Source organism: Daucus carota, chromosome 6, assembly GCF_001625215.2.
Source record: "Daucus carota subsp. sativus chromosome 6, DH1 v3.0, whole genome shotgun sequence".
In the NCBI taxonomy this organism is placed as follows: Eukaryota; Viridiplantae; Streptophyta; class Magnoliopsida; order Apiales; family Apiaceae; genus Daucus; species Daucus carota.
Window position 1 is genome coordinate 11,131,619 of NC_030386.2, and position 58,826 is coordinate 11,190,444.

The following is a 58,826-nucleotide window of genomic DNA, read 5'->3' on the forward strand; positions in this document are numbered from 1 at the left end:
CAAATCGTGCAAATGAGAATTCTGACATATATCGAATCCAGCGTCGATAATTCGCTTGCGTAATTAAATTATTATTTTCAACAATAGTGAAATTTGTTTTCGGAATCTCAAAATTTGCAGCCATTTTTAATTAAAATTAAAAATGATTATAAATTTCGTTTCACGAACAAATATTCACTTTATGTCACGAAAATAATTAATTAATAACGCTCCGTAAAACCCTAAATTCAACAATTTCAGATTTCAATGAAATTACAGTATGTTATACTCCTTGAAATTCTAAGAATAATGGTATCGGTTTCGCAAATTATCGAAGCCAAAAACACGTAGAAATCTGTCCTAGAATGTCAAAAGTTTCAAGAAACCCTTGTCGAAAAACACCAATGGATCTTTATAAAACTGGTATGGGTAGAAAGCTTTTGTCACGGTGATTCTAAAACAGGTTCCAGAAATCAAAATGGCCAAGAGTTCGTCGGTGTTTTGTTCGATTGAAGTTCCAAGAACTCGGCAGTTTTTGAATAAAGAAGAGGGTTTGGCTACGTGTGTATATGCGTATGTATTTGTGAATAAACTGAAGAAAAAAGACAAGTGCGTGTATATATATTCACAGATAACAGGAGGCGCAAGTTGGTTAAAGACCAACTTGCCCCTCATTGTGTACACAGGGCACGACATAGGCGCAACAAAGGATTTGACGATTTTGCCCTCTATACATGTGACTGTATAGAGGCGCAAGTTCGTACTTGGCCGAGAAAATGAAAATTGAAACATTGGTCAGCCACAAAGAACCATTGGCGCAACATTTGACTTTAGTCAAATGTTGCGCTTGGTTTATTACTGTTAGGAAAAACTCAGAAAAAAAAATCTAAATTAAGAACAGTACAAGCACATGTATGTATCACCTGAGCGCAACAATTGACTTTAGTCAAATGTTGCGCTTGTAACACACATGATACAGGCGAGGGAAATAAAAACAAACTTGGAGCAAATAATACTCCAAATTATTATCAATGTGTTAAATTACTTTGAATTGAATCAAATTTCATTTGACAAATTGATATCATAATTAAATTAAATAAATTTTAACTAAATTAACATTTAGTCAACAAATATTCAATAAATTATGCTGCATTTAATTTAATTAAGATTTAATTAATGGACAACTTAAAATTATTTGAATTGCTTCAAATCCATTAATCAAATATAATTAAAATATGAATTAAATAAATACTAATATTCATTAATTGAATATAAGCACTTAAATATTTCAAGAAAAATTAATTCTAAATATCTACCATTTAGCAAATAATCACATAATCACATAAAATCATGCAAGTCATATAAATCATGGCAAATAATTAAAACTAATTATCAGATAAATATGTAAAATACTGGATGCACTTTGTAAATTCACAAGTCCTGAAAATATGTACATTTTAAAAATTGTGAACTTACGAACAAATTGCAGTTATTTCTTGTCTAATTAATTAGACATATTTAACATCCCAAGTTCACCAACCAGTCTAGAGAAAGTGGATTCGTCTAGTGGTTTAGTGAAGATGTCTGCAATTTGTTGATCAGTAGGTACAAAGTGTAACTCTACTGTTCCATTCATGACATGCTCGCGAAGGAAATGATACCTGATATCAATATGCTTTGTCCTGGAGTGTTGAACAGGATTGTTGGCAATGGCAATGGCACTCGTGTTATCACACAGAATCGGAATTTTATTCAACATGAGTCCATAATCTTTTAGTTGATTCCTCATCCACAAGATTTGAGCACAGCAACTTCCAGCAGCTATGTATTCAGCTTCCGCTGTAGACGTAGACACGGAGTGTTGCTTCTTGCTATACCATGACACCAACCTTCGTCCAAGAAACTGACAACTCCCTGAAGTACTTTTCCTATCAATCTTACATCCTGCAAAGTCAGAATCTGTATAGCCAATCAGATTAAAACCTGTATCTTTAGGATACCAAATCCCTAGATTGGGGGTTCCCTTAAGATACCTAAAAATACGCTTAACAGCTATAAGATGTGACTCTTTAGGATCAGCCTGGAATCTAGCACATAAACAAGTTGCGAACATGATATCTGGTCTACTAGCAGTTAAGTATAGGAGAGAGCCAATCATACCTCGATACTTCGTGATGTCAACTGACTTACCAGATTTGTCCTGATCAAGTTTGACAGCAGTTGGCATAGGGGTTTTGGCAGGAGATGCTTCTTCCATTCCATATTTCTTCAGAAGATCCTTGATGTATTTAGATTGGCAGATAAAAATACCGTCAGGCTTCTGAATGACTTGAAGTCCTAGGAAGAAGGACAATTCTCCCATCATGCTCATCTCATACTTGCTCTGCATTAACTTAGCAAATCTTTCGCACAAAAGATCATTAGTAGAACCAAATATAATGTCATCTACATATACTTGTACAAGAATTATATCATCCTTATGTTTTTTATGGAAAAGAGTTTTATCGATGAAACCTCTGGTGAAACCATTTTCAAGTAAGAACTTGGAAAGAGTGTCATACCAGGTTCGAGGGGCTTGCTTCAGGCCATAGAGTGCTTTGAAGAGAAAGTATACGAAGTCTTCAAATTCCTTGTCTTCAAACCCAGGGGGTTGTTCAACATAGACTTCCTCTTCCAGATCACCATTCAGGAATGCACTTTTCACATCCATCTGATATACTTTGAAGTTGGAGTGTGCAGCAAATGCTAAGAACATCCTGATTGCTTCAAGCCTAGCAACTGGAGCATAGGTTTCATCATAATCAATTCCTTCTTCTTGTGAATAACCTTTTGCAACCAGTCTTGCCTTATTCCTCGTAACAATACCATCTTCATCCAGTTTGTTTCTAAAAACCCATCTAGTGCCAACTATAGATTTTCCTTTAGGTCTTGGCACCAGCTTCCAAACTTTCTGCCTTTCGAATTGATTGAGTTCTTCCTGCATTGCAGATACCCAATCTGGATCATTTAGAGCCTCTTCAACTTTCTTTGGTTCTGTCTGAGACAAGAATCCAGCAAAGTTGCATTCATTCTGAGTTGCTCTTCTAGTCTGCACTCCTGTGTCTGGATCACCAATGATTTGTTCAACAGGATGGTCTCTACTCCATACCCTTTGTCTTGGCAGATTCAATCTTGATGATTCACCAAAATCATAGTTGTGTTGAGTGTGATGACTAGTAGATCCACTTTGACTTACTCCCCCTGAGCTGATGTAGATTCTATTTGATGATCCTCCACTTTGACCACTGTGATCATGATGATCATTTGTATTGTTACCAATACTTCCTCCAGATGGTTCAGGATCAGCATTTCCTTCATTTGTATTAGGTTCCCTTATATCAGCTTCAGGTTGATCTTCTCCTAAATAGATGTCTTCTAAATTCTCAAACTCCAGAGAATCAGATTCATTTTCTTTTTGGAGACTTGGGAGTTTGGTATCATCAAATCTTACATTGATGCTTTCAATCAGCTTATCGTCATTGATCAGATAAACCCTGTAGGCCTTAGACTCCAAAGAATAACCCAGAAATATGCCTTCTTCAGCTTTGGCATCAAACTTTCCCAAATGCTCTTCTTTTAACACAAAGCATTTTGCACCAAACACATGAAAGTAACTCAGTGATGGTTTTCTGTTAGCCATTACTTCATAAGGAGTCTTATCCAAATCCTTGTTAATCAGGGTACGATTTTGAGTGTAGCAAGCAGTGCTTACAGCTTTAGCCCAGAAATAGATTGGAAGTCTTGATTGACTAATCATTGTCCTTGCTGCTTCAATCAAGGTTCTGTTCTTCCTTTCTACGACACCATTTTGTTGTGGAGTCCTTGGAGCTGAATAATGACGAGAGATGCCCTTATCAGTACAGAAGTCATTAAGAACAGCATTACGAAATTCTGTTCCATTATCTGATCTGATTGCCCTTACTGGCAGATCTGCTTCCTTTTCAATCTTCTTGATATGATCAATGATGACGAGTGCTGCTTCATTCTTTGAATGTAAAAATAATACCCATGTGTATTTTGAGTAGTCATCGACGATCACAAGAGCATATCTTTTCCTTGATATAGAAGGAATGTTGACTGGTCCAAACAGATCCATATGAATCAGTTGAAGGGGTGAACCAATATCAGTCATGCCTTTGCTCCTGTGTGATGCTTTCTTTGACTTCCCTTTTTCACATGCATCACAGAGTCCTTCTTGACAGAATTCTTTCTGTGGCAATCCTCTCACAAGTTCCCTTTTGACTAAAGAGTTCATAGTCTTAAAGTTCAAGTGTGAGAGCTTCCGATGCCATAACCAACTATCATCAGCAGAGGCCTTGGTGTAGAAACACTTGACCTCCCCCTTACTTGCTGAGTCTATGTCGGCTATAAACAAACTTGATTTTCTTACACCACGGAGTGTAAGATCCTTGTTCTTCCGGTTCTGGATTAAGCAAACTTCCTTCTGAAAGATTACGTCGTATCCTTTGTCACAGAACTGACTGATACTCAGTAAGTTGTGCTTGAGTCCTTCCACCAGAGAGATATCTTCAATGATGACATTTCCAACTTTCAGCTTACCATATCCCGTTGTAAATCCTTTGCTGTCATCTCCAAAGATTACAATTGGGCCGGTTCTCATCACCACATCTGTGAGCAGGGACTTTTCTCCAGTCATGTGTCTTGAACAACCACTATCAAGAACCCACACAACTTTACTTTTCCTTCATGTGCCCTGCATTCACAAATGGATTAAACTTTCTTTGGTACCCAGACGTTCTTGGGTCCAGGTGATTTAGTAGAAACAGGATTATCAACAGAAACTGGTTTAACCTGTGCTTGTTCAGGGGTGACTGGACTCTTCTCCTTTTTAGTCTTAGCAGAAGTGCTTTTAGACTTGGAGTTGGGAGTTTCCTTCTTCTTAGAAGGACTAGCAGTCTTTGCCACAGGGGCAACAGAAGGTGCAGGCATATTCATATTCATGGTAGATGGTGCAGAAAAAGATGCATTCAACATGGTAAAGCATGCAGACATCATATTCATAGCACATAGCATGCAACCTACTCTACCACATGGCAAATGAACAGCATTCATGTTAACAGTATTAGGCATGCTAGAAACAGAATTATCTACTTTAATCACTTTACATGCATGAGTAAGATGATTAGTAGAATTGCAATTATTACAAACCTTTCTAGCATTAGAATTCCTAGAATTGGTGTTCTTAGAATCTAACTTGCCATTCCTGTTGTTCTTCTTTTTGTTGGAACTAGTACTTCCTAATCCAGTTTTATCTGAGTCATCTCTGACTTGGGAATTAGAAGGTACATCTTGTGATTCCTGTTTTACTTGAGGCTTAACAACTTCCTCATTTTTCAACTCTTCCTTGATGACAAGGTCTTCTTCTATCAGAGGTTCTGTTTGTGCCATTCTAAAGATAGGGGTCTTGGTGTTCTTCAGAATTTTAGGTATATTTGTTCCTTCAGGAGCATTCTCAGTTCCTGCTGAAACAAATATACCTTCATTCTCTTTTCTCTTCTTTCTTTTAGCACTTTCCAAAGAACTATAGTCAAGGCCAATAGCAACCTTTTTATCAACCCTTTGACTATCCAAGATCTCTTTCTGTAGAAAAGCAGAATTCTGATAGGCCCTAAGCTTAGTTTCTAGGTCAGCAATCTGGAACCTAAGGGACTCTTCAATTTCTGCACTACACTTCTCCTTATTCTCTAGATATTCAATTCTATCTTTAAGGTTAGTGTTCATGAGTTTCTCTAAAGCTAATTCATCTACTCTTTCTTCAAGTTTAGCTATCTTTAGAGAAAGACTACAGTTATCTGATTCTGAAGCTAATAAACTAGTGTGCAAGTTATACATCTCTTGACCTAGTTCATTTATAGTCTTTTTATAATCAGCAGTAGTCATGTCATCAACAGAAATTTCAGGAGATACCTGAGATGGAGATTCCTCGACAGTGTCAGCCATTAATGCAAATGCATAATTGCTCTGGACAGGTTCATCATCAGAATCTGTGTCATCCCAGCTTTTTCCCTCAGCAATGTAAGCCCTTCCTTTGTGCTTGGCCACCATTGCTTCCAACTTAGCTTTTAGCTTCTCATTCTCTTTCTTCAGATCCTCATAAGAATTCTTCTTATCATATGAGTTGCTTCTGACAGGAGCTGCTTTGGGTTTCCTGCACTCTGTTGCAAAGTGCCCTAAGTCATTGCAATTGTAGCATCTGACCTTGCTCTTGTCGTACATGTTTGGTTTGAAACTGCCAGTACTCTTTGACCCTGACCCTGAGTATCCTCCTTTACCCTGAAACTTGTTCCCTGAAGCTTTCTTGTACCGGGGGTTCTTCCTGAACTTGATATGCTTGAACCTTGCAGCCATATAAGCCATTGACTTATCTTCCAGCTGCTCCAGCTCTTCTTGAGTGTAAAACTCATCCTCCGGTTCATCAGAAACTTCATCAACTTCAGCTTCTACAATCTCAGTAATGGTAGAAAGATAGTCAGCTTTGATGGATGAACAATCACTCTGAGCAACAGTGTGATCATTGATACCATATTCAACTAATTGTTGATAACCAAAGTATGGTTGATCAGCAATAAGTGCAGTGGTCTTCTGTAAGGCTATACTCTTGGATTCTGTTGATCCACCACCATATATAATCTTTCTTTGTTCAAGTTCCATCTCAAAAGTCTTCAGTTTTCCAAACAGCTTTTCCAAAGTCATAGTTCTGAAGTCGCTTCTTTCCCGGATGGTCTCTGTCTTTACAACTAGATGGGGTGGCATCACAAATGAGAACTTTCTGTTAATCTCTTTCTGTGGATAAGTCTTTCCATGCAGGGTGAGTTCATTCAACAGCAGCATGAACCTCTCATAGATCTGAGAAATGTTCTCTCCAGGTATTGCCTGAAATGCTTCATATCTGGCAATTAGCATATCGTATCTATTTTCCCTGACTTCTTCAGATCCCTCCATCAATGCCTCAATAGTGTCCCACATCTGCTTTGAAGTTTTCAGACTTAGTATCAGATGTGTCATAGTCTTGGTCATTGATTCAACAATTATGAGTTGCAGATTATGATCATGTGCAACATATTCCTTATCAGTGTCAGTGTATTCACTTTTCTCTTTGGGAACAGACTTCTGTGGAATACGAACACCATTTTCAACAGATTCAGGAATAATCTTCATAGGCACAAATGGACCATTTTCCAGAATCCCAATGAACATGGGATTAGCAACTCTGATGTACATCAACATCTTCATCTTCCAGTTGTTGTAGTCATCCTTGCCAAATGGAGGTACTTTGATTCCTAACTTGTGTGTCGACATTGTTATCAGATAAAATTACGATTGTACGGACAGCTAGCTTTTCAGATTGGTTACGGATCTCAGATCTGTATATCGATCAGCTAAGCTCTGATACCAATTGTTAGGTCCAATCAGACGTAGAAGGGGGGGGTTGAATACGTCGTACCAATTTCTTCGATTTAATTTAATTGCGGATAATCTTGTTTCAGTCCATGTTAAATCAATCGTAAATAAATAACTCCAGCAAGTCGGGGAATATTCTTATATTAGAAATAATCCTCGGGTGCTACAAATTCCAACACAAGTGTCGGCTGCAGAGACTACAATCACTCTATTACAAACTCTCGATAAATACGATCTTCTAATTTAACTCTCGAGAACGTGTATAGTGTGTGCACTTACAAAGTGTGTAGTTAGTTTCAAATGAAACTACAAGGCTCTATTTATAGGCTTTACAAAATCTAACCATGGTTAACGAGTTCGTCCTGGACGACTTGAGTTCGTCCTGGACGGATTCGATTTATGAAAATAAATCTAAGTCCTCAGCACTTGAAGTGGCGCCAATTACAGATATATATATATATACATATATATATCACAAACTTGCGCTTGGATATTTATATATGTGTACACATATAAGTGGTCAAAGGTTGCGCTTCCAGGAGGTCAAACATGGCGCCTCATACCATTGCATTCCATCTCCTGTGACTTAGTCTGATTTGAACCAATCTTCACTGAGTAGCGCCAACTTTGACTTTTGAGTCAAAGTTTGCGCCAATGTCTTTAGAAGGAGAAGGTTGCGCTTGGGATGAATGGGAGTCGCAACCTTTGACTTGGTCAAAGGTTGCGCTCCAGTATGGTAATGACTCCACTGTAGGCACTTAGATTATATACTGGAGTTGCGCCTTTCTTCATTAGGGGGTCAAAGGCGCAAACCTTGACTAAGTCAAAGGTTGCGCTTTGACCTCCAGAGAATCACCATCTCACTGTGTAGATACTTAGAAATAATTCTAAGTAGTAGACTTGCGCTCCTTTTCTCCTTGTGGACTTTTTGTATCATATACATATGTATATTTATATATATTATTAATTGACTTAATAATTACTTGAATCAATTTCTTATTCAAGTAATGGTCAATTAATATCACATATATAAATAAATATATATATATATATATAAATATTTAGATACAATTTCTTGAAGTCACTTTCAGAGACAGCTTAATTTACTTGATCAATTAATTCGTTGATCGAATCCACTGAATACTTTCGTATGTCCTGACGTCCTGTGCACTGGTCTGGTTCACGAACGACTCGAACTGAAATAATTCCTTGAATCCTTTGCTTGATAATATACTTGATCAGTCATTCCGGGTTAGATGTTGCTTCGATAAATTTGATTATAAATAATCAAATTAAATATACTGGAATCTTCTGGTCTTTGATACTTGATCTTCAGGCAATCTTGATAGCAGAAACACATTGAACTTTATTCTTCACTGAGGCTTGAACATGTTAATGAACTTCTTCCAGTGGACGGATGCTTGTCTCAGATATCTTGATTGACTTTGTCTATTCGTATTGAATCTCCGACCTGTAGATTCCTGTATTATACTTACGTATTGTTTCCTGTCTTTTGTTGTGTTGAGTTATCGTAATTACATTTACGTTACATTATGCTTTACAGTCATCAACATAAAGCACTTGGCCTTCTTTAATGAATCCCTCTGGTTGCTGCATATAGATGGTTTCCTCAAGATTTCCATTAAGGAAAGCTGTCTTGACATCCATTTGCTAAATCTCATAATCGAGATGAGCTGCTATTGATAAAAGAATACGGATTGACTTAAGCATGACTACCGGCGAAAAGGTTTCCTCATAATCGATACCTTCTTTCTGAGTATACCCTTTCGCAACAAGTCTTGTTTTCCAGGCTTTCACCTTTTTGTCTGATCCCCTCTTTTTCTTGTAGACCCACTTACATCCAATAGGTTTTACACCTTTGGGTGGTTCCACGAGCTCCCAGACCTGATTAGAATACATAGATTCCATCTCAGAATCCATTGCCTTTTGCCAAAGACTTGCATCTTTGTCGTGTATTGCCTCTTCGTATGTCCGAGGATCATCATCATGTTCACCAGAGACCAAGTCCGAAGACTCTCCCAAAAACATGAATCTGTCGGGCTGTGGAACAACCCTCCCACTACGACGAGGAACTGGTGCGGTATTAGTGACCGGTTGCACAGTCTGCTGTGGTTGTTTTACTTGTACTACAGGTTCATTATTCGTCCCTCCCACTAATTCCTCTAAAACGATACTACTCATGGGTTTGTGATTCATTATATAGTCTTCCTCTAAGAATCTTGCATTGGTGCTAACAGTGACATCCCGATTCTTAGGACTATAAAATAAATAACCTTTTGTTCCCATGGGGTAGCCTACAAACAGCTTTACTTCTGTACGAGATTCTAGCTTAGTCGCGTTCTTGTTCAGCACATGTGCTGGACAACCCCATATCCGAATGTGTCTCAGACTCGGTTTGTCCCCGGTCCACAATTCTAAAGGGGTTTTAGGAACCGACTTAGAAGGTACTAAGTTCAGAAGATAAGCTGCTGTTCTAAGGCATGTCCCCAAAATGACTTGGGTAAATCCGAATAACTCATCATCGATCTAACACTCTCTAAAAGAGTTCGGTTCCTTCTCTCTGCTACACCGTTCTGCTGGGGTGTGCCTGGTGCAGTCAACTGGGATTCTATCCCATTTTCTGATAAATATTCCCTGAATTCCCCAAGCAAGTATTCGCCACCACGATCAGATCGTAGTGACTTGATACTTTTATTATGTCGCTTCTCCGTTTTAGCTTTGTACTCCTCGAATTTATCAAAGCACTCAGACTTACGGCGCAACAAATAAACGTATCCATATCTAGAATAATCGTCAATAAAAGTGACGAAATACTCATAACCACCTCTTGCTTGGATATTCATAGGTCCACATAAATCAGAGTGAACCAATCCTAACACTTCTTTGGCTCTATTCCCCTTTGCCTTAAAAGGCCTATTGGTCATTTTACCTTCCAAGCAGGATTCACAAACTGGAAATGGCTCCACTGCCAATGAGCCTAAAGGCCCGTCTACTACCAGTCTTTGAATCCTCCTCAAGTTAATATGACCTAATCTCAAGTGCCAAAGATATGTTTGGTTTAAACTAGAAGGTTCCTTTCTTTTATTAGAGGTAGAAGATGTGTTGTTCAATACCCTATGTTGTAGTTGCAGTGCGGGTTGACTAGGATTAATTATATACAAATTGTCTTGCAATGTACCAGAACATATAATCCGTTTATTCATCATAATAGAAACATTACGATCCAAACAAACATTATAACCATCCATAGCAAGTTTAGAAACCGAAATCAAATTCCTTCTAAAAGAAGGTACATAAAGATAATTGTTCAAAACCAAAATCCTATCAGAACCAAAAGATAAATGAATAACTCCTACTGCAACTACTGCTACTTTCGTAGCATCTCCCATGAACACGTATATCTCGCCATCTCTAAGCATTCTGGATTGCTGGAACCCCTGCATAGAGTTACAAACATGATCAGTGGCTCCAGTATCTACACACCAAGTGCTCGTAGATATAGCCGCTATAAATGTTTCTGTAACTAGAGAAAGAGACATACCAGTATTGTTTGTCTTCTTAGGAAGAGGACAATCCTTTTTCCAGTGACCCGACTGCTTGCACCGGTAGCACTTCCCCTTAGGCTTTTTCACACCACCTTGAACCCCTACTGCCTTCACAGCTTGCTGTGTCTGAGCCTTTTTCTTCTTCTTATTGCCTTTCGGCTTAGAGGAAGAACCTTTCTCAGCCACATTCACTTGAACACTCTGGCGAAATAATCCTTCAGCTGCCTGAAGTTCTGTCAGCAGTTCCGCAAGACTATACTACCACTTATTCATGTTGTAATTCAAGCGGAACTGCTCAAAACTCTTGGGCAAGCTCATAAGGACAATGTCAATCTGGGTTTCCCCGTCAAGCTCAGCACCAAGGATCTCTATCTCATTCAGATGTGACATCATCTTGAGAACATGATCCCTTACAGGTGTACCTTCAGCCATCTGAGTGTTCATTAAAGCCTTCATGGCTACTTGCCTAGCAGCCCCATTCTGATCTCCAAAAAGTTCTTTGAGATTAAAGAGCATATCCGAAGCAGTGGCCATAGCCTGATGCTGATGCTGCAAAACACCCGACATTGCTGCCAGAATGTAACATCGCCACATCTCATCAGCCTTTATCCACCGCTTATAATACTCTTTCTCCTCATCAGGAGCATCAGCAGCGGGCTGCTCAGGCTTGGGTTCATAAGTGTAAAACTTGTACTCCTCAGCAGTCAACACAATGTCCAAATTACGTTTCCATTCAATATAGTTAGGTCCGGTAAGTTTGTTATCCTTAAGTATGGTGAACAGTGGATTAAACCCCATTATATCCTGAGAATCAAGCATGAAAAAATCACATTACACATAAAGAAGGGTGCATAAAAAATTAAGTCCTATTGGTTCCTCTAACAATTATTAAAATTAAATGCACTAACGTTTAAACACCATAAGTTTCTGGTACATCACGATGGGTGACATGTATACCACCTAAATTTGTTTAAACGTTACTTCGGTCCTATTACTAAACAATAAGTCACGTTGGGGTGGTCTATATTATTTTTCATAGCTAAGTGTATACCATCATCAAATCTTAAATTACCCGAAACCTATGGAACTTGGTACGCCACGATGGGCGGCATGTATACCTTCCAATATTTCTCGAATAGAATACTTCAATTCAATATTCGTGTCTGGTTTGACTTCTAGGCAGTGGAGGAGTCACATCGGTCTCACTTAATACCCATAAGCCTTAGAAATCGCCCCAAATCAGAGATAAAGAAAATTCGTATCTATTCGTATTAATTTAAGAAGTTTGTTCCAGTAATATCTATAACATTCTAGACACCATGAATTACATGCCACGATGGGTGACGTATACATAATTTATATTCATCTTTATGTTAAATTACATACAAACAATGATGGAGACCATGGGATTTAATATCATATTAACTCCCTCTCCCACTTAGAATTTACTTTGAGGATTTTAATCTAGATGCATCGCCCTATGTTATTTCTTCAAAGTCCACATGCATACTATCATGGTAATAGCAACAGAAAGAACACATAACATGGCAGCATACTAGCATGATTAAAGCATTAATTAAAAACATCCCTATGTCCATGTCATTCTAGCATGCGAAGGGTTAGTATCACATGGCATAACAACACAAACAAGAAACACATAATAACAATAATCAAGAATCATAATAAAGCACATCCACTATTATGGCCCCAGAAAAAACAGCTTCGAATTCATCCTTCGACAGAATCCAAATCTGTCCAGAAAACTTCGAGAGCCCGTTTGGAGGCCTAAACGTCCTCAGAATGCCTCGAAAAACTCCGAAAAACACCTTCGAAATCACCTCAACCGGGGTCTCCCAGGTTGTGTCTAGCTTCGTCTCATTCTGCCGTCTCCGAAAAGTGCTCATTCGCCCAAATCGGACACCGTATGCAAAAGTTACGGCCAAAACAATGCAGCACCCCCGAAACCCGAATCGCAGCAGCGGAAGATCCTTGTTTCTTGCATCCCCGTTGATGAAACAATTACATACAAATTGTACAGACGAACCAGCCTATTCTATTACATCAGATCATAATCTAAAACAATTACAAATTGAATTACAAGATTAAACTATCACGATCAACCCTCGTGATTTACAACAGTCACGATAAACCACGTGGAATCCAAACATAACAGAATAATTAAAACACGGCCATAATAGTGGACAACGACCTGCATCACAGAATCACTATATACATGCATATATAATCATGACATGGACTACATATCATAAATCGCAGAACCGCAACCTCGCTCTGATGCCATTGTTGGAACAATCGGACCTTAGCCCTGCGTTTTATGATACTTATTAAAAGTTCGAACAGAATTAGCAAGCGATTCTAATCCACGTCTTCTACTTATTCCTGGATTCTCCTTGGACGAAGTGTGGCCTTCGATCTCCCAAGGTGTGCCTCTCCTTAAAGCTCTGAAAACCCAAAACCCTAGCTGTCTCCTTGAGAAAAACGTCTGCCCCTCTCTGACTCTAGGATTAATTCGTTTTTGGTGTTTCTTTCAGCTTTAGGAGAACGAGAATATATATAGGCTACAGCAGAGATCATGGATCATTAGGCCAGGCCTTCTAATGACATTCCGGGCCAGGCCCAATGTCATTAAATATTAATTCTATCCACTAAAGAACTAATATTTGCACTACCTTTCCTAATTCTGTAAATTAATTATTTAATTCGGTTCCCATATTAATTGCTTATAAATTCCCCATGTTTAAGATATCGCATGTCCATTAATTAAATTAATTTCTGACAATTAATTTAATTAATATCTTTTATCCTTGATCATCCACTCAACCTTATAATTATGCAAGAACAAATCTGCCTGCAGGACTAAAGCATAATTATCTTTATGAGCTTTCAAGAGGACATCATCACCCGAAAATATATTTCGGACACGGTTTCCTTTTATAGTCAATATCCCACTCTGTATATAATGTCATTGCCCAATACATAAATTCGTAATTTAAAATAAATTATTTAATTTATAAGTCAAGGCATGTGCATTAAATACAAGTGTCAATCACTATATCCGGATTAAGAACTTAAGCATTAATAACATCATAGAATCTTGGTTCTTTATTGTCAGAATTAAAGAAACAATTATTCTACTATTTTGATCCCGTTCAATATACACAGAGTATATAAGTATTATTCAATAGTCAAGATAAACTATTTCCAAATAATACTTCAGCCGTTCCAATGGTTTGTCTAACACCACCTCGACTGTGAACCCTTATTATATCATATAAGGAGTCTGACAATCTAATCTTCTGCTATCCCATTTGATACTAGATTGTCTACAATATATAATATACAGACAATGTGAAAACATGCATTCAAGATTCTCAAATAATTGTTATATACTTCAAATGAATATTTCAGTATAACCCTAACATACATATGTTTTTTATTTTAGTTAGAAATTATGCATGGGCTCTCTACTTGCACAATTCTTTTATCGGGGACATTATTTTGGTTTTGTTGCTTATTGAAGCTATAATACGTAAAACTGGTTTTGGCTGGTCTTGTGCATAAAAAAGAACATTTCTGCAAAATCATTGAATCATAAATTTATAATCACATTAAAACTTAATTCTGATGGATGTAGACAAAATACAAAGCAAGCACTACGAAGTAGCCAGTTCTCAAACATTAGTACAAAGTAGTAAATGACATAAAGATAAAAAGCAGAATGAAACAGCAGTGATAGATTTTTGTGGTTGACAGCAGGGAAGGAGAGGCCTCTTGTTGCCAGCAAGTGAGCAAGCTCAGTTTAAATGCCAATTTGCCAACCTGTATGCATTTTGTGGTATCTCAAAAGGTAAATTTAATTTCCTTTTTCAATAAAATCATGAGATTTTACCTTATTGCATTTCTCAACTCCTCCACAGCCTCATGATTATAGTTTATAAAAAACCTTGTTGGTGACAGATTTGACAATTTTGGCTCACCTAGAACATAAATGTGTTTAAGTTTTATGAAGATTTCTGAAGTCATTACAAAACGAATTAGAGATTTTATTACAACTACCTTGAATGAAATTAGATTTACAGCTTGCGATGATAACAATGATTGGATGTTGTTGAGCATCATTGACTCCTTGTTGAAAAGATTCAGCCATTTCATTATGGAAAGTAACCTATGCAGTACCTCTGGTGAAAAATTGGAATATTGTTAGATATTTCCAACATGTAAACCTCTTGTCAATGTAGAGAGGGGCAAGCAAACCCATACGTTAGATCATTCATTGTAAAATTGATGCTTGATTTCTGCTGATTATATTTGTTTTTGTATGTGATGAGTGGATGTACTTGTTCCATAATGCCAACAACGTCTGTATAAGATAGCATTAAGTCAGACAGACGATCTGCATCATGTTCAATAAGCGTAAATTAGCAGAACGAATGGCTGTAGAATGCTTTAGGACTCACCGATCAAGTAATTGTCTTCCAATGCAGCGTTGATAATACCCGACAATTCAGTAAAGTGAAACACATTCTGCGGGATGTTTTCCACAACTCCAGCTGGGAATATCCCAGTCATATGATAAAGCTGGATGAAGACATCGTTCCTGAAGCATCTGTCAGTCTGCATCGGGCCATATTGCCAAACAACGAAATTACGAACGTGATAAGTTTCGCCTTCGGTAAACAGAGTCTCTAGCGTATTAATATTCTGGGCAGGAATCCTTGCATGAATTCGGCCTGCCTTCCAGCGCAAAACAATGTTTAGCTATGTCATCAGTTATGAAGAAGTATAATGTATATGTAAAGCATAATGTAACGTAAATGTAATTACGATAACTCAACACAACAAAAGACAGGAAACAATACGTAAGTATAATACAGGAATCTACAGGTTGGAGATTCGATACGAACAGACAAAGACAATCAAGATATCTGAGACGAGCATCCGTCCATTGAAAGAAGTTCATTAACATGTTCAAGCCTCAGTGAAGAATAAAGTACAATGTGTTTCTGCTATCAAGATTGCCTGAAGATCAAGTATCAAAGACCAGAAGATTCCAGTATATTTAATTTGATTATTTATAATCAAATTTATCGAAGCAACATCTAACCCGAAATGACTGATCAAGTATATTATCAAGCAAAGGATTCAAGGAATCATTTCAGTTCGAGTCGTTCGTGAACCAGACCAGTGCACAGGACGTCAGGACGTACGAAAGTATTCAGTGGATTCGATCAACGAATTAATTGATCAAGTCGAACAAGTGTTCCCAAAAGAGTTTCCAGAGATTTAAATTAATATGTACATATATATTGAATTATTAATTTAAGTCACTTGAATTAAATCAATTCAAGTGACAAACAATTAATTAATTTAAATATATATGTACATGAAGAAGGGAAGCGCAAGTTCAAATCAAGGAAATTTGTCTAAGGCATGAACAGGCTTATCTGTGAATGAAGCGCAACCTTTGACTTGTCAACACTTGCGCCACCCAAGCCATTCACTTAGAATTCTCCTAAGTGCTCAACCTCAGTGTACCCTGTGAGAAGAAAGAATCAGGCGCCAAGTTTGACTGAAAGTCAAAACTTGCGCTTGGTTTCTTCTTTGGAAAAGAGACTAAGTGAAGCCATCACTGTACAGATGAATGGAGCGCAACATTTGACCAAAAAGTCAAATGTTGCGCCTCCTGTCCATACACTCACCTTCACACAAATTATACTTAGAATTTTCTAAGTGAAGGCAATACAGTGAGAGGTGATTGAGGCGCAACTTTGATATACATATATTTATATATGTAAGTGGCGCCACTTTCATTACTCTTGGGAGTTAGTTTAATTCTGATAAATCGAATCCGTCCAGGACGAACTCAAGTCGTCCAGGATGAACTCGTTAACCATGGTTAGTTGTTGGAAAGCCTATAAATAGAGGTTGATGTTTTCATTTGAAAACAACTACACACTTTGTAAGTGCACACACTATACACATTCTCGAGAGTTAAATTAGAATATCGTTTTTATCGAGAGTTTGTAATAGAGTGATTGTAGTCTCTGCAGCCGACACTTGTGTTGGAATTTGTAGCACCCGAGGATTATTTCTAATACAAAGAATATTCCCCGACTTGCTGGAGTTATTTATTTACGATTGATTTAACATGGACTGAAACAAGATTATCCGCAATTAAATTATATCGAAGAAATTGGTACGACGTATTCAACCCCCCCTTCTACGTCTGATTGGACCTAACAATTGGTATCAGAGCGACGTTGATCGATATACAGATCTGAGATCCGTAACCAATCTGAAAAGCTAGCTGTCCGTACAATCGTAATTTTATCTGATAACAATGTCGACACACAAGTTAAGAATCAAAGTACCTCCATTTGACAAGGATGACTACAACAACTGGAAGATGAAGATGTTGCTGTACATCAGAGTTGCTAATCCCATGTACATTGGGATTCTGGAAAATGGTCCGTTTTTGCCTATGAAGATTATTCCTGAATCTGTTGAAAATGGTGTTCGTATTCCACAGAAGTCTGTTCCCAAAGAGAAAAGCGAATACACTGAGACTGATAAGGAGTATATTGCACATGACCATAATCTGCAACTCATAATTGTTGAATCAATGACCAAAACTATGACGCATCTGATACTATGTCTGAAAACTTCAAAACAGATGTGGGACACTATAGAGGCATTGATGGAGGGATCTGAAGAAGTCAGGGAAAACAGATACGATATGCTAATTGCCAGATATGAAGCATTTCAGGCAATACCTGGAGAGAACATTTCTCAAATCTACGAAAGGTTCATGTTGTTGTTGAATGAACTCACCCTGCATGGAAAGACTTATCCACAGAAAGAGATTAACAGAAAGTTCTCATTTGTGATGCCACCCCATCTAGTTGTAAAGACAGAGACCATCCGGGAAAGAAGCGACTTCAGAACTATGACTTTGGAAAAGCTGTTTGGAAAACTGAAGATGTTTGAGATGGAACTTGAACAAAGAAAGATCATATATGGTGGTGGATCAACAGAATCCAAGAGTATGGCCTTACAGAAGACCACTGCACTTATTGCTGATCAACCATACTTTGGTTATCAACAATTAGTTGAATATGGTATCAATGATCACACTGTTGCTCAGAGTGATTGTTCATCCATCAAAGCTGACTATCCTTCTACCAATACTGAGATTGTAGAAGCTGAAATTGATGAAGTTTCTGGAGAACCGGAGGATGAGTTCTACACTCAGGAAGAGCTGGAGCAGCTGGAAGATAAGTCAATGGCTTATATGGCTGCAAGGTTCAAGCATATCAAGTTCAGGAAGAACCCCCGGTACAAGAAAGCTTCAGGGAACAAGTTTCAGGGTAAAGGAGGATACTCAGGGTCAGGGTCAAAGAGCACTGGCAGTTACAAACCAAATTTGTATGACAAGAGCAAGGTCAGATGCTACAACTGCAATGACTTAGGGCACTTTGCAACAGAGTGCAGGAAACCCAAAGCGGCTCCTGTCAGAGAAAGAAGCAACTCATATGATAAGAAGAATTCTTATGAGGATCTAAAGAAAGAGAATGAGAAGCTAAAAGCTAAGTTGGAAGCAATGGTGGCCAAGCATAAAGGAAGGGCTTACATTGCTGAGGGAAAAAGCTGGGATGACACAGATTCTGATGATGAACCTGTCCAGAGCAATTATGCATTTGCATTAATGGCTGACACTGTCGAGGAATCTCCATCTCAGGTATCTCCTGAAATTTCTGTTGATGACATGACTACTGCTGATTATAAAAAGACTATAAATGAACTAGGTCAAGAGATGTATAACTTGCACACTAGTTTATTAGCTTCAGAATCAGATAACTGTAGTCTTTCTCTAAAGATAGCTAAACTTGAAGAAAGAGTAGATGAATTAGCTTTAGAGAAACTCATGCACACTAACCTTAAAGATAGAATTGAATATCTAGAGAATAAGGAGAAGTGTAATGCAGAAATTGAGGAATCCCTTAGGTCTCAGATTGCTGACCTAGAAACTAAGCTTAGGGCCTATCAGAATTCTGCTTTTCTACAGAAAGAGATCTTGGATAGTCAAATGGTTGATAAGAAGGTTGCTATTGGCCTTGACTATAGTTCTTTGGAAAGTGCTAAAAGAAAAAAGAGAAAAGAGAATGAAGGCATATTTATTTCAGCAGGAACTGAGAATGCTCCTGAAGGAACAAATGTACCTAAAATTCTGAAGAACACCAAGACCCCTATCTTTAGAAAGGCACAAACAGAACCTCTGATAGAAGAAGACCTTGTCATCAAGGAAGAGTTGAAAAATGAGGAATTTGTTAAGCCTCAAGTAAAACAGGAATCACAAGATGTACCTTCTAATTCCCAGGTCAGAGATGACTCAGATAAAACTGGATTAGGAAGTACTAGTTCCAACAAGAAGAAGAACAACAGGAATGGCAAGTTAGATCCTAAGAACACCAACTCTAGGAATTCTAATGCTAGAAAGGTTTGTAATAACTGCAATTCGACTAATCATCTTACTCATGCATGTAAAGTGATTAAAGTAGATAATTCTGTTTCTAGCATGCCTAACACTTTTAACATGAATGCTGTTCATTTGCCATGTGGTAGAGTAGGTTGCATGCAATGTGCCATGAATATGATGTCTGCATGTTTTACCATGTTGAATGCATCTTTTTCTGCACCATCTGCCATGAATATGAATATGCATGCACCTTCTGTTGCCCCTGTGGCAAAGACTGCTAGTCCTTCTAGGAAGAAGGAAACTCCCAACTCCAAGTCTAAAAGCACTTCTGCTAAGACTAAAAAGGAGAAGAGTCCAGTCACCCCTGAACAAGCACATGTTAAACCAGTTTCTGTTGATAATCCTGTTTCTACTAAACCACCTGGACCCAAGAACGTCTGGGTACCAAAGAAAGTTTAATCCATTTGTGAATGCAGGGCACAGGAAGGAAAAGTAAAGTTGTGTGGGTTCTTGATAGTGGTTGTTCAAGACACATGACTGGAGAAAAGTCCCTGCTCACAGGTGTGGTGATGAGAACCGGCCCAATTGTAATCTTTGGAGATGACATCAAAGGATTTACAACGGGATATGGTAAGCTGAAAGTTGGAAATGTCATCATTGAAGATATCTCTCTGGTGGAAGGACTCAAGCACAACTTACTGAGTATCAGTCAGTTCTGTGACAAAGGATACGACGTAATCTTTCAAAAGGAAGTTTGCTTGATCCAGAACCGGAAGAACAAGGATCTTACACTCCGTGGTGTAAGAAAATCAAGTTTGTTTATAGCCGACATAGATTCAGCAAGTAAGGGGGAGGTCAAGTGTTTCTACAGCAAGGCCTCTGCTGATGATAGTTGGTTATGGCATCGGAAGCTCTCACACTTAAACTTTAAAACTATGAACTCTTTAGTCAAAAGAGAACTTGTGAGAGGACTGCCACAGAAAGAATTCTGTCAAGAAGGACTCTGTGATGCATGTGAAAAAGGGAAGTCAAAGAAAGCATCACACAGGAGCAAAGGCATGACTGACATTGGTTCACCCCTTCAACTGATTCATATGGATCTGTTTGGACCAGTCAACATTCCTTCTATATCAAGGAAAAGATATGCTCTTGTGATCGTCGATGACTACTCAAAATACACATGGGTATTATTCTTACATTCAAAGGATGAAGCAGCACTCGTCATCATTGATCATATTAAGAAGATTGAAAAGGAAGCAAATCTGCCAGTAAGGGCAATCAGATCAGATAATGGAACAGAATTTCGCAATGCTGTTCTTAATGACTTCTGTACTGATAAGGGCATCTCTCGTCAGTATTCAGCTCCAAGGACTCCACAACAAAATGGTGTCGTAGAAAGGAAGAACAGAACCTTGATTGAAGCAGCAAGGACTATGATTAGTCAATCAAGACTTCCAATCTATTTCTGGGCTGAAGCTGTAAGCACTGCTTGCTACACTCAAAATCGTACCCTGATTAACAAGGATTTGGATAAGACTCCTTATGAAGTAATGGCCAACAGAAAACCATCACTGAGTTACTTTTATGTGTTTGGTGCAAAATGCTTTGTGTTAAAAGAAGAGCATCTGGGAAAGTTTGATGCCAAAGCTGAAGAAGGCATATTTCTGGGTTATTCTTTGGAGTCTAAGGCCTACAGGGTTTATCTGATCAATGACGACAAGCTGATTCAAAGCATCAATGTAAGATTTGATGATACCAAACTCCCAAGTCTCCAAAAGGAAAATGAATCTGATTCTCTGGAGTTTGAGAATTTAGAAGGCATCTATTTAGGAGAAGATCAACCTGAAGCTGATATAAGGGAACCTAATACAAATGAAGGAAATGCTGATCCTGAACCATCTGGAGGAAGTATTGGCAACAATACAAATGATCATCATGGTCACAGTGGTCAAAGTGGAGGATTATCAAATAGAATTTACATCAGCTCAGGGGGAGTAAGTCAAAGGGGATCTACTAGTCATCACACTCAACACAACTATGATTTTGGTGAATCATCAAGATTGAATCTGCCAAGACAAAGGGTATGGAGTAGAGACCATCCTGTTGAACAAATCATTGGTGATCTAGACACAGGAGTGCAGACTAGAAGAGCAACTCAGAATGAATGCAACTTTGCTGGATTCTTGTCTCAGACAGAACCAAAGAAAGTTGAAGAGGCTCTAAGTGATCCAGATTGGGTATCTGCAATGCAGGAAGAACTCAATCAATTCGAAAGGCAGAAAGTTTGGAAGCTAGTGCCAAGACCTAAAGGAAAATCTATAGTTGGCACTAGATGGGTTTTTAGAAACAAACTGGATGAAGATGGTATTGTTACGAGGAATAAGGCAAGACTGGTTGCAAAGGGTTATTCACAAGAAGAAGGAATTGATTATGATGAAACCTATGCTCCAGTTGCTAGGCTTGAAGCAATCAGGATGTTCTTAGCATTTGCTGCACACTCCAACTTCAAAGTATATCAGATGGATGTGAAAAGTGCTTTCCTGAATGGTGATCTGGAAGAGGAAGTCTATGTTGAACAACCCCCTGGGTTTAAAGACAAAGAATTTGAAGACTTCGTATACTTTCTCTTCAAAGCTCTCTATGGTCTGAAGCAAGCCCCTCGAACCTGGTATGACACTCTTTCCAAGTTCCTACTTGAAAATGGTTTCACCAGAGGTATCATCGATAAAACTCTTTTCCATAAAAAGCATAAGGATGATATAATTCTTGTACAAGTATATGTCGACGACATTATATTTGGTTCTACTAATGATCTTTTATGCGAGAGATTTGCTAAGCTGATGCAGAGCAGGTATGAGATGAGCATGATGGGAGAATTGTCCTTCTTCTTAGGACTTCAAGTTATTCAGAAGCCTGACGGTATTTTTATCTTCCAATCTAAATACATCAAGGATCTTCTGAAGAAATATGGAATGGAAGAAGCATCTACTGCCAAAACCCCTATGCCAACTGCTGTCAAACTTGATCAGGACAAATCTGGTAAGTCAGTTGACATCACGAAGTATCGAGGTATGATTGGCTCTCTCTTGTACTTAACTGCCAGTAGACCAGATATCATGTTCGCAACTTGTTTATGTGCTAGATTCCAGGCTGATCCTAAAGAGTCACATCTTATAGCTGTTAAGCGTATTTTTAGGTATCTTAAGGGAACCCCCAATCTAGGGATTTGGTACCCTAAAGATACAGGTTTTGATCTTATTGGCTATACAGATTCTGACTTTGCAGGATGTAAGATTGATAGGAAAAGTACTTCAGGAAGCTGTCAGTTTCTTGGACGAAGGTTGGTGTCATGGTATAGCAAGAAGCAACACTCCGTACCTACATCAACAGCTGAAGCTGAATACATAGCTGCTGGGAGTTGTTGTGCTCAAATCTTGTGGATGAGGAATCAACTACAAGATTATGGACTCATGTTGGATAAAATTCCGATTCTGTGTGATAACACGAGTGCCATTGCCATTGCCAACAATCATGTTCAACACACCAGGACAAAGCATATTGATATCAGGTATCATTTCCTTCGCGGGCATGTCATGAATGGGACAGTAGAGTTACACTTCGTACCTACTGATCAACAAATTGCAGAAATCTTCACTAAACCACTAGACGAATCCACTTTCTCTAGACTGGTTGGTGAACTTGGGATGTTAAATATGTCTAATTAATTAGACAAGAAATAACTGCAATTTCTTCGTAAGTTCACAAGTTTTAAAATGTACATATTTTCAGGACTTGTGAATTTACAAAGAGCATCCAGTATTTTACATAATTATCTGATAATTAGTTTTAATTATTTGCCATGATTTATATGATTTGCATGATTTTATGTGATTATGTGCTTAATTGATAAGTGGTAGATAGTTAGAATTAATTCTTTTGAATTATTTAAGTGCTTATATTCAATTAATGAATATTAGTGTTTATTTAGTTTATATTTTAATTATATTTGATTAATGGATTTGAAGCAATTTAAATTATATTTAGTTGTCCATTAATTAAATCTTAATTAAAATAATTGCAGCACAATTTATTAAATATCTCTCAACTAAATTTTAATTTAGTTCAAATTTATTTAATTTAATTGTGATATCAATTTGCTAGAATATTTTGATTTTAATCAAAATAAGTTTGACACAATTGATATGCCTTTGAGAGAAAACTTTCGGTATTTTTCTCAAGTATATATATATTGATTTATGTATAACAGGCGCAACATTTGACTAGTCAAATGTTGCGCCCCAGGTTAACAGTATATACTCGAGAAGACATCGAAATTTTCTTTTTAAGTCACATATACAATGACTACTCTTGAGGGCGCAACATTTGACTTTTCGGTCAAACGTTGCGCCTCTCAGCACATGTATATGTTGGTTCTTCGAAAATCTTCTAAGTCTGAGTTTGCGCCTCATACATTCATGTATGGAGGGTAATCTCGTCTTTTCCATACTTGCGCCAGGACAGTTTCCCTGTATACAGTATGGAGGGCAACTTGGTAAATAACCAAGTTGCGCCTCCACTTCCCCTGTCCATATATATGCATACTTAGACATTTTCTTGTTTATTCTTGCACATATACACACGACGACCTCATATATACACAACTGTTCTTAAACCACCGAGTACTGCCACTTTCAATCGAACAAAACCCAGTCGAGATCTTATCCATTTGGATTTCTGAGACCAAATTTAGGATCCCCGTAACAAGAGCTTTCACTTCATATAAATCTTTTCACGATCCGTGACCGTTTTTCGTAAGGGTTTTTCGAACCTTTTCACCTTCTAGAATGAATTTATACGTGATTTTAGTGTCGAAAATTTGCGAAGCCGATCCCATAATTCTTAGAATTTCGAGAGGAACAACATACTTGAATTTCATCGAATTCTAAAATTCTTGGAATTAGGGTTTTACGGAGCGTTATTAATTAATTATTTTCGTGACAAAAGTGACAATTTGTTCGATATTATTCGTGAAACGAAATTTATACTCATTTTTAATTCTAATTAAAAATGGCTGCAAATTTTGAGATTCCAAAAACAAATTTCACAATTGTTGAAAATAATAATTTAATTACGCAAGCGAATTATCGACGCTGGGTTCGATATATGTCTGAATTCTCGTATGCTAGATTTGCTATGACCGAATCTGTTTATCTTAACAAATCTCTTCTACGAGATTTCTTGTCTTCTATTTCTGTTGTGAACGCAGGACAGGTACTTGGTATTACTTGTCAAATTCAGGGACGAACACTGTCAATTACTGAGAACACCCTGAACACTGCTCTGCAACTTCCAACAGAGAACTTTGAAGCTGTTCCAGACAGGGCTGAAAGAATAAACTTTTTCTTTGTTATTCACTGCCAGAGGGAGCATGGTGATCTTCCAGGAAAGATGTACGTCAAGCATTTACCTCGAGAATGGAATTTCTTCTTTAATTCCATCTCTCATATATTTGCACCAAAGACTGGAGGATTCCATGGCATCACTACTTTCAACCAAGAAATTGGGATTGCCATTGTACAGAATACAAGGATAAATCTGGGACACCTAATCATGGGAGCTTTTCAGGACTCCTTAAGGAAGAACAGGAATGTACTTCTCTATCCTCGGTTCTTCCAGATAGTGCTGAACCAACTGCTGACTCCTGCTGAAAGAGCTGTCTATCCTAATATAGACAATGTCATATGCTCTTTCATGACTACAAGGGTGATCTCTATGCTGGAAAACCATCAGAACTACACCAACAATGAGGATGTGGTCCTTCCGGAGGCAATGCAAGAATTTCTAAACAACCAGAACTTGCCTCCACCACATGTTCATAATGTTGCTGATCCTGTAGTTCCTGAAGAGGAGGTTCCTGAAGGACAAGCCGAAGAAGTCACTGAGCCATCTAGTCAAGCCAATATTCCTGAGGCTCAAACTTCTCAAATGGAAGAAGAAGTGATAGTGGAAGATGCAGAGACATCCTCAGACAACAATGCTCAATCTGCAGGAGAGGATTCTTTGCAAGATAATTCAACTGATTCTGAGGATGAAGTGGATAGCCCTGCTCAAACCACTGCAGCTGCACCTTCTAATGATGTGATGGTGGATATTGATGAACTTTTCACCAACACTTACAATCCACTGCTACAGTCAGGTATCCCTTCTGGATCTGACAACTTATCATTTAGTGCACCTGATTGGGTTCAGAACCTTTTGGATTCCAATCAGCTTTCACCACTTCTCACGAGTGCCAGTGAATTTGAAATCCCCCAAGTTCATAACCAAGGCACCACTTCACAAATATTTGGAGCAGAAACTTCTCAACCCCTCAGCCAACCACTTATCATTTCTGAGAGAGTGGGAGAAAGTGCCTTAAGTGCACCACAAAAGGAGATCGTTTCTGAAACTGCAGCTCTGTCTCCTAGTCAGGAAAGGAGAATAGAACCTGAGACAACTGCAGATATGTCTATTTCTTCACCACCTCAGCCACATGATACTCCAATGCACAGTGAGGTTGCACACACAATGGAAGAATTGACGGTTGCTAACACTTTGTCGTCCATGTCAGGGATAGACATTGTTGTTTCTGATCCTATTCAGGGTCAAGTGCCTTCACAGGCTTCTGGGGGAAACTTGGATGAATTGCCAAATTCTCCATCCTTGTCTACCCCCCTGGGAGGAACATTCCCAGATCCCTTAAGGGACTCTTCACCTCTCGAAGGTGAACGGCAATCTGTTTCTGAGCCCTTCATTCAAGGAAGTGTGCCAGTTATAGAGGACTTGTCACAAAGTCATTCGTCGTCAAAGGCAGTTGTGGGAAACCAGGGTGCTTCGCCTATTCAAGGATCACATCCTTCGAGCCCTGTGTCTACCCACCCTGAGATTCCAACTCGGGATCCAACAAAGGACTCACTACCGTCGAGTAGTTGGCAACTTGTTTCTTATGACTCAGATTCATCTGACGAGGAAACTGAGGACGAAGGCTCACAAACCTTCATTGCACCTTCTGTGACCTCTCTAGAAGAGGCTAAGAAGATTTCACTTGCAGGAACATCCAAAGATGCTGGAACTTCTTTGAGTGAGAGGGAAACACTTACAGAACCTGTTATACAGAAACCCTCTGACCCACTGAGTGATCTAGTCTTGAGTGAAATGAGAGAAACACCTGCAGAACGAACTAGTGAGAACCCAACAACCCAACCTACACTTGAATCTACTATTCCAACTGTATCTGTGACAGAATTTGAAGCTCTGAAGTTCAAAGTTCAACATCTTGAAGCTAAGAATCTTGTTCTACGGGAGGAGTTAGTGGAAATCAAATCAACAATGGAACAAAGGTTGGCTGCTCTCGAAGCTAAGTTGCTGGCATCTCAACCTTCCAGAGAGGATTACTCAACTGAGGGGCAGAGAGCAGCAGAAAAAGCAAAGGGAAAAAGGGTGATCACAGGGGTGTCTGAAGAACTGATTGATTCTGCTCTTAAACATCAATTCAGTTACAGCCATGATGAATACATCCCTGAGTTTGTGGATGACAGAGTGATAAGGATGGTTGGTGCTGAGAATGATGATCTAGAAGAAGGAGAAATCCCAGACAATGAAGTCTTTGCTGATGAACTTGCATATCATAATGACATCTTCCCTCCTGAAGAGTTTGAAATTGCAAATCCACAAGATATTGCTGATGTTTCTAGGGATTTGCTGAGCAAAGGAGAGCAAGGGAGAAGTTAGAAAACCAAAGACGGATTCGAAGGGAAAGGAGACTTGCCAACTTACACAAAGATGGAGATGAATGGGACATTGCTAGATCTGTGTTTGATTTTCCATAGGTCACTCAAGACAATGATGATGACGAAGTAAAAGATATCTTTGACTCCTTCAGGAACAACTACAAGGATTTACATGATTATCACGAGGTGTTAAATGATATCATTTCTATTGTGTCAGTTGCTGTTCTTCCAAGAAGAGGATGGATGGTCAACATATCATTTGAACTGCAGAAAGAAGGCCATGGACTCAAACATGTTTCAAGTCAGTTTCTCAGAGATCTCTCTCTGACTGAGTTGTTTGTGGTAAGGAATAAGATCATCTCTACAGGAAAGAAGCACAATGAAGTATTCAGAGATACAGTGGAAGAGTGGATCAATGATATTGGACTGGAGATTCATGACAAGCCTTCAGTTATCAAGTATTTCAAGGATGGTATGATTCAGAGTATTGGACTCACTGATGAAGCATTGTCAACTTACAATCATCGTATACTGAAATATCTGGAAGCTCAAGTCAGGGAAAAGTGCTCAAGGACAGGCAAGGGAAGACTAACTGCTGAACTGCTATATGCTTATCGTCTGAACTTTGCTGCTCTGAGAGACTTAGACCTGTCAGCCATCAATCGTCAACCACCATATCCACTGCCTCCACTTAACTCTGAAGTTCCTGAAAATCCAAAAGCTCCTGTTGTCACTTACAATCCTACATCTGTGATATTCAAAAAGAAGAAAGACTCTGAGGCCACAGCTATACCACTTACAGAAATTGGAAAATTCTCTTCCAAAAGAATTATTCGTGCAGTTGCTGCTGTTAAGTTATCAGTTGTAAAAGAAGACAAGAGTGTGCTCAAAGATTTGATTGATCTTCTGGAGATAAGGAAAGCTGTAGAGACTGTCCACAACACTTCAAGGGTTCGTGCTCATCCATCAAGAATCATCATGAAAATTGAAGGAATGGAGCTGAATGTCACTTTTAAGAAGTTGAAGAAGATGGTTCATGTCCAAACCTTAGAGAAGATGAAGAAAAATCTAGAGCAACCTCCACCTGAGAATACACTGGAGCAGGTGGCACTGAGTACTATCACTGCAAGGATTGAAGAAATTGAGAACAAACTCACTCAGAAGAAAGAGGAGGAAGCTGCACAGAGAGGAGCAGAGCAAAAGCTGATTAATGCAAGAGCCAAGAAGCCAAGGAGAGATTAGTTCAGGCTAGAGGAACAATGGCTGCTTGTATTTACTTTTGATTTCTGGAAATGTAAGATATAATCCAGACTGTACTTAGTATTATTTCCTGTTTAAATTAGTATGCTTTTTCTTTGTGTCAGTTGAGTTATCCTCTTAAAGGATTTTCTTGTCGAACTCTAACAATCAAATAGGGGGAGATTGTAAAGCATAATGTAACGTAAATGTAATTACGATAACTCAACACAACAAAAGACAGGAAACAATACGTAAGTATAATACAGGAATCTACAGGTTCGAGATTCGATACGAACAGACAAAGACAATCAAGATATCTGAGACGAGCATCCGTCCACTGAAAGAAGTTCATTAACATGTTCAAGCCTCAGTGAAGAATAAAGTACAATGTGTTTCTGCTATCAAGATTGCCTGAAGATCAAGTATCAAAGACCAGAAGATTCCAGTATATTTAATTTGATTATTTATAATCAAATTTATCGAAGCAACATCTAACCCGGAGTGACTGATCAAGTATATTATCAAGCAAAGGATTCAAGGAATCATTTCAGTTCGAGTCGTTCGTGAACCAGACCAGTGCACAGGACGTCAGGACGTACAAAAGTATTCAGTGGATTCGATCAACGAATTAATTGATCAAGTCGAACAAGTGTTCCCAAAAGAGTTTCCAGAGATTTAAATTAATATGTACATATATATTAAATTATTAATTTAAGTCACTTGAATTAAATCAATTCAAGTGACAAACAATTAATTAATTTAAATATATATGTACATGAAGAAGGGAAGCGCAAGTTCAAATCAAGGAAATTTGTCTAAGGCATGAACAGGCTTATCTGTGAATGAAGCGCAACCTTTGACAAGTCAAAGGCGCAACCTTTGACTTGTCAACACTTGCGCCACCCAAGCCATTCACTTAGAATTCTCCTAAGTGCTCAACCTTAGTGTACCTTGTGAGAAGAAAGAATCAGGCGCCAAGTTTGACTGAAAGTCAAAACTTGCGCTTGGTTTCTTCTTTGGAAAAGAGACTAAGTGAAGCCATCACTGTACAGATGAATGGAGCGCAACATTTGACCAAAAAGTCAAATGTTGCGCCTCCTGCCCATACACTCACCTTCACACAATTATACTTAGAATTTTCTAAGTGAAGGCAATACAGTGAGAGGTGATTGAGGCGCAACTTTGATATACATATATTTATATATGTAAGTGGCGCCACTTTCATTACTCTTGGGAGTTAGTTTATTTCTGATAAATCGAATCCGTCCAGGACGAACTCAAGTCGTCCAGGACGAACTCGTTAACCATGGTTAGTTGTTGGAAAGCCTATAAATAGAGGTTGATGTTTTCATTTGAAAACAACTACACACTTTGTAAGTGCACACACTATACACATTCTCGAGAGTTAAATTAGAATATCGTTTTTATCGAGAGTTTGTAATAGAGTGATTGTAGTCTCTGCAGCCGACACTTGTGTTGGAATTTGTAGCACCCGAGGATTATTTCTAATACAAAGAATATTCCCCGACTTGCTGGAGTTATTTATTTACGATTGATTTAACATGGACTGAAACAAGATTATCCGCAATTAAATTAAATCGAAGAAATTGGTACGACGTATTCAACCCCCATTTCTACGTCTGATTGGACCTAACAGTATAGATTTAAAAATTTCAACTTACTAATTCATCAACGAAGATCATGTTAACTGCTACAGGTAGTCCATAACGATCAATATTGCGCCATTTTCTTGTTACCCGCACTTTAAGCCTCCAAGAAATAGTTGTGCTCGGACGAAGGTTTGATATCATTTGGTATGGGAAGTTATCCATGTTTGTGTGATTTTTTGTTATGAAGAAGACATGATTTTATAGGCCAGGTTAATCTCTTTTTCCTAATGTGAGTGGTGACCACTGTTCAAACATTTGGCTGGTAGTAGTGAGTAATCGGAATCTTGTTACTTCAACTAAGTAGTTGTAGGCTTTAGGGTAATTTATTATTTCACTGAAGAAAGGGTTGTTTTCGAGCATATTTTCTTGACATTGGATGCATACTTGACAAAACATCATGTCCTTATGCCTCAGTGCTCTGCAAAGCTGATTCCATTGCTTGGCCTTTCACTGTGGTTGTGCCGCCTATTTCTATTTTGCTAGAGTTGTTTTGACAAAATTAAAGTGTTAAAAATAATGTAGAAATGACAACAGACCATCTGGTATAATTGTTCCTTTCATTTCAATACAGCTGACAAAAATGACATATAATGCTTAAAACTACAGCTGCCAAAAGCAGAATACAAATTTGCCCAAAATACAAAATCTTCATAATTAGAAAGGACCATTGTCACCAAATACAATTTTTGCCAAAAACAATATAATGCAAAATCCAATCTTTAGGAGGTTTAATAATTATTACATACTACCTAGGCAGAGCGTAGAAAACTTCCTTGTAAACAACATTCTTCGTAATGTTTGTTGGAAATCCACGATCATCGTCAATAAACACCTTCAAACCTGCAGGAGAGGTGACACGACTAATTGCAACATAGAACTGGCCGTGCGTAAATACAGGCTTCGGTAGGAAAAGGCCAACTGTCTGCAAAGATTGTCCCTGAGATTTATTTATTGTCATCGCGTAGCAAATTTGAAGGGGCATTTGTTTCCTTACCAGTTTAAATGGCAGTGCAGAGTCACTGGGACATAATTCCATTCGTGGAATAAAATGTCGTGTGCCAATAAAAGATCCACAAATGACCTCACACTCAACACAAAATTTCAAACACTTGGTCACAATCATTCTGCCATTGCAGAGACCAAGTGTTTGATTGAGATTTCGCATGAGCAAAACAACAACACCGGGTTTCAACTTCAAATCATGAGCAGGCAAACCGGGTATGTTGAGAGAATTGAGATATTCAATAGGGAAGGCAGAATGTAAATCTTCATCAGTGCCTCCAAAGTCCTCAGCACTATCTACGCTGTAATAAGTTGTTGATTCACCAGGGATCATCTCTACAATAAGAGAGTTTAGGTGACCAACTGTTTGGTTAGTTGGTGTAAGAATAGCTCGCTGACTGAGGTACTTTGGATCCTTGGCATTCTTAACAAAATCTGGATAAATGTTTGTAATCATGTTTTCTACTGAGTTATCATTCTCCAAATCACAAAATTGGAGTGGAACTTCTATTTCATCCTCAACCAAATTCTCTCCAGTTTGATGGTTTTCTACCTTCCCATCGCCTACAGCAAGCACCCATTTGGCAAATTTATTCAACTCTTCAATTTCAGAAGGAGACGTACCTTTGTTCAGCCTCATGTTCTTTTTTAATATAAAAATCTTACATATATTCCAAAGACGTGATCTTGTTATACATGCTTCCAAAATAACAGCCCTGTTTGCATGAGGTATGACTGGGAGGATTTGGCGAAAATCGCCTCCAAGAACAACTGTGATTCCTCCAAATGGTAGATTAGACTGCGACTCATCTGAAGACCTCATTATATCCTGGAGAGAACGATCTAAACATTCAAATGCAAACCTATGTTGCATTGGAGCTTCATCCCGAATAATCAACTTCGTATGCCTAATAAGTTCTGCAATGTCTGATTTATTCCCTATACCACAGACTGAAAATTCATCAAGCACAATAGGGATTTTGAATCTCGAATGAGCAGTTCGACCTCCGGGCATGAGCGTTGCAGCAATCCCAGAAGAGGCAACTGGTAGAACAATGTCAGCTTGAGATCTTAACTTCGAAATTAAAGTTCTCCAGAGGAAGGTCTTCCCTCAACCACCACTGCCATGGACAAAAAAAAGACCACCTTTATTCTTCCCAACAGAGTCTAAGATTGAATTATAGACATTCAGTTGTTCGTCATTCATTGTTGCCTCCAACTTTTTGTACTCAGCTTCCATTTCTATTGTATTGTAGTTGGTTTCTTCCAAAATCAAGTTATTGGTTCCATGATTGAGATAGTTTTCTGGTGGTTGGGGAAGTTGAGAATAATTCTTCAAAGATTTCCCAATAGATCTTAGCAGATTATCAATTTCTGCATATTAACAAAAAAAACAAAAAAAACTGTCATCTACTGAGTTCATTATTTGCAGTAATGTTAGACAACACATTTCACATTGAGAAATAATTTATTCTTAAAATTAACTAACCTGCAAGAGCATAGTATTGCAGTTGTTGGTCATCAAGCATTAGGCTGTCATCCTTGTTTAACCGCCTCCTCTTCAAAACAATATCATCCACCATCTGCTGCCAGTGCTTACTCCACAATAAAGACAAATCTGTCACCTTGCAGTTAACGATTATGTGAACAAAGAGTTGTCGAATTTGAGGAGGTAAGCCTCCAGAAGAACACTGGTCCAGAACTTCATGCCACTCTTTGTCGTCATCAAGCAAACCATATTCTTTGCAAGCATCACGAAAAGTGTCATAGCAAACACCATTAACAGTCCTTAGAGCGGAAAAAGAAGTTGGTCCTTTAACTTTAGTCAGCAACAACCTCATAAACCACACTTCACCGCTACTGTGATGTGTGTAAGAAAGTCTTCCAATTTGGTACCCTCTTTTCCTACCTCTCCATTCTCTTTGGCCATCATCCCAAACAAAATGCTCAGGTACTTCCTGGTATGTGTATTGCCGAGCAGATACATTGTTGGCACACAAATGAAAAAAAGCTTCCAACTTGCTCATTCTGTCCTTCTCCCGTTCGGCAACTTTATCTAATGGCTTATTAGAGCGAAATGTGCAATTCTTCTGTACTGGCAAGTGGAATGGTAAGCGCTCAACAGATATAGTACGATGGTGTATAGGAAACCCAAAAATCCTATAAGCCGACTCTGCGCCACATATGTACCGACCATCAAAATAGGCATCTATTTCATCTATAGGCTCACCAGGATTTTTGTTTGATGTCCTTTTCTTACGGCCAATAACATGAACAGTGGCAGTATCGTGGCCCTTTAAACAGTACTTAAAAAGATATTTCAAACTCCGAGCATGGCAACAAATCTCGATGTTCATATGACATTGGTACTTGACCAATAAATCGCGATTATAAGGAATTACCCATTGGTTGTCCAACTCCGAATTTCTAACTTTAACAGTTATATCCTGGCGTCTTCTTCTATATATGGGAAAGCCACTTTCATCAAACATTGTGCGTGCAGAGTACCTTTTAGAAAAGCATGCGTATTAGAAAATAATATGTGGAGCTATACAATTTGTTAATATAATACTATATAAAACTCACTTTTTGGGAAAATGTCTAATACATTTTAGACCTTTCATGCAAGGTGAGTTGGTGTTTTGCAATCCACAGGGACCATGAATCATGAAAGCTTTCACGACAGCATATCCAACAGGATCTTCCACAGGATCAGGGATCTCAGCAGAAACAAATTGGTCTGTATTATTCTTAAGATAAATCTTTGATTTACTATCAAGCCATATGAGCATATGGACGTGTGGAAGACCCCGCTTTTGAAACTCTACAACATACATCACTGTAAAACCAAGAATTTCACAAAATAAATGAAAAATACATTTGGTACAACCTACAATGATAATTATAATATACAAAACATTAAACATACCTCCAACGCAAACACCAAAATATGCTTTCTTCTTTATGTCTGCTGTCAGCTGATCAAGTTTTAAACGAAATACTCTTGAAATTATATCTAGAGAATTCTCAGACTTACAGCCGGGAAGAAAAGCCATCATTTTCTGAATTTCATCCCACAAAAGATTTGTCGTCATGGTTAGAAAAATGTCGGGATGACCAACCTGACGACAAACAGCTAAGGCGTCTTGAAAGTTCTCTTGCATGTAGCGTTTAGAGCCGACATAGCCAGCTGGCAATATCACACCTTTGCCAACATTAGCCGAGGACAACTCTCTACTACGAACAGAATCACAGATATGGCTATAGAGCTCGTTTCGCAAGATTGTTTGATTCTTACGAAACCACCATAAACGGGTTTGTTCAATAGACGAAAAAGCGTCCACAACGTACTGTTGAAACAGCCTACCACCTAATCTTGGCGTCATAGCTGCAATGTGTCAATAAAATATTAGCCAACGCATAATAGCTTCAGCAAAAAATTTGAAATAACATTATAAGCCTCTTGAAAGTAATCTTACATTGATTTTGCCTGATTTGGAATTGATAAGCATAGTAATCTTTCAAGGATATAAAATCTCGGTCTTTCAAGTTAGACATATCAGCACTCTGGAAAGGAATTTTATCATGGTATCCATCCTCACCATTAGGAAATAAAAATGGATATTGCAGTGCCATAAACTTCGGATGTATGTACGAAACACGCTGCAGTTTCCCAGACTTGGCCTCAATATTATATCACGGTCTGGACTAGTATTCGAGCTAGAACCAACCATTATGCCTGCAACCTCATCAGAGGCAGATATATGGTTCTCCCGCCCGTTCTGTGCACGACATATTTTGAGCTCCACTTTTAAATCACAAATATCATTGTTCTCCCAACGATCGCGGGCAATGCGGAATTTATCCACCAGTTCGTTAGTGTCATTGAGCATCTGCATCAAACCTTGAACAATTTCCACATCCACAGGTTGTTCATCAGAGACCTTGACCCAACGCAAACGGTTGTTAACTTCATTGGCAGTATCATATATATAAAGCTGACAAAATTTTGGAGTGTCCCCATCATCAGGTATTAGGGAGCCAAAAACATGGTGATTTTGACCATTCAAGCGGTATATATATGGACCCCTACCCCTGTTTATAGAATGATCAACATTTCCACCAGCAGAGGTAAACGCAAACATAGCATTGTAAAGCCTTATGCTTCTTCCAAATTTAGAACCTCTAACATCATCCCTATAGAGATTTAGCAAGTAGTTTGGAGTGGCCTCTGGTTCTGGTAATTTAACTTCACCTCTACGACAGCAAATAGAGAACAGAGGTTTGCCTTTTGTAACACACTTGTTGACACGCTCCTCATGCCACATTTGCGCATTGCAATGACTACATATCCTTGAAGGAGCACCAAGTGTGGCATATTCTTCTAGTATGACATATCTGGAAGCACGACTTGTTCTCTTTCTACGTTGGGGAAGATTGCAGTTGGAATTTTCTGTGAAAATAGAAAAAATTATATGTCAAGAAAAAATACACCACCCAGTGTATGCTTCAAGTGGGAATGAGAGTTAATGGCATATGAAAGTTACAAACCTATGTCTGATTCGCCGCTACTGCTGTCTTCCGAAATAGGATCGACATAATCATCTAGGACAAAAGAAAAACATTGTATTAAAAAAACAATTACTTAACACAGGGAAACAGGCTTATACAAATGGCTTACCATTTGAGTTGTCTGAATCGAAAAGCGGATCACCAGATTCTTGAAACCTAGTTTCCTCTACAATTTTGAAAAATTGACAACAAAGCAGTTATTAGCATTGCACATAATCAACAGACTTATTTAGAAGGCATTGCTGAAAAAAGTTAAATCAATAAAGCATACCACAATTCTTATCATAGACAATGCCAGTTGTGATTCCACCATGAATAAATTCCTCTTCGAATAAGTTTCGAGAACATTCTTTCAGCTCAGCATTCTCTATTCTGGTGTTTTTTGTTATGGACTTATCTCTAGTTTCTCTTCTTTTTTTTTTACAGTGCGGTCTTGGTTCGTTATATCAGTAAAGGGCCTTCTCGCAGGAATGTCCTCTTTGATAACCCTTTTCCTATCAGTGCTTCTAACCATCTCAGCTGACATAAATAGGTACATATAAATTTAAATTATGTCTAATTTACTAAGACAAAATAGGTCTACACAGGATAAATTTATATGTTCTCAAATTCAGTCTAACGTTATCAAGTACAACATAAATCACGTAAGCATTACATAAATTTGTTACTACCTGAAGATTGGTAATCATACAACATACTTTCTTTTATGTAATATATACATAAAAAAATCTTATACAAAGATAAGCACCACATAGGTAAATGAGTTTCGAACATTTACATGTACCAACAGCGGCAGATGACTCTGCTGTGCGCGGTGCATCGGAATTGTCTGAACAGAAGGCCTGTGCAGCTGCAGTACTCCCCCTCTCTTTTTTCTTGACATTCCTAGCTGTCTTTCTGCGCTTAAGTGACTTGTAACCTACCAAAAAAAGGAAAAAAATAAAGCTCAAGTTCCAAACTGCGTAAAAACCATATAATCTAATCCCCGTACAAAAGTATTAAACCTTCAATCATATCTTCAGAGGTGAATAAACGCCAAGAACGGTCTTCATCACCATCCTGCTGGGAGTACAAAATTTAGAAGGAAATAAACTCAAAAGAAGTATGAATAGAGATTGTTAAAGCTGAGAACATACAGCTGCCATTGCCTACAAAGTGCGAAAGAAGGGAACAATCGCCTAGAACTGGAAAGTGGAAATCGGCGCCAGAAGAAGCATATGAGAGAAGCTTTAGCCATTCTTTTTGTTTTGGTGTTTTTGATTTGAACAATAAGCTTCCATGAGAAGCTGTAGACAGCTTCGCGAACAAGTGTCGCCGCGGGAGGTTTACACGATAGGCATCAGTGGAGTAAATTGTTAGTGGCATTTTTGAAATAAAGTAGAAGGGCAGGGTCAAGCTTTCAAGGGTATTTACTAGTAGCAAACAGAGTTCAGAAACTATTATATAAAGAGAAGTGTTCTAAAAAATAGCTAAGCCTTATATTTTAGGAGAAATATCGAACCCTTATATTTTTGGCTCATAGAGGCATTTAAGTGCCATAGTGTTGGCTCATTTATGTCTTCGTTTTAATTTTTTTCAAATTCGCTCATATTCCTTTCGGTTTTGTCTTATTTTCAGGATGTTTGGAATAGATTTTATGGATTTACTTATTAAAATTGTTTCCGAGAAGACGCGAGCCTTGGTGTACAAGACAATTGAGCTATAAATATTGATAGAAGAAAATAAAGAAGACATCAGTTTTTAGTCTATTTTGTAAACAATGTAATTTTGTAGGGCATTTTTTTATCTTTTCTGACTTGAAAGGCTATGTTGTCTAAGCTTCCGAAGTATTTACACACTTTCGGTTAGATGATATACCTTCTTGAATTAAGAAAACTCTTTCCATCCGGATATTGTAACTTCCGATCTTGATATAATACAACCGTTTTATGAATGAAAAAAAAAAAAACAGGAGATTTTAAAATTTTAAAGAACCGATCGCTAACTTTCGAATTTTCTTTAAACAATTTTTTTGACATTTTTTCATTTGGTTTGGTGAAGCGCGGTAGATATGGTGACAGATGATAAGACACAGTGGCATGAAATTATCGTTTTGGTGGTAGGTAACACACGAGGTGGACGAACTAACAACTAAGAGCAAGTCCAATAGGTGTGCTAAATCAAGTCTTAAATCCAAAAATAGGGAATATGAGATAAAATTACACTCCAACACTATGCTAGTGATGTGCTAAATCACTAGCACAAGCCTCCCCTTCCCTATTTTTAGAATATGCTAGCCACTTCTAAACTATTTTTATCATTAAAATATTCATTTCTCTCTCTCCTTCACATCATTTCCCTCTCTTTTTTTCCCTCTCTCCTCCACTATTTAATATTATTATAATAATAGGGAATGGATATAGGGAGTACTATTGGAGCTCATGTGCTAAATCTTGTGCTAAATCACTAAGACATATTATTTTATAATATTTTTAGGAAACTCTTAGCATAGTGTTGGACTTGCTCTAAGTCTATTGAAAAGCAGTGACACTTGCATATTCCATCAAAAGGAAAGCAAGGAAATGTCGGCGACGGCGAGAATTGTTAGCGGGATAATCCTAGTGTTTGCTATATACTGCGGCACAGACCCATTTAAGCAAGGAGCCATATCGGAGTTCCCGGAGTTTGAAGCAGTGAAGGTTGATATGCCGGACTGGTCTCAAGTTCCGGCGGAGAAAGATGTGGAGAACTTGTTACAGAACTCTGAGATTCACTTCTTGAATCAAGTTCAGGGACCCGAGAGTATGGCTTTTGATCCCCTGGGACGTGGGCCTTACACTGGTGTTGCTGATGGCAGAATCTTGTTTTGGAATGGGGAGTCTTGGCTTCCATTTGCTTTTACTTCTAATAATAGGTCACTTTTTCACTTTTCACTTTTCTTTTAGTTATGTTTACTTTATTGGGTTTGGTCCAACATATAATTTTGTGACCATTGGATAGATATCCAGCGGTCAGGATTATAACAGAAGCTCGCGCCAGAAAGGTGTCATCTAATGGCTAGAAAGTTGTGTGTTGGTTAACTGGTCCCTAACATACGAATGCCGAGGACCAGAATCCTTATTTTATATATGTCTTGAAATGCTTAGTCAAACAAACCGTAATGGAATCTTGATTTTTGAATTATTTAGAAATGGAATCAAGGAAGAAATCTAGTTTAAATATGGACTTGAGTGGAACAAAGGAAGAAATAATAATCAATTAGTCGTGGTTTGTACAATAGAATTTGGATAGTAATGTATCTTAAAAGATCATATATACTTTAAATTATTCGTTGTTTAAACCATGTTTTCTTTGGGAAAGAAAGTTTCCTTCATGCATTGTTTTTGTTGCACAGATGCAATGTCTGTTGATATATATGATATAGTAGTATAATGAGGATTCAGAGTGCCTTTTTTGCAGTTGTACTTGTGTACATGACATAATATAATGACTTGTATTGAGAAGAAAGAAAACTCTTTATTATAACAAAATGGCAGAAATCCTAAATTGCACACTTTCAACTTCATAATGTAGGAGACTGCTAAAAATGGAGATTTACTCAAGGAATAGGCTAACATCCAACTCTAACTGTAATCAGTTAAATCAAAACAAACATACCTAGTATACTGTGCATCCATATGAAGAGGATGAAATTTACACGGATTTGACCTCAGACTCCTACAAGTGAAGAGGCTGTTTCTGTAGACCCCATCTTAGAAAGAGAAAAAGCCCCTTTTATCAATTAAATTGCGGAAACTTTTGTGGTTGTAAACAACACAAGGCCATGTTTTTATCCTTTTCTAGGTAATGCTCACACAAAGCATGTTAAGACATAAGTCTTTACCTTCATGAAAAAGTGGGAAGAGTATCTTTAAATTGAACTGATATAAAAAAGCTAGGGGTTCAACGAAGAGTTTTTATTGGGATTCAGATGGTAAATACCTTATATTCACATGAATGTTTGTATTTAAAGATAGCTTTGGCACGGGCAGAGCACTTTGATGTACCTCTTCATTCGTTTGAAGTTCAGTGTTATAGTAGAATTTGTCATGTGTTCTTCTTCATGTAATGGAGTCTCATGCAGTAGAATTTGGAATGTTATGGATCTTGAAAGAGCATACAATTTCTTCGTTGTCTTTTGTAAACTTCACGCACTGCTGAAGGTAATAAATGCATTGGAGGGGGTCCCCATCCACTGACCACACATTGTTTTAAAAGATGCTACTTTGATTGAAATAGATGATTAGTGTAGGATACTAAGGCTGCATAAAGACTTTTGAATTATGTGAATTATGTGAACTGGCATCTAAATTCCTGCAATTGCTTGCTTGAAATATCCTAGCTGGTCCTGAGTTTTCCATTTGAAGCATGGCCACTACTTTCCTTTTATATTTTGGTACTTACCTTTCATACAATATTAATTAGAAACCCTTTAATAAATATTGATATCAGACTAGATAATCTTGCATATGACTGGAGGACTTTCTTCTGTGTTTTTCTCTTGCTACATATGTTATTATACCTTTATCACAAGCAGACTCCACATAATCAATGTGGATAAGAAGGCTGTAACCTAATTTCGATATGAAGAAACACTAAGATATGTAAATTATTATGTAACCATAGACAGATACTCTTATAAATACTTAGGCCTGGTATCATGTAACCCAGTGCAGTAACTCATACTTGCATGGAATTGAACTCAGATTTTGGTTTATATACATAGTTACTTTTCTGTTTTATGCTTTTTTTAATTTTTTTGTATAGATTATACATGTCTGCATCTGTGATCTATCGAAGTATTATTGAAAAGAAAAGTAGTAAGGGATTCTACAAATTTTAATTCATAATATCTTTCTTTATGATTGATAGAAGTTTGAACCAATGCTTGGTGTGTCAGTTCATGTGTCAAGATACATGTTACTTTTTATACCTTATTTTTATGTCACTCGAAGATTGTCATATGCTAGACACGTTATCAATTAGGATTTTTTTTACTTACATGATTATGTTGGATCAGGATATTGCATTTGAAAATATTTTTTATCATATTACTGCGGCAGTGCAAATTATGTTCTTTTTGTCAGTAAATATATTAGAACTTCCTACAAACACTGTTATGTTTTTGTATCAGACGTGGTTCATTTCCTGGATTTCAGGTCAGATCTATGTGACCCAAAACCATCACCAATAAACTACTTGAAAAATGAACACATATGTGGCAGAGCTTTGGGGCTTCGGTTTGACAAGAAAACAGGTGATTTGTATATAGCAGATGCATATCTTGGTTTAATGAAGGTTGGTCCTGAAGGTGGATTGGCAACATCCCTAGTAACTGAAGCTGAAGGTGTTCCTCTGAGGTTCACAAATGACCTGGACATTGATGAGGAAGGAAACATTTATTTTACTGATAGTAGCAACAAGTATCAACGCAGGTATACAAGTAGTTATACTTCTATAACATTTACTTTGGATTAATTAAAACTGGGACTTGTAGTTCACTTCTATATCATTCATTCTGAATTAATTTAAACTGCGGGATATGTATGCCGATTATTAGTATGCTGTTCACGTCTATATGTGCAGTAACACCATTAGATTTGAAGGCCAATACCCTATGTTGATATTTCTTTTAAAGCCCACTTGGCCAATTCTTGTTTCCCACCTAATGCCCCAAATATCAATATGTAGTCTGGTACTAGAAACAGATTGGGAAATTGAAGTAACTTATATGAAACAAAATTTACCTACAAAAGGAACTTAATACTTATGCAGTTATGCTATGTTGTAAAAAAGGATGAAGCATTGCAAACTATTATTGTAAGAGAAATTTTTGTAGCTGATGTTTCTCACTGGGAAGTTTTGATGTTCAGAAGCAAATTATTTAAAATTTTAATTAAAACGAAATTATGTAACTTGCTAAGCAAAGTTCTAAAGGGTGTCCATTTGATTTTCATCTCATAGTTGAAGGTTTCAGCAAGTGACCTATTTTACCCTCTTAGAAGCACATGATGAATAGAATTTATTATTCCGTTCTTTTTTTGCTGATCTTGCTGCAATATGGTTGCACCCTTTTGTGTAAATGTGCTCAAGAATCAAGATCTTACATTGTACTTGTTTCAGAAACTTCATGCAGCTAGTTTTCTCTGCGGATGATAGTGGCAGGGTCCTAAAATACAATCCTAAAACAAAAGAAACCAGCGTTCTTCTTCGCAATCTCCAATTTCCTAATGGTCTGTCTCTAAGTAAGGACAGATCATTCTTTGTACTCTGTGAAGGAGCCATTGGCAGGTGAGACAACTGCCTGTATTAGTCTGGATGTACATCTTTCTTCTTCCACTGTTTTAAATCTTGTAGTACTTTAGTTTCTTCTCTTTGAATGTATTTGTTAATTAGATTCTCTTTAGACTAAGAGCCTTTTCTTTTCTTTTTTTACAATAAATTCCTCTTTATGACATTTATAATTTAGCAGGGGCTAAAAGAAAAATTATATTGACAACACCAATTCAGCGGGGGCTGAAAAAAAAAATTACACTGTTTTTTCGAGGTTAGGGGGGGCTCTAGCATCCCCTAGCCCCCCTCTGGTTCCGCCACTGATGCTAATGTAATATTCCATTTACAAACCTAAATTATGATGTTTAGATAAGTTCTGACATTATATTATATCTTACCTTGAGTGGCACCTGAATCATGCAGGGTGAGTGTTATAGCAACTTGAATGCACAAATACTGAATACACAAATGTTCAAAATCATCTTTGCCACTTAAGTCTTAAACATTTGGCACGGGCATAAATATGGTTTGAATGAGTTTTAACTTTCAAGTGGAGCATAACACCGTTTAAATTAAAATTAATTTATCATTCATTTCCTCTGTCTCCTTTGGGAAAGGATAATACAGAATGAAGAAGTTTCTGTAAACGATGGTCACTACTCTGTTACCATTGTTTTTTAGGCACAGTGGGCCTTTGTATACACATAAATGTAGCCTGAAGTCTCTTTACACTATTGAAAAAGCTGGAAAAGTATATAATGATTATTAACTTGTGGGAGTAGTTATAGTTGTATTCCTAGATATTGCAGACACTGATAATTGGTAATCTCACTTCTATATTTTTATGATTAATGCTAGAACACCCGATATGTATCCCAAAATTCTTCCCAAATGACACATGGCAGATTGAATTGGTGCTATTATTGTGCATACAATGGGGTGTATTATATTTGTGAGAAAAATATCTATAATTAGATAACAACTTATCATTTGGGAAGATTTTATACTTTATTCACACTTGACAGCTGCTTTAGTTCTGGTGCAGATTACGAAAGTACTGGCTGAAAGGCGAGAAAGCGGGGACTGCTGAAGTTATGGCAATCTTACCAGGATTTCCTGACAATGTTAGAACAAATGAAAAGGGCGACTTTTGGGTGGCAATACACTGTCGCCGATCACTCTACACTTACTTTTGTGCACTACATCCCAAAATCCGAAAATTATTGCTGAAGCTTCCAATTCCAGCAAAGATTCAGTATCTGATCCACATTGGAGGCCGGCTGCATGGCATAATTGCAAAGTATAGCCCCGAAGGTAACCTCTTAAAAATATTGGAAGATAGTTCAGGGAAAGTTGTCAAAGCAGTAAGCGAGGTGGAAGAGAAAGATGGGAAGCTGTGGATTGGTAGTGTGTTAATGCCTTTTGTTGCGGTTTACAAATTGTAAAGCCCCTTTTGTTTTCTCCTCCGGGTTGTAGAACTTGAACGATTCCAACAAAATGTTGGTAGTTATTATGCACTTGAGATGCAGCCGTTTCTATATTTATATGTAAATTTCTGCATGAAAACATTGGAAAGGGAAGAACGGTGATTTAAACTTATGAATAAAGGCATAACTACGTCACTGGAAGTATTCTTATTAGATTGTCAGTGGTATCTTTTCTTGAATGTGCTGAGTGTGTTCTTTGTGTTATTGGCATGGACGCAAGGAGTGCTCACATTTCTGTGTTGGTGTTAAGTATTGTAAAACTGGGTCTACTTCATTAAAATGGCCTATTTGAGGGGTTTATTCAAACTAGCTTTGAAGCCCGTGTGAGGCACGGGCATGTCCTAATTTCATTTCTTGTACGTTTTTATGTGAGGTTGGAGAATTAGCAGCTGTTACAGTACTTGGCCGGATGTTATCTGATAGCATACACACAGATATTGTAATCAATACTTCTGATGGATGTTATCTGAGCTCATCGTGCAATTCTTGCCGCAAGGTCAACTGTATTCAGCAGCATGTTTTCTCATGACCTTAAAGAGAAAGAACTGTCCGTTTTAAACATCTCTGACATGTCAAGCGAAATTTGTTATGCTTTTCTTAGCTATATCTATGGATTAAACAGCACGAAGTATTTCTAACTCACTAATTGGAACTTGTCCAGGCAGCTGATGAGTATGACATCTCTGATCTGCATGTCATGAAAGTCTAGTTGAAGACTAGTGTGGTACTCAGTATCAACTGCCTAAACTGAAGAGCAGCTGCATGTAGTAACTTGTGAAGTTTGGCAAGATATATCATCTTCAAGATGATTTGAACAACTTTCAAATCATCAGCCCAACTCATAATTGGTTGAAGGATTGGTTTCTACCCAGAATTGGTTGTAGAAATTAAGTTAACGAAGATGCTGGTGAGGTCTGATCACTGGTAAGTGTGAGTCTGGGTGTTTTAACTTTTAATTGAACTGGGGTATAATATAATATAATATATATATTTTTATTTTAAATATTTCGGTTATTCGATTCTTTTCGGTTAATTCGGTAAAAAAACCGAAAATATCGAAATACACAGAAACCATAACCGAATTCGGTACCGAAATATTTCGGTATTCAGATAACCGAACCGAATACTCAGCCCTAATCCCATCTGCAAGCATCCCCAACTCCGTGCATCGCTAATGTTGATCAAACGTTTTGTTTCCCAATAATATGGTTCTCCCGAGAATTCAACTAAATGCATATATACTGCAAACTATATCATGTCAATTAGTAGATTAACAGAAGATAATATTAATTTAAATGTTTCTTAAAATCTACTGTTCCAAAAGATTGCACATGCTCCAACACAAACTCATATCTTTTGGTGCAAACATGTATTCAAAAAAGAAAGTAAATGACGTCCAAGTGCACTATTGCAGTCTAGTCTAGGTTTCGGCAATAAAGACACATCAGAATCCGACTCCAGTCTAAAAAAACAAAAAGGGGATATAGGAAAAATCCAAGAACATATCATCTCAGTGTAGCAAGTTCAGGAAGTTGAACCCAAGCAAATTCCTCTTTGTAAGCCACGCTTCCATCACAAGAGGCGCTACCATCACAAGAGGCTTCACATGTATAAATGACCACGGTTGACCAATCAAGAGAATTTGCATCATTTTGCACGCCAAAGTAGTATAGTAGCTGTGGCATAATCTGTAAGAAGAAAGACAGCTTATTCATACACAAAAAAACATGTCACAGTAGGTGGTTGTAAGGTAGAGTCCACTCACACATTATCAACTTAAATTCCAAGTAAGAAAAAAAAAAAAAAAAAGAGGTAAGATAGCTCTCCCTACCTGAACCTCAAAGCAGCGAGGTCCCCCACAGTAGCAGCATGTAGGAATGTCAGTCTCTGATGGCCGGCCACCTGACATGGGCCATAGAGGTTTGGCTCCAGCATCCCTGCAATACCTGTTACATGTTTAAATATTAACAACCACTTGCTTATATCCTATGCAATGTGTTACACATTTTCTTTTTCAATATTTGTTATCTTATTAGTTATAATTTTAGTATCTTATCATTTTATTTATTCTGAAGAGGTGTTTATATATATATAAATTTACAGCAGTACGTGTGTTTTACTCAGAATAGGTATTCGAAAGAAAAAGGTTCATAGTATTTATAATAAAGTTCATAACTTCATTTTAAACAGATAGTTATTCTACTCTATGTATTATAAATTCCACCAGGCCTAATAGAATTCTAAGAAAGATCAAAAAGCCCTTAGCCTTTGTACAAAGTTCATATTAAATGAGTCTACTCTATTTCTTAACAAGGCCCATAGTAACGACCAATGTACGAAAATATTATCTTTAGTGCGGCTTCAATATAATAGTATAGATTAAAAATACAACAGCAACTAGTAGATATGTGAACGAGTAAAAGGCACATTGTGTATCTCAAGTTTCTCCTTCGTGCACTTTGTGTACCTCGATTTTGATATCTTGCAAGATGTGTACCTGTACTAACAAGATTCTAGCAAAATGTGTATTTCCGTTAGTAAATATTTAACGCTGTTAAGAACACGGCTGGAAGGAGGGATAGTCTTGTATATTCAGCCTCTTATCTCACTACATTGGCGGCAAAACATATACTCTATACACTGATCTAGCTAACCATAGCAAACTAGCAGAAGCATAGGACTTCTGGAGAGCTTCGTACCTCTGCACGTTCATCAGTAAAAGATGTGTATTATTATATTAAATTGTTTTTCATTTTTATATTGATCTTTATATTTAGACCATATCTTATTTTTAAACTTTGTATATTCTGAAGAATAAAAAAATATACACTATATTAATATGAATATGGTATATACCTTGTTTTGTGTAGTATATCTTTAAAATTATTGTGCCAAGATTATAAGTTCAGATCATGAGATGGGATATAAACAATTAAAATAGAATATCTAATTATAAGTTTTGATTTTAAAACAACAATAAATAAATTCATTAATTAAATATATATATATATATATATATATATATATAATTAAGAACAATATATTTAAATTATTTATTAATTTGACAAGTTAGGTCACCGAAGATATAAGTAAATAAATTTTATATTATTTGCTTGAATTTTTTTATTTCAGAACTTTAAAAAAATCAATATTGTCTAAAAATTCTTTGCAATAAATATAAAACATTTTACTGTTTTAATATAACATACTACCTCCGTCCCGTTTATGTTTATACTTTTTTAATTACTACTCGGCACGTACTTTAATGAATATAAAATATAGTTCTACGACTTATTTCTAAACTTTTTTTTCTTAAACAAAAATTCAAATATTAAAAATAAATTAAATATTTTACAGTAGCATTAAAATCTGTGTCAAGTTTAAGCCTTTCAATATATACAACTCATAGGGAGGAGAGAGTCCTCTATCCCCTAGGCCGGGGACTCGATACACATTTTAATACTCCAATAATAAATATATATTGTTATAAATTATTTGTAAAAAATTTGAATAAAAATTTAATAATTATAAAAAAATTTGAAAAAAATAAAAAATTATATTTAATAAAACATATTAAAATCAAGTCAAATAATATTAAAAATCGTAAATAAATTAGGGAGTACTATACTCCATCAGAAAATGAAAAGGAGACGGTATGATTTTTGGATCCACTGCTTGGTAACAAGAACAATAGCAGATGTAGTACATGCACACAAACCTTTAGTCACAACTACCAGTACTACCCCTGCAACACTAACGTCGTTAACTGATTTTTAACGGAAGTACACATAATGCTAGAATCTTGAAAGTTGAGGTACACACTCTGCTAGATTCGAAAGCAGAAGTACACAAAGTGCATAAGTGTGTAAATGCTGGTACACACTTTGCATTTTACTCATATGTGACCTATAGGTGGAGCACAGGTTTATATGTAGTCAATAACCTTAGATACCATATACAGCAACAACAATTATAACAATAATTATGATGACAGCAAATACCATGTAGAACACAATAACAATACTAACAATACCATGTAGAGCATTCACTAGGCTGAATCCAACTTAGTACTGTTTTTAAGTTTCAGAGTAGTTGAACATATACCTCAGATCAAAACGACCAAGACATAATACTCGCATCAACATTGACTTGACGTTTAAGCCCTGAGTACACATAACGGTAGACTACACTCTAATAAAAAATGCGAGATACACTATGATGTAGGACAAGATAACAAAATCCAAGATCAAACACTATCGGGTGATTAAATCGTAATTCCCAAGAACAATTGATCACAACCAATATTATTTCCCGAGAAAGTCTTCTTATATCCAAGATGAATAAAAGTACGCACAAGTGCTATAAGTACCAAAAAGATAACCCCGCATACTTGGTAAAATACACTATAATAAAAGATGCGAGATACACACTATGATGCAGTACAAGATAACAAGATGTAGTACAAGATAACAAAAGCCAAGATCAAACACTATTGGGCGATTAAATTGCAACCCAATCACTAGACCAAAATAATTCCCGAGAACAATTGATCACAACCAATATAATTTCATGAGAAAAGTCGGTTATAATCCAAGATATATAAAAGAATGTACAGAAGTGCTAGGAGTGCTATAGGTACCGAGAATATAATCCTAATGGGCTACCGAACAAAAGCCCAAGACATGCAGGCTATATAAACAAACCAAACAATATAAAACATGTCTACTAATAAAAACCCAATATAATAATATGTCTAAAAAACTATAGAACAAGACCGATCCTCATCACTATGTCTGGTGTGGTACTATTGTTCATACTATTAATTAAATCATCGTTTAAAATTTAAAATTAACCTTTTAAATGTAATTAGCTAGGGACAAGTGTTTAGAAATTTCTGACCCGGGTATGATATACATCTTGATGCAGGACAGATTAATTAAACGGAAACTTAACAATTTATTTATTCCTAATAAACTATTTAATTACTAAACTCCTAGGCCCACATATAAAACAGATAGATAAATACATTATTTATCTCTACACTAAGCAAATATAAACTAATTATTACAAATAGATAAATACATTATTTATCTCTAAACTAAAAATATATAAACTAATTATTACTGTGTGTGTGTTTACTATAAATTCTTTATTTTTGTTCCTCATCACATCTCGTTATACAAAATTACAAACATATTCAAATCAGATTTTCCACGGTTCCATCACATTTTAAAATTATAACTAGAGAATTAAAGTTTTTTCTAATCATATTTAGCTTTTATATTAAAGTTTTTCTAATCATATTTTGCTTTTATATGTTTGATGGAAAAAAAAAAGGTATATATTTTACGGTAAACCAATTACCTTAAAACTTGACGAGGGGCCCTTAAAACTCGATCCTGAAAAGTGGCACAACTTTTTTGGTCTGCATCTGCCTATTTTTCAAAAATAAAAGCAACCTATTAAAATAAGGCCATATAATCATGTACTTGACAAATGGGTTCAGGACAGAACTCAGACCTTAATACTGAATAGCACTGGATCAAATTCTTCATCCTCATTGCATGTTGATGCCAACCGAGTAGCATAACCACCATTTTCAAACATCAGATTCTCTTTAGGTTCAACACTAATACCGATTTCAAATTGTGGCCAAATAGTATATCTCGGAACTGTTTGAGAAATAGAAATAACAATTAACTGGCTGATGCATGTTACACCAGTATCACCACAAGTGAATGTCAAGTGAAATGAATTGTTACATTCGTAAACTTCATTTACAAGGTTCAAAACTTTATATACAAGCAACAGTTTAGGGAGAGGAAGCAATGCGGAAATAAAAAAATAAAGATACCAATGAAAACAATTTCACACATTTAGTATCTATGACTAAGAAACTGCGCAATAGATCTTCAAAAATGTAAATTTTAGACAAAATGCCTCACTATTACCGTCAAGACTAAATGTCGATTCTTTTCTAGAAGGGCTGCGGTCCCTAGGGACTGTTTACCCAACCCACAGTTCGTGGGCTGTTGGATGAATATCCAGTGGCCAGGATTATAACCTACGTCCAGCGCTTTATTAGCGCTAGACGAGGTCCGTCCAGCGCTTATTTACCGCTGGACGGGGTCTTTTCCCTCGTCCAGCAATAAAAAAGCGCTGGACATATTAAACTTTTGTTTTGATCCTGGCTGCTGGATATTCATCCAACGGCCAGGATACTGATTGTTGGTTAACAGCTCCCTGGCATACGTATGCCAGGGACCTGAACCCTTTCTAAAATCAGCTTCAGTAAAAGTTGTATACTTTTTTTACTTCTATCCATGGTGTACCCTTGTACTTTTATTTTTTATCTATGATACCCTTGTACTATCAGCCAAAAAGTTAAACACAATGATCCAAAAAGTTAAACATAATGAGAAAAGGCGTAAATCCCTTTTGAAAATTGCAATTTTGCTTACTTTTTATTTTGTTTTTCGTAAAATTCTAAGTAAAATCATTTGTAAAATATATAATATTAGGATAATGGTTTGTAAAAATAAAAATGATTCTCCAATAATATAAGGAAATAAAGTTACTTACCTTTGGTATTTTTAAAATATTTTTAGGATCAATGAATAATTAAATTTATATTTTAATTGAAATATTAAAGATAAATTCATTGATACCAGTAAAATTATTTAAAAATGACTAACATGAAAGTTGCATTTATTGCATTTATTTTTCAAGCATTACTGTATTTATTTTTATATTTTTTTTAAAACTCTACATTCAATTATTCATTAATCCTAAAAATATTAAAAATACCAGGAGAGGGCTTATTTTATTTTTTATATTATCGAGGGATCATTTTAATTTTTCCAGTAGAACTTCTAGTGTTGGGAAAGTCATCCTTGGAAAAAGCTCTACTTCGACTGACCATTATCCCATTAGTATATATTCTACAAATGATTTTAATTAGAATTTTACCAAAAAAAAAAAAAGAGAACAAAATTGCAATTTTAAAAAGGATTTGATGCTTTTTTGCCCTCATTCTTAATGTTTGTTTAAAGTTTTGAATGACATAAAGTGTATATATAAGAAAGAAATAAGAGTATAACGGTACCATGGATACAAAACAAGACTAGAATGGTACCGGGGATAGAAGTCAATAATGTAATGGTACCACTGGTATGGTATGCCAATTCTCCAGTGGTACCATCAAGAATATCCCTACTTTTTATGCTAAAGTATCTTCATTTCTACTTAACTCTTACCAGGCTTAAATCTAATGTGCTGAGGATCGACAGCCAACTCACGACATTCAGATTTATGACCTTTGCGCCAGTGAGCAACCTGTGTTAAGCATAATTTACAAAATCTAATAATAAGCCAATTTCCATTAAAATATTAAAAAATTGATTAAATAACTGACTTAGAAAACCTGATGCTTCTTAGAACAGTAATGTGCACTTCCACAATCATTGCATCCTTTACAGGTCCTGCACCAACTGCATAATCTAGCTATAAAAAGAAGGAATTCTATATAAGATCAGAATGATGATATAAGAATGTAATATATATCACTGATGATAAGCAGATGCGTCAATTCGTTTCAATGAGACATCATTTCATATTCTTGTCCTATAAATACAGTAGGAGAATTATACATTAAGTTGAAACTGCAAAAAAATAAAATTAAAAAAAAAAACCACTACATGGAGAAAAACTGAAATGATTGTACATTTATTAAGACGGATAAATATAGATGATAAATTAATAAGAGATCAAATCTGCAGTACCTTTAACATTCTCATAATGATGTGAGACTTCATAGGTGTAAAACTGATTGGAGCGGGGCAACTGGCAACGGAACACCTTCACACTTCTAAAAAGGTTCAGAGAAATTAGTTAAGACAGCGATGCAAGACAACATATTCAAGCAAAAGATTATATGATACCACAAGTATAATCAATCAATATTATTCGCAAGAGGCATTTATAAGTGAACCGAGACAATATGTATAATAATGTATAAATAGTGGAACAAAACCGTAAGGTGATAAAAAACCAAAGCCCCAAAAACTGTGTGCTACCTTGAAATCCAATATTAGACTAAAGTACTAAACAATTAGATATAAAAGTCTAACAGTAAACCCCTCTAGATCCCCATAAGACAAACTATGACCTGATGTTGCATAACTGCAAGTATTTTTGGTACTTTAGTGTATAGAAAGAATGAATTATAACATGAATGAGAAAAATAAGAATGTAAAAATAAAATAAGAATGAAGGGGATTAACATCTGAGTTAGCAAATACCTTCTAGATGGATTATTTAAAGGATGCTTCCGCTGCTCATGTTGGTCTTGCAAAAGACACTTCATAGAGGGACACATGAATATAAATAAAGCTCTGTGAAATGCTGACTCCATCTCACATAAGGGGGCATATAGCTGCAAGACAATGAAGATAAATGCTATCAAGAAACAAACACATAGAAATCAATGAAGAATAGATCGCCCAAGAATTGAGATGATTATCTCCTCAACTATACATGCAAAACAGTTGGAGACACTGAACAATGTTATAGAAGTAGTAAGTAGAGTTCAAGAATCCCATTTCCCAGTAGCTTAAGTTTTACATGGAGTACACGAAATCTTACTCTCATTGGTACTGTATAGAAGTCCTATAGCTCATGTCATATAAATTATGATATTTTACACATGAGCAGTCCTCTAGTTCATCTGTTATAATTAGGAATTTTCAACATTATCAAGTAAAGATTATCAGATAGTTTAATACAGTTAGCAATAGGATAATAGTAACCCTTTCTGAGCTAAAAAGCATGATCATAAAGGCCATGTTTGTCTCATAGTATTATGTATAGGATAGGAATATAATCCTTTAAATTTTCCAATCCGATGTTTGTTTTGTAAAAACTTATTCCTCTTTAATCCAATGATTATAATCCTTTAAATTATCCTATCCTATGTTTGTTATGTTGGAGTAGGGGATAGGACTATAATCCCCTCTAATACTTGGTTGGAGGAGGTATTATTTAATCCCCTCCAACAAGTCATTTTTTTAAAGAATTACAATCCCCTCACTATAATCCCATGTAAAACAAACATTGGATTGTAAAATTTAAAGGACTATAATCCAATCCCAATGACTATCCCACACAAAACAAACATGAGATAAAATTTTAATGGATTATAGTCCAATTCTAAACTTAATCCTTCAAAATAAACATAAGATTAGATTATTTAATATATAGGATTAATATTGATGGGACTAGTTATCCTAGATTATTATCTAGGGATTATAATCCCGTGAAACAAACATGGAAACAAATACAAGCTATGTTTGTGTATGTTTGCAAACTAATGTCCAGTTTGGATGCTTGTATTGTAACTAATGTGTTCATGTGTTATAACATATATGTTTGAAATGCTTGTATTGAAACAAGCATCCACATAGCAGATAAAGGAAATAATATGCAACACATATTCACAAGCAAACAAAATAACAAAAAAGATTAATTATAAAAAGTAGAAAAAATGACGACAATAACCGTTTTTTTAAAGTTTCTAAACAAAAATAACCATTTATAAATTAGTGGACAATCATGATCGTTCTATTAAAATAAGTCTAAAATGCACATACTAATTACCTACCAACTCATGTGGATCGTAGTCTGGGGTGCAAGGTGGGAGGTAATAACACTGAAGTACATGTAGGATGGCCTGTGGGCTTATTTTCTGATATATAATTGCAATACGCATTTATAAAATGCATATTAGTTCAATACCCAGATATAGGATGCATATTTTATTATAAATATTTCATAATACTTGAGCCTGAAATGCATATTACACATTACTCCAACCTAGAATGTGTATTCCACCGGTTAAAACTGACCACTTTTTTGAAAGCAGTTATTTTTGTCATTCTCATACCCAAAATAGGATATTCTTGTCACTCACCCTAAAAAATAACACATACCATTGCAACATAAAATTTCCTTCCCTTTCCCAACATATCCCCGAAGATAATCTCTTTCAAGAAGTAGTAATTTGTTATATGTGGATAACCTAAATAATATATACAATACAACCTTCAAAAATTTAAAAAGTAATTTATGAATCAAAATGGCATACCTGAATCAAAAACTGTAATGGATCGCCACAAATACCACAATTAATAGAGGTATCGGATGGTAAATTAAGCGGATCCAACCAAGCCTATAATCGAAAAAGATGACAATAATAACTCAAGCAATTCAACAATTTAAACTAAAAATCAATACATGTATGAGAATTTTAAAAATTACTGGAAAGCCTCCCGCTACGGGTTTGAATGGAGAAGGAAACCGATCAAGTTTAGTTTTTTTAATCAATCCTAGCATAAAAACTTCTTCCTCTTCTTCGTCGTCTTCGTACTCTTCTTCTTCATTGCTGTCACCATCAACATCGTACTCTTCTTCATGGCTGTCACCATCAGTATCGTACTCTTCTTCACTGCTGCTGATTTGTAAAGTTTTCATTAGATTCTCTGCCTTTCCTCCGGACATTTTCTGGCTATTGAATTAATGCAGCTATCTGTTAATACGGTTATGATTACTTCACGAAATTAGGAATGGATGAACGTGCGGGTAATTTATGTTTAAGTGCCTGTACTTTTGCCCAGTGCCGGCTCTACATGCAGGTCATGGCAACCAAAGGCCCTCAAACTTTTGAGGCCCCGAAAATATAATACTATCTGTATAGTATCTATATGTGTTAAAAAAATTGAAAAAAAAAATTAATATATTATTCCTATAAGGGTCGTTTGGTTCGAGCAGCGGTAAAATGAAGAATCGAGTTAAGCTGGTATGGGTTTGAAGATATGGTTCGAGCAGCGATAAATGAGGAATCGGGTTAAGCTGGTATTAGTTTGAAGATATGGTTCGAGCGGCGGTAAATGAGGAATCGAGTTAAGCTGGTATAGGTTTGAAGTATCATATCTGATATCATGGGTTTGGTTGAGTGCTGAAATCAATATATACAATTTTTGTAAAAATAAGTTATTAATTCATATTAATTGAAAATATTAATAAAATTATTATTGTCATATATTTTTGCAACATTGATTTAATTTTGTATCAAATATTAATATTTCATTACTTAAGTAGAAACAAAAAATTAAAAAATAAATGCATCTCATACTCACCTCCCCACTTGCGTATCAAAAACCCATGCCTTCGGGGTTTAAGATATTGGTTTTAGATTCTGTTTTTCCCAACCAAACATAAGGACAAACGCATACCTGATTCCAGAACCCATGAACCAAACCAACCCTAAAAGATTGTGGTATTAATCTACTTTTATATATTAAATGGCAACCAAGGGCAAAAAGAGCAAAAGAATGAATTAGACGTGAAAAATCCATTATACCCCTACTTAACCTATAATTACAAGAATACCAATATGCATTATATTCAACATATTAAATATCATTAATTAAGGTATTTGTACATAAATATATATATTAATTATACTTTTAAATTATTATGAGCCCTCATGTACAAAAGTTTTTGGAACATTTAATCAAACTATCATTTATTAATTATAAATTTAAATTAAGATCATGTAATTCTCATTTTTTATAAAATAAAAATTATTTACTTGTAATGGATTCAAGTGACAACTTAATTAAATCCTGTAACCACTGTTTTAAAAACCAAATTATGATTTGACCCGGTGATTATATCGAGTAATGAGTACGTACTCGGATAAATATAGAAGTACATGGAAAAATTTGGATTTATATATAATTAATTTTGGAGATTAAATTATTAACATATGTATATTATACGATAACTTATATTACATATTATAATACTATATCCAATTTGGTGAATCTTAGATAATTATGTCACTATATTCAATCTTTTTCAGTTTTAAATCTTTTTACATTTATTTAATTTCTTAATGTCTAATTCAAGTCGGGCCAAGCTTGTATCGAGTTTTATTCGAGTGGCACTTAAAATTGAGTTATCATCCAAACAATATAAAATTAGCTTGAAAAAGAATTCGAGTGTAGGTACTCAACCGAATTACAACTCAAATCAGTCGAGTTTAGACAGCTGACTATTAAATAAAATAATCACATATAATTTTATAAAAAATAAATCAGCTTGTTAAATATTGATAAAGTTTCATGATAAGATAGTAATAGAGTAGCAAAAACCCACTGATGATCATAGTAGTGTTCAATAAATATATATATGCGTAGACCGATTATAAGAAGACTGAGAGAGAGGAGGAGAGAAAGAGATACAAAGAGAGATAACAACTATTACGTGTACATGAACTTTAATCGACTCGTATAGTTGAACTTTTATATGTGCATGTGCTTGAATTCCATCATATCACTACAGGTGATCGTAACTTGTGAACATATTAAATCAATTTCAACTATTTATATGTTTTATAGATTAAAATATATATTTTGCGTCTAAAAATTCTACCTTTGTCATTATAATTTGATTGAATAGTCCACTAGATTTCACTGATTGTAAAAATCTCTTATATACAAATTATATCACGTTAGTTTGAGTAAATAAAAATATATTTACTATCATGAGTTAGATATTATTGATGTCACTAGTTGGTTTCAAAATAAAATTATACTCAAAACTTTAATAAAAACACAATTATATTATAAAAAACAAACAAAAATCGAGTTTTACTCGAGTGACACTCAAAATTGAGTTATCATCCAAACAATATGAAATTAGCTTGGAAAAGAGTTCGAGTGCAGGTACTCAACCAAATTACAACTCAAATCAGTCGAGTTTTAGACAATTGACTATTAAATAAGCAGTCACATATGATTTTATAAAAAATAGATCAACTTAATAAATATTGATAAACTTTCACGATAAGATAATAATAGGGTAGCAAATGATCGCTCGACCGACTGATGATCATAATATTGTTCAACATATAAATATGTGTAGATCGGTTGTAAGAAGATCGAGAGAGAGGGGAGAGAAAGAAAGACAAAGGGAGATCACAATTATTATGTGTATACTTTGATCGACTCGTACGTATAGTTAAACTTCATGTGCTTGAATTCGATCATATCATATTATGAACTCACATATTAAATCAATTTCAATTATTTACCTATTTCATAAATCGAAATATATAATTTGCGTCTAAAAATTATACCTCATTATAATTGAATTGAATAGCCTGCCAAACTTCAATGATTGTAAAAATATCTCATATACAAATTATTTCGTGTTAGTCTGAGTAAATAAAAATATATTTACTATCTTGAATTAGATATTATTGATATTATTAGTTGGTTTCAAAAAAAAATTATGCTTAAAATTTTAACAAAAACACAATTATATTATAAAAGCAAACAAAATTAGTAATTATAATAAATAATATATATTTTATAAATGCTGGCCCGTGCCTTACACATGCTTCTACGCTAGGAATAATTTATATATGATCATTGTGTTTTTACAAATAAATATATTTAGTTGTATTTTTTTGGTGCTCAAACAATAATTTTTCTACTTATATCTATAACATAATAAATGTCAATCAATGATTATTTTCTCTGTAATCCAAATACAAGTTTTAGTTGTCAAAAAAGAGGTCACAATTATGATAAAATGAGATATTGAAAGTTATATATATGTATCAATTCATTTTTATTTGAATTCTTTTAATTTCTAACTTTTTTTATAATTATTTACTTTCTAACTTTTAATTTCAATAGTAAACTGTTGTCCATTAAATTTTCCAAATAATAATAAATTATTTATTAATAAAAAATAGATTAAAATCATTTAATAATTAATATGAAATTTAGAATATCTATTATTGAAAAATGTTTTATTTACTTGAAAATAATAAATATCTTTGTACTAAACTATACGTATACTTTATATTTTTATAATACAAATACTAATATGAAGTAACACAATTTTTACTTAAATAAAATTAACATTTACATGTCAAAATCTTACATCTGTATGTATAAAGTTATTTAATGCTATGCATACAGAAGCAATGTATTGGCTGCTAATAAAAAAATTATTTTGAGATGGTTTCTGTCTCAAAAAAAAGTTTATTTTGTAATGTCTAAATGATGATGTATCAATATTTTATTAATATAAAATTTATTTTATAAAAAAGAAGCCTCATTTTTATTTTCTCAAGACCCGAGAATGTTTTGAGCCGACCCACTTTTGCCTAGTCCTTCAAATAAAGATTCTATAATTTAGGTAATATAACTTTTAAAATTTCTAATTTAAGTCCTTCCGTATTAAAATCTGTTGTTAAATTTTACACCTAATCAACTGACTTGTACATGAATAAAAAGAATTGGAAAATCAGAAAATATAACAAAATTCTACGCTCTTAATTGTTCAGAGTGTTCCTAAACCTTCTAAGAATCACAAATTTTGAAGGTGATTTTGAACTCCAAATTTCAAGTTCGAGTAATCTAATCGAAACCTTCAATTTCCTCTATCACCCCTACCATCTAAATTTGATTTCGGTAAAAAATCTAGTTCGGCATAATTATATTTTTATTTCAGTTAATCATTCCCGTGTTTTGATGTTGTAAAAAGATACATCATCTAATTTGTAGCTTACTCGTATTTGTTTCATGATTTTTGGGTGTTGGAATTGTATTCACCGGGTTTTGATTTTGACTGTCGAGTTCTTCATTTTTTTTGTCCTTTTGATGATGTTTGTTAATTAAGAATACACAAGTGTTTAGATTTTCTAAAAATGAATGTAATGTATTTTTTTTTCAAATTTTTTGAGAAGACTTTGGCTTTATGGAATCTCGATTTTTTTTTTTGAAAACGTTATCGCCAGAAGCATTTTATTTGTAAAAAAATAAATAAATAAGGTTAAAACAGCACATAAACAAGCTTTTGACCTACACAAGCGCAAGCATAAACGCTTCTGCGAATAGCGTTTTATGTTTCAAAAAAATTTAAAAGTTTAGACCCTATACTGAGTAGCGTTTTATGTTTTTAAAAAAATAAAAAACCAAAAGCGTCGTTAACCGTCATTCAGGGCTATTTGTTAGGTATATTGATATTTTTGGGCATTAGTTTGTCAAATTCCGTTATTGAGGGCCAAAACCCTGTCTATAGACATGTCTGAATTAATATATTTTAATAAACATACTAAATAATTTTTTAATAATTAAATCATTAAATTATCTGTATATAAATAGACCAAAAGATATTATACCGAGAATGTTCACATGTATATTGGGGGTCATCGAAGG

At 35.8% G+C, this 58,826-nt stretch overlaps 4 protein-coding genes across 4 annotated transcripts; 1 reads left to right on the top strand and 3 right to left on the bottom strand.

The window, feature by feature from the left end:
- Positions 1-30,926: 30,926 nt before the first annotated feature.
- Positions 30,927-34,569, bottom strand: LOC108225890 (uncharacterized). The gene is made up of 5 exons (XM_017400845.2): positions 34,113-34,569; positions 33,770-34,022; positions 32,673-33,691; positions 32,330-32,557; positions 30,927-32,227 (listed from the first exon to the last, which is right to left on the bottom strand). Exons 1-5 carry the CDS (start codon positions 34,567-34,569, stop codon positions 30,927-30,929), a joined length of 3,258 nt encoding a protein of 1,085 aa, XP_017256334.2.
- Positions 34,570-34,707: 138 nt separating this feature from the next.
- LOC108225891 (uncharacterized) lies at positions 34,708-36,197 on the bottom strand. The gene is made up of 4 exons (XM_017400846.2): positions 36,027-36,197; positions 35,865-35,921; positions 35,735-35,788; positions 34,708-35,636 (listed from the first exon to the last, which is right to left on the bottom strand). The coding sequence occupies exon 4, from the start codon at positions 35,509-35,511 to the stop codon at positions 34,729-34,731; it is 783 nt and encodes a 260-aa protein (XP_017256335.2). The 5' UTR covers positions 35,512-35,636; positions 35,735-35,788; positions 35,865-35,921; positions 36,027-36,197; the 3' UTR covers positions 34,708-34,728.
- A 2,062-nt stretch (positions 36,198-38,259) lies between these two features.
- On the top strand, positions 38,260-43,686 carry LOC108228078 (protein STRICTOSIDINE SYNTHASE-LIKE 3). Its single transcript, XM_017403555.2, has 4 exons — positions 38,260-38,648; positions 40,933-41,208; positions 41,897-42,064; positions 43,092-43,686. Exons 1-4 carry the CDS (start codon positions 38,317-38,319, stop codon positions 43,489-43,491), a joined length of 1,176 nt encoding a protein of 391 aa, XP_017259044.1. The 5' UTR covers positions 38,260-38,316; the 3' UTR covers positions 43,492-43,686.
- Positions 43,687-44,799: 1,113 nt separating this feature from the next.
- Positions 44,800-54,234, bottom strand: LOC108226529 (uncharacterized). Its single transcript, XM_017401497.2, has 10 exons — positions 53,848-54,234; positions 53,675-53,758; positions 51,834-51,967; positions 51,315-51,400; positions 50,957-51,036; positions 50,790-50,868; positions 49,054-49,205; positions 48,898-48,968; positions 45,365-45,479; positions 44,800-45,221 (listed from the first exon to the last, which is right to left on the bottom strand). Exons 1-10 carry the CDS (start codon positions 54,085-54,087, stop codon positions 45,039-45,041), a joined length of 1,224 nt encoding a protein of 407 aa, XP_017256986.1. The 5' UTR covers positions 54,088-54,234; the 3' UTR covers positions 44,800-45,038.
- Between the last annotated feature and the right edge of the window lie 4,592 nt (positions 54,235-58,826).

Coding starts and splice junctions, on each gene's coding strand:
- LOC108228078 (XM_017403555.2), top strand. CDS start 38,317: ATGTCGGCGACGGCGAGAATTGTTAGCGGGATAATCCTAGTGTTTGCT. Junction 38,649..40,932: donor GCTTTTACTTCTAATAATAG/GTCACTTTTTCA, acceptor CCTGGATTTCAG/GTCAGATCTATGTGACCCAA. Junction 41,209..41,896: donor AGCAACAAGTATCAACGCAG/GTATACAAGTAG, acceptor TACTTGTTTCAG/AAACTTCATGCAGCTAGTTT.
- LOC108225891 (XM_017400846.2), bottom strand. CDS start 35,511: ATGTGGCATGAGGAGCGTGTCAACAAGTGTGTTACAAAAGGCAAACCT.
- LOC108225890 (XM_017400845.2), bottom strand. CDS start 34,569: ATGACGCCAAGATTAGGTGGTAGGCTGTTTCAACAGTACGTTGTGGAC. Junction 33,692..33,769: donor ATTAGACATTTTCCCAAAAA/GTGAGTTTTATA, acceptor CTTTTCTAAAAG/GTACTCTGCACGCACAATGT. Junction 32,558..32,672: donor GCAATACTATGCTCTTGCAG/GTTAGTTAATTT, acceptor GTTAATATGCAG/AAATTGATAATCTGCTAAGA.
- LOC108226529 (XM_017401497.2), bottom strand. CDS start 54,087: ATGTCCGGAGGAAAGGCAGAGAATCTAATGAAAACTTTACAAATCAGC. Junction 50,869..50,956: donor ACTGTTCTAAGAAGCATCAG/GTTTTCTAAGTC, acceptor TGCTTAACACAG/GTTGCTCACTGGCGCAAAGG. Junction 45,480..48,897: donor GCCCCTCGTCAAGTTTTAAG/GTAATTGGTTTA, acceptor AACATGTAACAG/GTATTGCAGGGATGCTGGAG.